General features: G+C 43.5%; 2 protein-coding genes across 2 annotated transcripts; one reads left to right on the top strand and one right to left on the bottom strand.

Annotated features, from left to right (window-relative positions):
* Positions 1–30907: 30907 nt before the first annotated feature.
* Positions 30908–61476, bottom strand: LOC142769115 (uncharacterized). The gene is made up of 3 exons (XM_075872053.1): positions 61381–61476; positions 54116–54238; positions 30908–32538 (listed from the first exon to the last, which is right to left on the bottom strand). The coding sequence occupies exons 2-3, from the start codon at positions 54196–54198 to the stop codon at positions 32313–32315; spliced, it is 309 nt and encodes a 102-aa protein (XP_075728168.1). The 5' UTR covers positions 54199–54238; positions 61381–61476; the 3' UTR covers positions 30908–32312.
* Positions 60248–65215, top strand: LOC142769116 (female-specific histamine-binding protein 1-like). The gene is made up of 3 exons (XM_075872054.1): positions 60248–61292; positions 63549–63635; positions 64999–65215. The coding sequence occupies exons 1-3, from the start codon at positions 61247–61249 to the stop codon at positions 65124–65126; spliced, it is 261 nt and encodes an 86-aa protein (XP_075728169.1). The 5' UTR covers positions 60248–61246; the 3' UTR covers positions 65127–65215.
* Positions 65216–72089: the final 6874 nt, after the last annotated feature.

Below are 72089 nucleotides of genomic sequence, written 5' to 3'. Positions count from 1 at the left end.
CACTGTCCCAGAGTTTTTTTCTGGTTTCTCTGAGTTTTCGGCAAAAATCCTCTCCTATAGAGAAATCTGTGCCCTTCAGTTTAAAGCCGTTTTTTAGTACCGCAGTGTTTTCTTTGGCATCAAGTAATTTAAGTATGACTGGCCTTGTCTTGTTTGGTCCAACTCTTCCTAAGCGATGAATGCGCTCAATGGTCACAGGTTCAAGTTGAAGAATTTTTGTAATTATGCTGTCATTTACTGCCTGTTCTAGGGTTTCACTTGTTTCTCTTTCCGGTTCCGGTATGCCATGAACGATTAGGTTTGACCTCCTGCTGTGGTTTTTCAAGTCGTCTATTCTTGCTTCAAGGCCCCTGATTACCCTCTTCATGGAAGCCATTTCTTTGTTGCATGCCGCGACTTCAGCCTCAAGTTTTGTAATTACGTCAAGCTTGTTATCAATATCCGAGAGTCGCTTTTCTTTGATATCCTTAATGTCTGCAGCGATTTCCGTCAGTTGTTTAGCAATATTTTCGAGCTTGGGGCCGGGATTGCTTTCGATATCTCCACCCATTAACAGTAGTTTCTTGAAATATGTCATGCATGATTCACACACAGCGCAATACTGCCATGGGCACGGCAACACCAGCAAGAAACGGTCACTTGAGCGGATGCATTTTCCATATTGCTTCCTCACCTGAAAAATGTAGACGAACGGGCAATTTGTGAGCCGCATGTCGACGGTGCCACCGTGCCCAGTGACAGGGGTTTCCCTGAGGAACGCATATATAGTCCCGGACAGCGCAGACGCCAGGTGGCGCTCCAGGGCAGATGGGTGGATGCATGTGCCGGTAAGCTGATGCAGTCGATAGTCGAAGAAGATCCGTGTCGGCAGCGTCGGCACGTGGTCGCTCTTTGCACGCTGGTCCAGCGCAGTCGCAGTCGCCCCGGTTGTTCCGAGGCCCACATCACCTGCGCTGTGCAGCAGGCCGAAGACGAACTGAAAAATGTAGACGAACGGGCAATTTGTGAGCCGCATGTCGACGGTGCCACCGTGCCCAGTGACAGGGGGTTCCCTGAGGAACGCATATATAGTCCCGGACAGCGCAGACGCCAGGTGGCGCTCCAGGGCAGATGGGTGGATGCATGTGCCGGTAAGCTGATGCAGTCGATAGTCGAAGAAGATCCGTGTCGGCAGCGTCGGCACGTGGTCGCTCTTTGCACGCTAGTCCTGCGCAGTCGCAGTCGCCCCGGTTGTTCCGAGGCCCACATCGCCTGCGCTGTGCAGCAGGCCGAAGACGAACTGAAAAATGTAGACGAACGGGCAATTTGTGAGCCGCATGTCGACGGTGCCACCGTGCCCAGTGACAGGGGGTTCCCTGAGGAACGCATATATAGTCCTGGACAGCGCAGACGCCAGGTGGCGCTCCAGGGCAGATGTGTGGATGCATGTGCCGGTAAGCTGATGCAGTCGATAGTCGAAGAAGATCCGTGTCGGCAGCGTCGGCACGTGGTCGCTCTTTGCACGCTGGTCCAGCGCAGTCGCAGTCGCCCCGGTTGTTCCGAGGCCCACATCACCTGCGCTGTGCAGCAGGCCGAAGACGAACTGAAAAATGTAGACGAACGGGCAATTTGTGAGCCGCATGTCGACGGTGCCACCGTGCCCATTATATATATATATACGTATATATATATATATATATATATATATATATATATATATATATATATATATATATATATATATATATTCGTGTGTGTGTGTGTGTGTGTGTGTGTGTGTGTGTGTGTGTGTGTGTGTGTGTGTGTGTGTGTGTGTGTGTGTGTGTGTGTGCATCCCAGCTGACGATTGAGGTAGGCTAGCCCCTCCCTCGCAGAAAGAGTTAGTACGCCACTGATACTGATAGGGCTTGGCAGCTGTGACACAATGCAGTTCGCTTACCCGTTCCTCCCAACAATGCAGGTGTTCCTTGTATCTGTCGCTCGCCTGCTGATGCCCAGCCTGGCAATCACTTTGTTGGACCCATCATCAAACTGCACCTTCCTGCCTGGCAATGGCGATGCAGGCACTGTCCCGCCCGCCTCCGCTTCTCCGACGCTGTTGCCAGTGCCATGGCTTGACTACTCCTCCTTCACTTCACCTTGGACAGCCCCATCGAAGTCAACATCACGACTCCGAGCACCTATATATCGCGAACGGTCACCGGCGTCAGCTTGTGGGCTAGGCAGCTGTGACACAATGCAGTTCGCTTACCCGTTCCTCCCAACAATGCAGGTGTTCCTTGTATCTGTCGCTCGCCTGCTGATGCCCAGCCTGGCAATCACTTCGTTGGATCCATCATCAAACTGCACCTTCCCGCCTGGCAATGGCGAAGCAGGCACTGTCCCGCCCGCTTCCGCTGCGACGCTGTTGCCAGTGCCGTGGCTTGACTACTCCTCCCCAACTTCACCTTGGACAGCCCCATCGAAGTGAACATCACCACTCCGAGCACCTATATATCGCGAACGGTCACCGGCGTCAGCTTGTGGACTTGGCAGCTGTGACACAATGCAGTTCGCTTACCCGTTCCTCCCAACAATGCAGGTTAGTAAGCACAGCAGTCTTTACGCAAAAAAATTAAGTGATTACTTTCTAGTCCTGCTGCCGGGCCCACAGTGTCTTGTCGCTATCATTGCCGAGTGTTTATATGCCGTTTACTTCGTACTCTTGTTGTTATCTGGTGACGTTGAAACTAACCCTGGTCCGAATATGAACGAAATTCTCGCAGAACTCGGAAAGATTAGCGCTGGACAAAACAAACTAATATCCGATTTTGAAGAAGTAAGACAGCAACTACTCACAACCGACAAAACATTGTCGGATCTAGGAAAGCGTATGACCGAACTAGAACGCCATTACCAAAATATTTTGCCCATACGAGCTGACATTGCCGCAATTCAAGCCGACACTACCGCAACCACGCACTTAGTTTCCGAACTTGAAAAATGGCTGGATGACGCAGAAAACCGGTCACGCCGCAACAACTTGATCTTCAACAACCTTCCAGATACTAACGCCAAAGAAACCAATATTGAAACAGAAGAACTTGTCATTAACCACTGTCTCGAACACTTGAAAATAAAAATAGACCCGAAAGAAGTTGACCGAGTGCATCGCCTCGGCCGCCACACCAATGATCGTTGCCACCCGATAATTGTCAGCTTCACATTCTACAAAACCAAAGAAAACACCCTCTAAAATGCCAAAAAGTTGAAAGGAACAGATTTCAGCATTGGCGAAGATTATTCCCTCTCAGTTCACACTTCCCGCCGTCATCTCATTGCTTTCGCCGAGCAGAAATCAGGTGAATTTCAGATCCGTTTCAAAACTTTGTATATGGGTTCCAAACAGTACATTTTTGACCACGGATCACAATTGGTTATAGAAATCGCATAGCGATCACCGAGCCCGCAGACTAAACCGCACCACCGCCAAATCCAAACACGTAATGAACCTTCTTTTTCTGTTATCTTTACTAATATTCGTAGTATCATGCCGAAGTGCCAACTCGTGTCAAACGTTGTGGCGTCTTCCAACAGTAATATTTTGGTACAAACAGAAACTTGGCTAACCGATGAAGTTACTGACGCCGAAGTGCTTTCGGACTTACCCGATTATCAGTTATTCCGCACCGACCGCAAACGCGGCCGGGGCGGGGGTGTACTAATCGCTGTTGGCCCAGAAATACCCTGTTCTGCTGTTAACATAAAATCTGCCTATGAAATTCTGTGGCTGGTTTGCTACGATTCCCCTCAAACATTCCTATTTGGGGTGTGCTACAGGCTACCGAGCACCAATACAGGTTTTTCACGTGATTTAAACAAAAAATTGAGCATACTCACGACCACCTACCCTAACGCTCACATTTTACTTTTTCGGAACTTTAATTTCCCGTAAATTGATTGGCATAACGCTGCACCCTTGTCGGCATACGATGTCGAAACGAAAGATTTCATAGACATTTGCTTGACTTTTAACTTATCTCAAATTGTGTCAGACCACGCGCATATCAGGCGGCTGTGCTAACATCTTAGATTTAATACTAACCCACCGCCCAGATTCTTCATCGTCCATTTCATACCTACCCGAAATTAGTGACCACAAAGTAATACATGCACAGTTTTCCTTCCCTCTTGAGCGGCGCGACAAAGTCAAGAAAACAATTACCTTATACGATAAAGGTAATTATGAGGCCATTAACAAAGAACTCGAAATATTCTTTCTAGACTTCGAACATAGCTTTCACTGCCGATCTGTGAGCGATAATTAGAAGTTTTTTTAAAAATAAGATGAATAAATTAATTAGCAAATTGATCCCCATAACATCATTCCGTAGCACGCTGCAGAAACCCTGGTTTACAAACAAACTAAAGAGACTAGCGAATAGAAAAAAGCGCCTTTTTCGCGCAGCAAAAGCAAAAGAGACGCCTGAAGCTTGGGCGAAATACAACGCAGCCGAAAAAGAATATACTACCACTACTAGTAACGCAAAATATACGTTTTTGAACCAGAATTTACCAGGCATGCTAACCGATAACACACGTAAATTCTGGCAGAGAGTGAACCCTTGGTCCAGCAGCACCATTTACCTTACTAATGATTCTGGTCACATACTCTCAAATGATCAATGTGCTGATGCTTTTAACAGCGCATTTTCATCTGTGTTTACTAACGAATCTAGCGTACCTTCCTCTCCTGTCCCGGTGCTGTTTACACCCTCTTTTTGCTCAAATGTTTTTTGCGCAGGTGGTATTCCAAGTATTATTCAAAACATAAAACTGTCCTCATCAGGTGGTGTCGAAGATATTAACTCAAAAGTAATAAAAAATATTCATGACACCATCGCCCCATTTATGTGCTTGATGTGGGCGCAGTCGCTCTGCACAGGCATTCTTCCAGATGACTGGAACATGGGCAAGGTCGTTCCATCTACAAATCAGGTAATAGGAACTGTCCATTGAACTACCGTCCCATTTCTTTAACAAGCGTCCCATGCAAAATCACGGAACATGTCATCTACTCTCAGATTGTAAACTTTATAGATTCCAACAACTTTTTTCACCCCAGCCAGCATGGTTTTAGGAAAGGATTCTCCTGCGAAACACAACTTGCAATATTTCTTCACGATCTGCATGCCAACCTTGACAACAACTTACAAACTGACGCAATCTTTCTAGATTACGCAAAGCCATTCGACACAGTACCCCACCAAAGACTAATGCTAAAACTATCCCAGTTAAACTTAGACCCAAGTGTACCTAATTAGATCAAAGCATATCCAACTAACCGTTCTCAATTTGTGCATGTTGATAATAAATCTTCTGCTTACCTCAAAGTAACATCAGGCGTACCTCCAGGTTCAGTTCTTGGCCCCCTCCTGTTTTTGATATACATCAACGACTTACCCCTCAGCGTATCCTGCAAAATCCGCATGTTTGCAGATGACTGTGTAATCTATCGGACGGTAACTAACACTCACGACCAAATTCTTCTCCAGAACTATCTTAACCACATTCAAGATTGGTGCGATAATAGGCTTTTGTCTCTTAAGCCTAACAAATGCAAACTTGTTACGTTTACCCGCCGTAAGAATCCTTTAATTTTTTCATATCATATCGCAAACGTCCCTGTACAATCACAACCATCCTACAAGTACCTAGGTGTCACATCGTATTGCGATCTCACTTGGAATGCGCATATTGATAACGTCATTTCATCGGCAAATAAAACTCTGGGCTTCTTGAAGCGTCCCCTACGTCATGCACCAAAACATGTGAAGTAGCTGGCATATCAGTCCCTCATCAGATCAAAACTCGAATATGCCTCCCCCATATGAAACCCGCCCCAAACATACCTCATTAACGACCTCGAATCTGTCCAAAATCGCGCCGTTCAAATCATTCACTCCCACTACTCATACGACATCAGCATTTGATCCTTAAAAGCACAATCCGGTTCGCTCAAAGCGATTCAAAGCGATTCCGCGAAAAACAAAAAAAACGAAAGAAAGACGAAGTAAAACCGTGTTCGCTGTGACATGAAATCACAAAGCGACAATATTTCTTTTTTTATTGTTGTTTTATTTAGATTTGGTAATGTAGACCGGGATTTGACAGCCAAAGCCGCCATCACGGCTGCAGAGATAAGGAAGGGTAGAAACTGCAGGGCAGGCACATGATTGGCGCTTCGCATGCTCAGATGTGGCGTATTTGTGACTGCAGATATTGCTCGTGCTGTTTCGCGCGCGACGCTCCGTCGTTATAGACACCCGAATGTAGCACTGTACGTCTTAGCACAAGCCGTACCCACACAACTTGTTTTAAATGCACGCTGTAAATGTGAATCGTATGTTGAATCTGTATTCATAATAAAGCTTCAACCAGGAACTATTTTGCTTGAAGTAGGCCACAACAAAACCACTTGTTGATTTGATTTGATATTCTAAGTTTAACATCCCAAAGCCACTATATGATTATGAGAAATACCGTAATGAAACAATCCGGAAATTTTGACCACCTCAAGTTGTTTAACGTGAGACAATATGCTCTTCTCCATTCGTTCCATGGTTACTTGAAAAAGTGTTTCAGGGCCCCTTTACTGCATTTTGTTCGACAGGTGTCATGATGAAATTGAGCCCATTCAACGATAATAGGACGTGGCCCCGCACGGTGGTTTAGTGGCTAAGGTACAGGTACTCGGCTGCTGACCCGCAGGTCGCGTGTTTAAATGCCGGCTCCCGCGGCTGCAATTCCGATGGAGGCGGAAATATTGTATGCCCGTGTAATCAGATTTGGGTGCACGTTAATGAACCCCAGGTGATCATTATTTCCGCAACCCTCCACTACGGCATCTCTCATAATCATATGGTGGTTTTGGGACGTTAAGCCCCACAAATCAAATTTATCATTTGCACGCGTTCATCCAATCTACTGTGTGCGTGTTTGTGTGTGTACACGTGCATGTAACAGAACATATAAATAAATATGCACTTTTATAAATGAATACATATAAAATTTTTATGTTTAGCGAGAACTGACATTAGAGTAACCATTGAATCGAAAGTATTAGCCTTCAATATAACAGCACTATCACTACAACATATCCGTGCAAAAAATATAAGAGAGTATGACAAGAAAACATACACAGGTGCATGCACTTATTCACATTGCAATCTTGCAACACCCGTTACATAACATATACTAACATATACATAACATATACATATACAACAACAGACAATGCAGTTTGTTTTGCATGCCAATTTCAGCAAGCAGTAATCTCGTAAAGTAAGTGGCCTTTCTCCAACTATTACTGCAAGCATTGGTTCACGTCCTATTTAACTGTGCAATATTAATGTGCAATTACGAACTCTGCATAGTATGAAGCTTAGTCTATATATGCTTATGGCCTTCCACTCATATGATCTCAAGGTTTATCGTACCCTGCATTTAAAGGAGTGGCATTACTTTATTTTAAACATGATTTCACTCATGGCACTTATGACACATTACAATATCATCTGCACAATACAGCCTCAAAAGTGTTTTCATGTTGGATGGGTATTGTTCGATATCGTAATTGAAAAAATGATGAGGTCATCATGCATGCCCATACTGTAAACAATGTACGAGTTCTGGTCTGTTTACAACAGATGAGTTCGACATGAGAAGCACTAAAAGCGAAATGATGATGAAGCCTAACGTGATGGAGCAAAGCCTAACCGAGGGCCCACAAAAAGACTTGCCTTCTTAGCAACGGTAAAGACTTATGTGAATACTAGTTTGGAGACTTACCAGGGTCCTAGCTAGCATGCCCTGCATCTTTAACATGAATTCCCACAGACAACCTCAGTTTTCCATCTTTCGAGACTAATACCCCTTCACACGTAACTTAAGCGCACTTCGAGCACGTACACTTCGCGGCGAGTGTCTTTTGCGTGTTTTCAACGTGTGCTATGTGATGCCAACAGGCAATTGAAGCAATTGAGGCGAGTGTGTACCACACTCGCCTCAATTGTGACAGGTGGCACTATATCCCTTAAAGTTGACAGGAGGATAGCCGCCGTAATATCTAAGTTGGTAGGGCATCAGGCGCGTTATTCAAAGCTCGCTGGTGCGGTTCCTCTCCACAGCAAGTTAACTTTTTGTGCACGTTTCTTTCTTCACAATTGCAAAACAATTCAAATAACATCCCTTATACAACCCCTAAGGGAGACCAGCGCTGATTAGGTGGCGCGCCTAAAAAGAGCACTGGCCGTGAGTCGCGACATATCTGAGCTGCTCGCGGCCAGACGATCGGCCGCAGTGTAGTACTCTGCGGCAGTAGAGTGCTACACTGCGCAGAATTCTACTGAAGCAGGTGCGTGCACCACTGCCGCGTTTCATTTTGAAACGAACAGCTAGAAAAGCCATGCCACCAGTAATACAGTATTACTGCACTGTGGTTTAATTAAATAGGTTTGTGCGAAGGATACTCTCGAATAAAAAGCACTAAAAACGGAGGGAAGCCCGACGAAGTAGAATGTGTCTATGCATATAGTATAAAAGAGACAGTGCTGTGCGGTGATGGCAGCTCTCTTGTCCTTGTTATCTAGTTGCAAGCTGGGTTTTGGGCTAATGCTAGTGCTGGCTGACATGCCCCCATTAATATGCTCGTGCTGCGATGATACCACACTGCCAACATCTGCAGTAAAACAAAGCAAAAAAAGCAGAGTAAGTGGCAGCTGCGTCAAGATTTTTCTGGCATCAACTGTGTGCCCTGTCAGTGGCATATTTGCACAGAGACACAGTTTAAGCAAACCACCATGGCAGCATAGCACTTGTGGTATGGCGCTGCTATTCTTCAGGGCACGGGATAGGTTAACGATCAAGGCGGCCGCACTTCCATGGGGGTGAATTATAAAAAAACTCCGGTGAACCAAGATATACGTGCGCATTGGAGAACTCTAAGCAGTCACAATCTTGATACGCATCATACAGTGTACCTCAAATTGATATCTTGTTTGGCACATAAAAGCCTAACAATTATTCATGAGGCCAACACAGGCAAGTGGAAATCTTAAATGGTTAGGCGAACTAAACAATGAGTAAAGATTGAAGACATTAGAAGACATTTGATCGAAAGTTGAAGAAGTAAATTTTGATGTTACTTAGCAGTGTTACCCAGTGATAAAAACGCTTACCGCGTTGGCGTACTGCAGATAGGTAGGCTTTGAGTAGTCCGCTGCTTTGTTCTTTACAAGAACCCTCTCTTTGCACAAATTAAGTTAAACAGAGGCATCTCAGCATCGAGTGTTCCCCACAAAAGTATCTTTTATAACAGTACAGAGGCGTAGGTGAACGTTGCCCCACACAAGTCTTGTGACAAGGCAGCTTTCATTTACACGCAACTGTTGACAAAAAAAGAGTACCTGCCTATCGTATCATTCACTTCAGGTGGATGAACGCATGCAAACTTTCTTAGTCGTGAAGTGCACGACTGAACGCTCAGCCAACCATATAATAAAATAACTCTGCCATAAGATGCATAATAGGCTCATTTTAATTCTGGCAAACGCCTTTTAAACTCGACTGTTTGACCCTGGTTTCTACTCGTGTCTGTCTACACTATCCAATAAATATAGCAGACTCGCGCCATTGGTATAGAAACGAGCCAAACAGCACTACACAGGAGAGGAAGCGCAGAATTTTTCTCGTGTGACCGCTTGGATACTACGCCGCCTCATATTTCTACGTCCTCCCTTTCCTCTCAACGTCCTCCCTTTGTATATATTGTTTCACTCGAATACGCAGCAGCACTGTCAGTGCCGTTTGGTTTAGTTACGGTGATGCGGGCACCCACCGCCTCTATCAGCTGCGACACTCATCTGCGGGAGCTGCTGAGAAGTGCCCGCTCTCACTGCCAGGGTGGTCAAGGAAACTCATTGCCGGTTCCCTAAAGACGCCTTTCTACAGCAGCGAACGGCCACTGCCACGTTTTAACACATGATCTAATGGCCTTCTTTCCACTTATTCACCGTCGCTTGATGGCCAGCCGATTTGCTGCGTCTGCTCCCGGATTGAAGGCCAGCAAAGCGGCCCGCGCTGCCCGTAGCTTTATTTTTTTGTATTCGTTCTCTTAAGTATTGCGTTGTCGCCTTCGAGCTGACAAATATTAGATGACTTTTTCCTTCTTCAAGAATAACTATAAACATCGTTTTGTTTTTTGTTTTCTGTAGGCTGCGGGCCACACGCCACATCGCGGCCGCGCATCCGAAGAGAAGGCTGCGACATCGGTGCGCGATATTGCAGCCTTCTCTTTAGACTCTTGTTTCTTCCCTATGCAGGTGAATCGATGGGCGACTCACGTGTGTACTACCACGATTATTATTATGCCGAAGGCCTAAGCCGTTTGAAGATTTTCCTCATTCTTGTTAGAATATACATTGCAGATTTGTAAGCGCATGCCCAAATTTTATGAACGCGCGATTTTGTACCATGACCAGAATGAAGAAACGCGCCTAATGGTTGAGGCCTGGCTTATAATATAATAATATTAGTATGAGCGCACTCACCTGCATAAATTTATGCAGGTTAATGCATTCATCTGCATAATTCACCTGCATAAAAAAGAAATCAAACATCTAAACAGCTACCATAACGCACCACAAGCGCCAGACTAGTACGGGTACTAACTACATAGGCATGAAGCATGCACAGATAGATTTTCATGCCTCCTTTCAAGAGCCGAGTTTTCATCAGTTGTTAGACAACATTAAGGTTTTTTTGACGTCTCTTGTGTAAATGTTTGCCTACACTGTATGTTTAACGAGAATGCCCCTCAACAGGCTCAGTATTCGATCACTCGAGACTTACCTCAATGCTGATTATGGAGACCTACTTGCCTGCCAACTGTGTACAGCACTGGCAGGAAACCTGACAGCATTTTAACCCCAGACGCTAATCACGTTAAGGTGAAATCCTTAAGTTGAATTTATCTTGCAAGAGCTCGGACAGGGATGAAGAGGGCATGCGAACAAACAACATGTGACCCATGCAAATGCAAACATATATAAAGTAGCCCGACAGCAAGCACTACTAAATCAACCACCCTGCCTTTGCTCTTGCTTTTTGTCACTTTTCGCAAGAACAGTGATGCAGCTGGCGAAACAAAAATTATACGCTTCAGGATTTCACACGTAATATGTAAACTGACCAACTGAAAACTCTAGTACGAAGACCGTAGTGCTTAGTGAACAAATAACTGTCCAGTGCTCCAACGTGCATACATAGAATTCATAAGCCTTCAGAACATAGTGTTCACTGATCTAGACACCAATCAGTAAAGCGAAATTAATGCAGCTTGCATGTTGCATATACACACAGCTATAGAACGCAAATGCTGTGATGTCGCTGCTCACTTTATTACTTCTGAGCCTGCCACCTTACAAATCATACGCCAAGCAAAAATGCTTCTGCACCGCCAACAATACAGCTGCCCCAAGCCTCACAGGGATCATTACTCAAGATGGATGCTGACGGGAATAAAATCACAATGATTGGAGAGATTCACAGAGTGAACTGAGCTTCCTGAAACACTTTTACACTGCTCCAGGCTTCAACGCCGATTACCATAAAAAAAGCTTACCTTCACAATCACAGTAATAAGCATCTCGTAGAACCCAACGCAGAAAATGAATCAGCAGCACTGATATGGTAGACTGACAATAATTCAGCTCGTATTCACATACACACAACATTTTTCACGAACAGGCACAGCAAATCCCGGTGCCCGCTCCTCTTCCAAATTTTCTGAAGTAGAAACTTCCTAGAGTCGTAACATTCGAGCATGTAATAAACATTTAAAGGTAAACATTCAGCAGAAATCTGACTGGCCAAAATCATTAGATAGAAAGCTGTCTAGCCAAGTTTGGTTTCAGTTTTAAACGCTGTCTTTACGTTTCGAGACCTATTCAGTCTCTTCTAGAGAATGCTGTCTGGCCGGCTGGCCCCAAAGCTAGCACTTTTGCTTTACTCATTGCCTCCCTTTCCACTGTAGTTCATCCAGCTACATTTGTGAAAGTATTGCCTATTTCGTTGTCCTCGATTGCCATAGACATACACAATTGCCAGGGTTTACATTTCCGGGTTTCATGTGAATTTGCCAACATTCCAAGGACTGCTTTGGGTGCGCCTACTTTCCTATTCAATAACTTAGTGTACGACAACTTACGACAAGCTGAGCCTCTTAAGTGTTCCGCACATAATACCTAGGGCTAAACCAGTAAAGAATTTCGCTACAAGGCAGAATAACACATTCTTTATTCTTTTAATCGCTCCAATCAGCCGCAAAACAGGAATCCGTATGTACCTAATACATTTGAAAAACAAACAAAATTTTCCTTACCAGTTTGGTTGAACTCTGTGGGCCTTATTTGTTTTTCTTGGTGTGCTACACACGCCGTGAACTTAGATAGCTACCACTTTCTTCCTTGGATTCAGAATGTAGAATAAAGGATTCCACAAATATTAAGAAGTCGCGTTACAATAAGACTTATTGCACTTGCACGACACTATAGAAACGTGTCCTGAAAGGCATTGAGAACTATGCTGTCCTGGTAAGAATGGTCACAGAGACTTTAAGAAATTTGGTTTTTTTTCTAGCAGCATATTTTTCAGTTAGGGCTGTTCAGACAGGTCAGACAAAACATTTCAGTAAAAAGATTTTAGTAAAGACAGCAACACTAATGTTAGCCTTGCAAAAGTGCAAGACCACATACAGTAAATAAGGTGCACCAATAATAGGATTGAGATATCCCAAGTGGTAAACTTACAGTTGCACATTTGTTCTGAAAATTTTATTTTATTAGGTATAATCTAATCACTGCGCTAGCTTGTCAAAGTCCATAGGAAGCCAACGCGTACAACGGAATCTCACAACATAAGTAGTGTTTCTGAATGATATCCCAGTTTAAAAAATTATTTAGTACAGCTGAATGAAACAAGGCTGCACTATTGCCGTGTTCGCCGTGAGGCTGTTCACCCCTGTGTACATTTGTTAGGCTTACACAGAAACCTTTTTTCTGCGTGGGAATGCAATTTTTCTTTATGCATGTTCGTGCACGGGCTTGCATGTGCGCATACAAACGCAAAATGTAACTTCTCAATCACGTTCACTAAATTCTAAATCTGTAAATTTTACAGTTGTATACACCAGCGTCTTCGGCATGCGGACAAGCAGCTGTCGAGTTCGGTCACGGATGCTATTCCAAAGAGCGGCCGCCGCCCGTGCAGCACACAGGCTGCCAAAACAAACCTCTTCGCGTGCTACTTAACTTTTTTGATCTACTCCATCGGTGACATGAGGTACCTTCCAGCCACGCAATAAGAAACATAACGTTCATTTCTTTCGATTCTATGCTTTTTTCTTGGGGCATAACATCGGACAGTAGGTAGCGAGTCGGGCGTAGGTAGTACTGACGCATCTATGAAGCGGCTACAGCACAAGCGCATCGCCTCCCAAGCACCATTCTTCCTGTCTGCATTCTTAAAATCTATTAACTTTGGTGTGATAACAGGGGAGCGACTGTGAATCGTCCAGAAACTCAACACATAATTAGAAAATCACATCACGCTAGCCGTATTACGCTTACGTGCGCAGCGGTCATGTTGTTTATTTGGCGAGTTGCTATAGGGGCGAGAGATGGCACTAGGTGTAGAAAAGGAACTTTTCTATTTACGTGTTTTTTAAGGGTCTTTACTAATATGGAAGTGCATAATATTTCCGTTACTAAAATTTATTTTATATTGATGCAGGCATGTTTTCCAAATAGAAATAAAGAATCTCATCATCGTCCGTGACACGGAATGCAAAAGCCGACGATATCCGAGCGAACCCGGAATTGATGTACTGTATGTTGATAAGATAGTGCTTTAACAAACGGTGCCGTGGCGCCGTTCGCTGAAGCACTACCTTGTCAACATGTACCTTGTTTAGAAGAACACCTTGTTTAGAAGAACACCTTGTTTAGAAGGGCACCTTGTTTAGAAGAACACCTTGTTTAGAAAGACACCTTTTTTAGAAGAACAGGGACCTGCGCGAGATGGAAGAGATTCATGATGGTACTTAGAAGCGTTAATAAGCTTCATGTACTTTTTTCATCACACTGTACGTAGCTGCAAGGTCAACCATGCACGTTGATAGTGAGCAGCCATTCGAGAAAAAAAAGCCGCTTAGAAATGTGAACATTTTCTTTATTACTTATAAAATACTGCAGGCTCAAGCAGGGGCCCAAGCCGGAAGGGCAAAAAAACACAAACAAAGCAAATGAAGGAACGGAAATCGCATACTCAGCAAAAAGGAACACTGGTATGTGTACAAAATAAACTGCAGCATAAAGTAAGGCAAAATCTACATAACATTTGTACAGTGGTACGTCAAGGTGAAGCAACAAAAGTAGAAACATGAAACAAAATGTTTTCACACACTGAAAAACACACTTTAGTTTATGTCTGAGAAAACAAAGTTTTCTGAACGAAGAGTTGCCTATGTTGGGAATGTGCATATTCCAATTAAGGTTGTTATTATGATTCCAAGGTACTTGTACTCCTTCATTTCTGCAAGCATTTCGGAACCGAAGTTGTACCAAAAGAAAGTTTTTTAGATATATTTCTATTTATTGATATAGGTTTGCGTATCCTGATCGGAGGAGCACAATTAAGCAAAGCATGCAGTTTATAAAAGCATGGCTTTACCAGTCATATGCAGGAGGTCAGGGTCATAGTAGCCTTCTTTAGTAGAGTCTCCGTTGTCCCCGTACACTTAATAAGTGTCGCCATGCGTGAACTCGTTGACGTCTTTCGGATCGAAGTTCCGTGCATGATCTGACCACAGAATACCTACCAGTTTAGAGAACAGAAACGTTGCCTTTAGAGAACGGAAACTGTATTGGGAGAACGGAAACTGTACCTAACTGCAATACCGCTAGGCGAGATGGCACTGGTAGTACCATCAACAATAGAGAGACGCATTTTTTTGCTGCAGGTGAGAGGCTCGCGGCTGGTTCGCGCTGCTCGCTTCCTATGTTATTTTTTTTCGTTGCTAAATCACGCTTCGCGTCTGTAATAACCGCCAGGTGACCTAGCTGACCTCGAATGTCAAAAACAACATCAATCAAGTAAGGTTTGCATCGTTATTTGCGATTGTTCAAGCCGATACAACCACTGTCTACGGCCAGGTCTGAACAAAACAAGTCACTCATACATAATGAAAGTTTTCAAAACATGTGTAAAGACTTTTGAAACCTAACAAGCATACGCATAAAACTGAACATCGTGATCGCTGAATGGACGTCCCTCTCATTGTCTTGCGGCGCTCGAGTTTAATAGCGTGGCTTCAGGACAAGGGTCCGATTTTGCCGTCAGATGTGGTGCTTGCCCTGTAGTGTTGATCTTGAAGTGAAGTGAATGTTTGATGTGGAATCGGGAAGGAAACTTGCACATTACCGATAGATAGCTCACGCAGCCAGAGCTCTGTGGTTTTGCTAAATTAGTTAAATAAGCAATTGCGAATGCTTGCAGTTCTGAATTTTTTTCGCTCGGGAATGCTGCATTGAGTACTTCAGAATTGTGCTGTGTCAGGTCGTGTCGACAGGGTAGGCACTAATTTTAATTCTTGCCCCGCCGCGGTGGTCTAGTGGTTAAGGTATTCAGCTGCTGACCCGCAGGTCGCGGGATCGAATCCTGGCTGCGGTGGCTGCATTTCCGGTGGAGGCGGAAATGTTGTAGGCCCATATGCTCAGATTTGGGTGCACGTTAAAGAATCCCAGGTGGTCGAAATTTCCGGAGCCCTCCACTACGGCTTCTCTCATAATCATATGGTGGTTTTGGGACGTCAAACCCCACAAATCAATCAATCAATTTTAATTCTCAGCCATGAGCCTGAACATAGGTAGTATGTATTTAGGTGATGGGCCTAAAATATTTCAGGCTTGCTACATGTATTGTTAGAGTTAAGTTACACAATTACTACAACTAGAATTTCTCGTCGCAGGTAATGACCGGTCTGCTGATTATGCAGCGAACATGTATGCTAAAGGAACAGCTATGAGGTGTGTGCTTAAAAATATAAAAGGCCCAATTCTGAGAAAAGAAGCTTTAGGCAAGCAGTGAACAATTTTGTTGTTTGTACAACTTTGTTGGTGCTCTTACAGTACAGACAGGTTGCGCTCTGCCCTGAGCACAACCTCTTTTCGCATAGACGTGTCGACAGAACTTGAGCACTCTATAGCAAGCGAGCGCTCCTGAATTCTATTGGTGGTACATGATGTGAATCTCTCCAATTACGGGAGCAATAAAAATCACATTTATTACAGTCTTGTTATTGTGTTTTTTTAGTATGCTTGTGCTTGAAAGCTGAAGTTGTTTCTCGCTGCTAATTTTAGAGGTTAAGATTTGAAATACGTACTATCTTGCAGTGTGGCTGAAGATAAGTCAAGATCGTGTACGTTTCAATTACATGTGTGATTTCCTAGCTTTTTTTCATGATGGAATTGAATTTCACTTCATAGTTGCAGACACTGTAGTTATGACAACCTAATTTAAACAGAAGCAAATGTGCTCAAAGAAATCTGAGACGTTTCTCGGCTATATAAAAAAACCAGTACCACATCTACTTAACACACTCTTGCTCTTCACGACAGCATTCACGTATTGGAGGAAGCTGTACTGCAAGTGGTCATCGCCATTATGATTTATTATTTTAGAAGCAGATTAAAAATATGTGCATTGGTAAAGCAGTTTAGTGCAGCCCTTTGAGATTTGGCACACCTTCTTTGTAAACTTGTATGACCTAAACACAGTTATTGAAGACAAAAGAGTTCTGGGTGTTGTTCGTAAACTGTCACAAGGCACAACTAAATATCGGAAAGCCTGTTAAGGCCTCTCACTGCGAAGGTGTTCATTTAGTAATGCAATAATAACTTCGGATGATACACATGCCAACTATGAAATGACCATGAATTGTACAGTAGTGGGCAAATTGAGATTGATTCTGCCTTCCATGGGTTAAAACAAATGACATCGTAGCCTCACAGGAGACAAGACGGCTTGTCAATACATTTGCTCTGGCACCCCGTGTTCATAATTTTTTGACGTTTTGAAGCTTCAATCTTTAAGGGTTTACTTTTAGGGGTTAAGTTCACCTGCACCAATGGTAACTCGTTCACAGCTGTGCACAAGAAATTCAAAACTTTTGCAGCATGAGTTCAGTAGTGCGGTATCACAAGTGAATGACAAGATGCCAACAAAGTGGAATTTTTCTTTTTGTTCACTAAATTGAATAAGGTACTAACATCTTGGCAAAACATGCCGCGTTTGTAGAGGTTGGCACGGTACTTACGTCTAATGCTATGTTGTTTGTTAAGCTCAGCATGCTGATGCACCAAACAAGCGCCATGAGTGTAGGAGGTACTGACAAAGTATGAAGTAATTTTGGTGCTGTATTTTTCCTGCACTTTTTGAAATAAATGACATGGTTTAGAAGATGGCATCACTGCACCACTGAAAAGAATTTCGAGGTGCAGCACTTTGTAAAACAGAACATATGATGTAGGTAAGACGCATGCCTCGTGTGTGTAAGACACATGCGAGGCGATAGTGATTTATTTACCTTTTTATCTCGCAAAGGCCTGGTTGGTGCTACCTGGCGATAGAATTTTAGCATTAACGAGTCCGCGACTCGTTCCCACGTGAAGCCACCCCGCAAGTTACGCACGTTTTCCCGGTGACAGATTGGGACGTTAAAAATTTCAAAATTCAATATTGCAATGCGCTGCCACCGTATCACGCCTACGCAGTCAGTGGCAAAAACACTACATATGTTAAAATGAACAAACTAGCCTAGCAAGCAACCATCCTTAAAAAACTGAAGTGCTTTCTACTCACCGCCCGGGCTTGCAACGGGTGTTCATCCGATGGAAGCTTCAGCGGTCGCTTCATTCTCCGGAAGTAACATGAATTACCTTCGCGAACGCATTCGAACGACTGAAAATTAACAGAATGAAGAAGAGTGTGTCGGTCTGCAGAGACTTGAAAGATTTACAGCGAAACGAATCAGTCTGAGACACACCAGAACGTACCGCGATCCGTTACGTGCCGTCGCAACCGTTAGCCGCCGTATATTTTGAAAAGAGGATAATGATGTCGATAGGCTGCTGCTGACCTTGAGTCAGCTCGAGCACAAAAGAGAATTACAAAAAATTGATGACGCAGCACATCCTCAAGAAAAAAAATACTTACTATAAGACCAAGTTGTTTTTTATGCGTGACAAAACGCGAAAAGTGTAGTATTTGATAATTTTAGAATTGACACTTGGCCCCGACGAGGGCGTCGCTACAAGAGAGTACAATAGTGCGAGTGACGAGAGAGCCTAGAAAATCCACTCTAGGTGTTTGAAACAAGAATGCGCCATGGTTGAATATTTCGCCCCCTACAGGTGACCACTTGAACTTGACAGTTTCCGGGGCCTGATCTGCCGTCGTCACTTTCTTCACGCTGTCTGACAGATATTTAACATACACAAATGACTTAATTGTCACCGGCATACTTAGACCTTGAACAAGCCGATGAAAGCTTGGAAAACAGTACCAACGAAATGCAGCCGTGCTATGCGTGGCAGTTTTATTGGGAGAAAAAGTCTTGAAATGATGGAATGTTACTTACGATTACCCATCACTATACAACTGGAAGCATCACACTATTCGGAAACATGAATCTCTTATTTCGTCATTATCACAGAAATCATACCCACAAAATGAAAGCATTTCATCTGCCAGTGGTAATGAGCCAATTATTGAAGTTGTTTAGCCGTGTTACATTTCTGAACCGCTAAGCGAGATAATTTGTTCTGAGCGGGCCAGGAGTCTGATTTTTTTCTTTGAATATTCGCATGCACAGGGTCTCAAGTGCGTGTACATACGTACACAGAATGTAACGATCCAGTTTCAGGCTGATGGAAAAGTATCAGCTCAAACAACCCCTAAATTTGAATGCGCTAATGGTCTGTGCAATGAGTAAATAATAATTTGCTCAGATATTCAACGAAGTTTTTGCGAAATATCAAGCACGTGTCGTCGATATTCACCAATCAAGGGTAAATTTCATCATGTGCAGTACGTTATTCTATTAATAACCCTAAGTGTATACGCGTACGTGCATCAAATATTTATTTGCAAAAAGAAGAAGCATGAATATTCTCAATCTGAGTAAGTGGCCAGGGCTGGTAACTATAATTTTGAAGTATACCTTGCAGTACAACTAAAGAATCATCAAAGCGTGCATGTGTTTGCATGTGTGCGAGTACATATATTCACATATTGTAACGAGTTTCGAGCCAATGGCAAATGTATAGCGTCTCAAACCACACCTCTCACTGCGTTATACAAGTGGCACTCATTACCTAAGAAATGCCTCGAAGTCATTGCGAAATATCAAACACATGTCATCGATACTCACTGATCATGCATCAATTTCATCGTAGTCGGTATCGTATCAAGTCGTAGTGAAATATTTAGCACATGTCATCGATATTCAACGATCATGCATCAATTTCATCGTGTGCAGTATTGTAATGAGTCGTTGCAAAATATCAAGCACATGTCATCAATATTCACCGATCATGCATCATAAGCAGTATGGTCTGAATTCGTTGCAAAATATCAAGCACAAGTCATCGATATTCACCGATCATGCATCAAAAGTGGTATCGTATGAAATCGTTTTGAAATATCAAGCACATGTCATCGATATTCACTGATCATGCATCAATTTCATCATGTGCAATATCGTATTTTATAATAACCTGGTATATACAGACACGTTGTTTACAAAAGAAAAAAAAAAGCATATATACTATCTGCAGTGTTAGCATGCAATCCGCATTTAACCGCACGTGTAAAAAATCTGCACCAAAGAAAGGCTAGAGTGTTGGCGGCGGATAGCTGCACAGACCATTAAAGAAATGGTGAATGTCTTCAGCATCACCTTTTTATTGATATTTATTGAAATAGCACAAATGACAAAATCACGGCCCATTTAAAATAACCCAAACACGAGCTCTAGACTGTATTTGGGAATATGTGTGTGTTACAGTGTCGTTTGCACGCTACTTCATTAAATAGTAAAGCTCTTCAAGTAGTCAATTGGTATATATTAAACAATTTATTGGTTCATACGTTTGTAAAAACCACAAAATAACAAAAAAGCACGTTACAGCTATGTGGAGGGTGCTACCACCTAAAGAGGGTTTTTAATATACCTACATATATCTACTTCTATTTCCGTTCGTTTATCTATGTGCCAATTTAAAAAGAAACTAGAAGTTCTTTGCGAACCAGTAAAAAAAGTGTGTTCTAGACCTAAAACTGTTTTATTGTTGTATAAAACTCTAGCCAAACACCGTACCAACTATGCGAAGGACGTGGAGGAAAGAAACTAGGTATTTTAGCGTCATTTAGAAGCAGCAAGAGAAAACAAAATTTCTGCAGCATTACCTCTGGGTGCGTTGTTTACAAGCTGCTTAACGCAACGCATGCACTTTTGCTATCGTTTGTTAATTATATTTTTTGACAACAGATGGTGCGAAAACTGAATAGTTTTCATTTTTCGCTCTATAGTACAATTTTTATGCATAAGATCTACGGGGAGTTTCGCATTTAAAATATTTAAGGAGTCGGCACTCGCGGTAACCGTGTTCTGTGATAACCGTTCGTTGCACGACAACATTCGATTGCAAGGTAGATTACGTGTACATAGCTCTGACTGTAAATGCAGTCAGTAAAAAGCTTGTGGCTCAAGTTATTACCCTATTGAGTCCGGGCACAAATAACATGCATCTACACGCACTATAGGTTTTTTGTGGCCGTCACGTATGTCTTTACGTGATGCCAGCAGCAGGCTTGTAGAATAGTAAGTGAATACGCTACGGATGATCTGATGAATACCGTTGGCATGCCTCCAAAACGTTATTGCTGCTACTTGGAACCAGATAAATCGTCGCACAAGGTAACCCGACAGACTGTGGAGCCAGCGATAGCAACAACCGCCTGCTGCATCAAAGGTAAGTTACGCTGCATTTTCCAGCCTAAATAAAACGGCGCCACGGTGTTTCTCTGTGTAGTACCGTCATCTTGTGGGCTTGGACTACGCATTGTGTACTGTTATATTTGGCTTCTCTGCATGTCGTTATTGCTGAAACGTGTTCGCCACTCATGAAACGTCTTGAACGGTAGCAGTTTCTATAAACTGGCACGTAGGTTCTCGTTTATTATGGTAATTCCAGTGAGTTGGTAAGCTAATACAATCGGTTGAACGTGCCGCGCAGACGAAGCTGAGCGTGGGGTAAATTTGCGCCCATTTTTTGTCCCTCGCCTGTGCCGCGCTGTACGCCCAACTAGTCTCTCGGTTTGAAGGTGTGTACGCGTTTGGAGAGATGGGGGGGCGGGCAAGGAGGGTTTCCGGAAATTTCGACAATCTAGTGCTCTTTAGCATGCAGTGACATCGCACAGTAAACCAACCTATACCATTATGCATCCGCCGAAATGTGACTGGGGTCAAACCCATGGCCTTTGGTTCAGCAGCAGAGCACCGTAAGCATTGATCCATCATGGCGGGTCGTTAGTCTTGCCTTTGGTCATCGTGAAATGAATAAAAATGCTTTTACAAAGCCCGAATAAACGAGTGACGCAGACAGACTGTACAAGCGACTATTCCCATCTACATGGTGTTGTTCTTCTAGTCTGAAGTGCTTGATGTTGGGCTAGTTGATATAGCATACTCTAATTACAGACACGCACAAAAAAACACGCGCGAAACCAAAAAAATGCGCTTTGTTAAATGAAACGTTGCGAATGACGATTACTGTGGTCTTTGGCTTGTTTATGCAAAACGACTTGCATACTCAAGAAAAATGAGTGTATTGATGAAAGACCCATTGGATCATTGTTTTTTCGACAATTTCGATGATACTTCATTTGAATAATTCAGACGGGTTCTTCGGTCTCATAAAATTCGAGCAAACGCGTTTTTGCTGTAGACACACACATACCAAGCATGTCACCAGTGCTTTACTTGTTTTATGCTGGATGAATTGTCGAAGATTTCACGGCATTGTAATTGTAGTACTAAATGAGACTGCTTGCAAGGTACGACAAAGCAAGTGCTTGTTCCGTCAAATTTGTCAACATTCTTTGTATCAGATTTCTCACCACATGGCCAGTTTAACTTGAGCACCCGCTCATACCAGTTATGACACTCCTAATTTCTTTGTTTTGTTTATAGGTCTTGCCTGCTTTATGCACGAGAAAACCGAAATTCGCTGTGCCAGGCTATTGGATCATTCCTGTAGGGTTTTTTGTTTTGTTTCCCTCCAGACAACCTCCAGTGAGCCATCTCATGACAGTGTCCTGCTTAAAGATGGGCCAGGTTCACAAGATAGCTCCCTTGTTACAGATGACGAGCTTCCCGAAATTTCACACAATGAAGATAATGGTCTGCAAGACAGAATTAATGCTCAGGACCACGATCCAGAGATGGAGAGGCAGTTTTCTGACTGCTCAGAGTGTGCCGAAGAAACTCCTGCTGTTGGGCCAGACCCAGAAGACTGTGACGTCAACGATCTTTATGTTGATCTCTCGGAGTTTATTGAGAAGAATACATCTGTACATCTTCCTGGCGTTTCCACAAGCATGTTGCAAGCCATGCTGCTGGTACTAACTTTCGTTTTGGCAGCGGGACTACCATGGACCTAAGTAGACGGCTTGTTGAAGTTGCTCAATGCAATATTTGGCCAAGAGGTTTTTCCGCCCACTAAGTATGGGTTTCAAAAACTCTGGGATTCGCAGAAATCTAAAATTGTTCATGTCAACACGTATTGCTCAACGTGAAATTTTCTGACTGAAACCCTGGGCCTCAATGAACAGCTATGTCGCATTTGCTCCCAGGTGTTTCCACTATCTGCACTGCTGAAGAAAGGAAGTTTTTATCCTGATGTACCTGAAGATACAGTTGCAACAGCTTCTCAAAACAACGGGACACATTGTTGGCAACAACTTGCAAAAGCTCACTTCAACCTCGTCTGACCACTTAAAAGATATTACCGATGGTGCGCTGTACAAGAAGATGCACACAGTGCTCAATATGAGGCTGAATTTAACTCTGAACACTGATGGCTCACCATTGTTTAAGTCCAGCAAATGCTCAATATGGCTCATTCAGGTCTCACTGAAAGAGTTACCTGTGCTTCTTCAATGGAAGAACATTCTTATTGAAGGACTTTGGTCCAGCAAAGAACTTCCACCTGCAAACCTTTTCTTGAAAGTCTTTGTTCACAAGTTTCAAGGTCTGAGAAAGAAAACATGGTCATTTGCGCCGCAAGTTGTTCATTCTGTCGTGAAAATTGCTTGGTGCTATGTTGACTCGCCCGCACGAGCTTTTTTGCTGAATTGAAAACAGTTCAACGGGTACTACATCTGTTCCTGGAGCCTGCAGAAAGGAGCTCTTCTGGAAGATCAACAATTTTCTACTTGCTTAGTATTGTCGCGTAGTAGTCCTAATATGAACCTCTGCTTAGCCACGACCTTTGAAACAAGAGCAAAAGAGTCTGCATGCATTGAGCAAAAAAACACACAGCAGCTAGCATCAGGAGCTTCCACTATCCACTGTGCATATGCATGAACTATATGTGAACAAAAGATCTAAGGCACCGGCCGGCATCAGATGCTTGGTGCTTGCTATTTGTGGCTTATTTTAAGCACAGCACTGCGTGTTATCAGGGTAATATTCAGGAATAGCGCATTCTCGGTTGACAAAAATCTATTGAACTGAACTGCAACTTGAATGGAATGAACTGTGATATCACTGGTTTAAAACAAACATTTATTTTGCATACTTGTTCGTTGCTCCGCTAGTAAAGCTCATGTTGAATGGAAAGTATAGTTCCACGGGTTCTGTTTATTGAGTCTGCCTTATAATAGCAAAAATGTCCACTGTCTCTATGTTTTGATTTCGCAAACTGTCCAAGAACGCCTTGGATACCTTGCGGCTTAAAGTTAAATTTGTGAGGTCTCTCTTATAAGCAGGATACTAATAATGCAATACCCTAACAAAACCTATTTTCTTGTAGCCCACTGGTGTTTTTTATACACAAGTGTCTGTTAGATCAATGTCTCTTATAAAGGCTTCATAGTTATTCAACTAAGTGGAACCAAACTAAGCGGTACTATTTATCCTTCAGGAGCTGTCAAGTAGCCATACAAAGGAGCGGACATGATAGAGAGGTGTCATGATGTGCTGCTGTCAACAATGTCTCTTTCTGAAAGGAGGAACTGAACAATTGATAGCATAAAGGGACCATCTCTTGTTACAAAGCTGACATCGCTGAATTTTGTCTGAAATTTACCTCCAGACTACATGCATTGTGTTCTTAAAGGAGTGACCCAGCAGATCCAGGAGCTTAGGCTGACTTCCACTGGCAAATCCTTCTACATTGGGAACAGAATTGAGGAGCTCAATGAGCACATCAAGAAAGTTTGCCCACCAATTTTTTTCACCAGGCTGCAAAGACTACTTTCAGTAAGGGCCCTCTGGAAGGCAACTGAATAGAAATTCTGGCTTTTGTATTAGTGTCCCAAGTCTTGATGCCAATTTTTCCACCGAGGACATCAGGCCTTTCGTCTTGCTTTCTGAAAATGTTTTCATATTGTTGAAGGAAACTGTTCAGAAGTCCGAGACCTTTATTGCTCAGAGTTTGTTGAAGGGGTTTGTTCAGGAGGTTTCCGTACTGTATGGTGCAGCTGCTACGACTTTTAAAGTCCATCACCTCCTTCATTTGGCAAAATCTGTTAGGAATGGCTGGACCGCTGTGGGCCACTTCGACATTTCCATTTGAAGGAGGCATTCAAGAGGTTTTGAAGTTTGTTTCCGCAGCAAAAGTTGTGCCTAGACAGATAACTGAACGTATATTATGCACGGGGTGATAGAGTCGCTTAAATGCCTTTTGACTCTGCCACCAATTTTGATAATGCAGCTGGCAATTATTTCAGGAAAGAGTACTGAGCAGAGCCAGACTTGTGTATTAGGTGCTCCTCTGTGTCTGTGTGTATTGGAGGAAACTGCCCAATCACCAATAGCAGAAGCGGTTGGTGCAGGAATACCATTGGAGAATATTCCAGAGCTTGTGTCGGAGGCATCATATAGCACAGTGCAAAATACGGGCGTGCCGAGAAAGCATGTGTTTGTTATTTTAAAGACCACAGTGAAATTTTTTTCAGGTACAAGGTGCCTTTGCCGCAAGGGCAACCATAATATTTTTATGCCAGGAAGTTATACGTGAGCAGTATTTTTTGCCTTTTATGCACACCATCGAGCATCCGCCAGTACATGTAGGGCAGTGTCTTTTGCGTGAAAGCAACGTGGCTTCACCATGTGTTATTGTCTATCAGAAGGAACATTTGTTGTAGCCGAAATTCGAAATATTTTTGAAAGGGACTTAATGTTGTGTACCATGTATTTTAATATACAAGATGTCTTTGCCAGTTAAGATGGTGCACCTTACAACAGTGTAATTGTTGAAGAGGTCTTGTCCATGTGTGGACAAATAGCTCCTTTTTTATTTTTAGTGGAAGAATTGTATGTGCTCTAGTTTTCGTTACAGTAGTGGAGCACTGGTCGTGTAGTTCAGATGTTGGCCACTAATGTCGTTTGTACTATGTTGGTCTAAAGTTTTAGTTTGGTATCGATATGTTTCAACTCGGAAGTGGTATGCAAGAAAACCTTGCATGCTAACGTGTGGTCAGGTAGAAGAAATCATTGGTTGGTGCATTTACTAGCCCTTACTGGCTTTGTATCTCTCATGGCATAATGGATCAGAAACTGCGGAGTTTTACTTTCTTTTTTTATTGTTGAGAGCTTGTGTGCTGCACACACGTCTTTTTTTTTACTCTGAAACTGTTATAATGTATCTGTGTTGATGCCATGCCACCTACGTTGATGGCGAGGGTCTTCTGACAGCGATTTTTACAACATTGTCAGCCTTCTTCTGTTGTTATTTCTTGATCTTGCATGTCTAAGCTCTATATGGTAGCACAATACCTATTTTCCCACTAATGCAATATGAATTCAAACCACAAAGACAAGGTACAGCTTCGTTTGCTTCAAATTATCTGCAACAAAGAAACAGTGAAACGTGATATTGATGCGATTTGCTTGGTGCATCTCCAGCATTTTCTAGTCATATCTGGCAGTGAACTTTTTCCCTAATTTGGGAGCTCTGCAAGATGAGCTATGTTCTCAATATAAGGCAGAGTGCCTTGGCTTTACCTCTGAACACTAGTGACTCGCCAGTCTTCATATGCAGCAAAGGTCTTCAAATGCAGCCAGTCTTCAAATGCAGCCGATTCTGGTTTCATTGAATGTGTGGCCTTTGTCTCTTCATTCAAGCAGCATCCTGATTGGAGCAGTTTGGTTGAGCAATGAATGTCCACCTAATAACATTTTCTCAAAAGGTCTTTGTTGAGAAATTCCAAAGTCTGGGGGAGATAACATGTTAATTCGGACAGCAACTTGTTCACTCTGCTGTGAAAATTGTGTGCTGCGTTGTCAACTTGCGTGCGCAATCTGTTCTGCTGAATACAAAACAGTTGAGTGGATACTATGGCTGTTTTTGGCGTTGTTTTACAAAAAAAATAATCTCGAAGGTAGAAAATGTTTTGCAGGAGTGGCCATGGTCTAGAAGTGCGACGATGTGGTGCTGTTGGCAACGTCTCTTCCCGCAAGGAGGAACCTCAGTTATTGGCATAAAGGGGACATCTGTTACCCTGAAGACATCGCTGAATTTCTTCTGGGATTCGCTGCCAGACTTCATGCATAGCGTTCTTGAAGGCGTCACCCAGCTGATCACGAAACTTAGTCTGACTTCCACTGGCAGAGCCTTCTACATTGGGCACCGAATAGCGGAGTTGAAAGAGCGCATCAATAAACTTTGCCGATCAGCTTTTTTCACAAGGCTGCCAAGGCCATTTCAGAAAGGGCTTTCTGCAAGGCAACATAATAAAAATTCCGGCTTTTACATCAGAGTGTCCCATGTCTCGATGGCATTCTTCCACCGAGGTAAATCAGGCATTTCATGTTGCTTTTTGAAAGGATCTAATTGCAGCTGAATGAAACTGCCGAGGAGTCCGATACCTTTATTGCTCAGAGATTGTTGCAGGTGTTTGTTCAGGAGGTTTCATACCGTATGCTGAAGCCACTCAGCCCTTCATTGTCCATAAGCTTCTTCACTTGGTGAAATCAGATGACTGAACTCACATTCCATTTTTGATCAGCTTTTTCACTTGGTGAAATCTGTTAGGATGACTGGACCACTCTTGTCCACATCGACATTTCCGTTTCAAGGAGGCAATGAAGAAATCTCGCAAGTTTTTGTCCGCAGCAAAAAGTGCAAGGTGTGCCTAGGCCCACCTTTTGCTTAGTGTATAGGTAGGCATGGGGTGATACAGTCGCTAAAACGCCTTGTGTCACTGCCACGGTACTTGAAAAAGCAGCAGGATAATTTCGGAAAAGAGCACTGAGTAGAGATAGACTTGTATGTTAAGTTTGTTTGGGAAAAAATTGTCCGAGCACTAATAACAGAAGAAGTTGGTGCAGGTGTAATTGTCGGGAGAATATTTCGGGGTTCGTGTCGGATGCATTGTATTGCACATTGCGAAATACACGCGTGCTGAGGAAACTAGTTCTAGTTATTTCAAACCCTAGGAAGAATGTTTTTCAGGTTCGGGATGACTTTGCTGCAGAGACAACCATAATATTGTTATGCCAGGAAAGAATTCATATTTAGCAATTTTTACTTTTCATGTACAGCATCCAGAATCTACCGGAACACGTCCTTTTTTTGCCCTCGTATTGCTTGCCTCACCACCATGTGCTACGGCACTGTACATACTCTTCCACCATAACACTATTCATAAAGTAAGCATAAAACAAGGTATTGTTGTAATTCCTTGCAATGATCTAACAATAAATTACCCACAGCTTTTTCCATTCCTGTGTGGCAGGACATTAGTTTTTCTTTGCTTGGTTGCTAGATAGACAAATGATGTCTGGTACTGGCAGCTCGATTATCGTGTCTTTTTGTCTCTGCCGTACTCAACAGACAGAGACTGCGGAGATCCAGTTCTAAATTGCTTCTCGTCTCAAACGTTCCTGTGTATTGAATTATATAAAAATTTTCTAGCATCGGTCGTCAAGCAGGTGTATAAAACGAAGTCTGGATTGTTGAAGTTTTCCAACTTGACCTCCACATATATTAGTTCTCATTGTTGCTTCTTGATGACAACAGTTGATGTGTTTACTGTAATGAAAGAAAAATCCAGCCAGCTCCTCTTAGCAAAAACCGTCAAAACTGCCAAGCTGATATTGGCGTTTCCTCGGGCTAAGGTATTTCATGTTTTTAAAATTTTTGCTAAGCTTACAACTTTAGCGCCTCTGCATGAACATCGCAGTTGACTCCACAACTTGTCCATTCCAGCCGATGCTCAGGTCGGGTGACTGTTTCATTGGTGCTCCCCGATCTGAAAAGGCCAACTCGGGAACACTGACACTGGCCTGCCATTTCAAAGTCCACTTTTCTTATCATCACCTGATCTTGGCGCGTTTTTCGAAGGTTCACATCTGCTTTACCACTCGACTTTGGCTACCCTGACATTTTCAAGATATCACAATGCAGTCCTCCCTTTCATACGAAGCTTCACTTTGGCCAAACTACGAGGCCCTGTGATCTGCATGGTGATGAGCCCGGAACTGAAAGCCACAGCTAAGAACAGCTTGGCTGTTCAAACTTGTTTCATGTCAATATGTTGAATAAGGAAAAATTAGGGCACTCCAACTTCTTTTCTTAAATGGGCCAACCTCCGTTGAGCAATATGATGAGAGTGTCATGCAAAATGAACCATGTTTACACGGTAATAGGTGAAGAGCTTCCCGAAATTTCAAACAATGAATATATTGGTCTGAATAACGGGCGAAGTGCACAAGACAACAACACAGAAATAGAAAGACAGTTTTCCGGTATCTCAAATTGTGCCGAAGAAACTCCAGAAGATAGGCCCGACCCAAAAACTGTGAACTCAACAATCCAGATGTTGATCTCTTAGAGTTCATCGTGGCAAATTCATGCGTACATCTTTTTAGCATTTCTGCAACAATACTGAAAACCATGTTGCTGGTTGTGGCAGCTGGACTACCATGGATCCAAGTAGATGGTTTGTTGAAGTGGCTTAATACAATATTAGGCCAAGAGGTTTTTGTGTACACTTAGTATGTGTTTCGAAAACTCTGGGATATGCAGGAATCTAAAATGGTTCAGGTCCACACGTCTTGTCAACGTGCGATTTTCTCACTTAAACCCATGGCATCAAGAACAACTCTCGAGCATATTCTCCAAGATGTTTCAACTTTCCGCACTGATGTAGAAAGGAAGTTTTTTATATTGATGGAACTGAAGATACAGTTGCAGCAGTTTCTGAGAATAATAGGAAACATTGTTGTCAGCAACTTCTTAAAGCTCTCTTTAGCCTAAATGCCAGAATATAACATATGGTGAGCTGTACAAATTGTGCCATGTGCTCAATATGCGGCAGAATGACGTGACTTTATCGCCAGTCTTGAAATTCCGCAAAGGCTCAGTATGGCTGATTCAGGTCTCTCTGAACAAGTTACCTGTGCTTCTTCTATGAAGCAACATTTTCATTGGAGCAGTTCGTTTCAGCAATGAACGTCCACCTGCTAGCATTTATGTCATGGGTTTTGTGGACAAGATCCATTCTGCGAAAGATAACATTGTTTTAGCTACAAAATAGCATCGTATAGAGCCAGACTGGTGTGTGTGTGTGTGTGTGTGTGTGTGTGTGTGTGTGTGTGTGTGTGTGTGTGTGTGTGTGTCTGTGTGTGTCTGTGTGCGTTATCATGGGTAAATGAGATTTGTACTGTATCTGACACTCTACAAGGCTTATTCCCTGAAGTTAAGCGATGCACCTGTTCTTTTTTTGTCTAGCTGAGCCTGGTAATATTTGTATCTTGTCAATGCCTAGGTATTCAGCAGTATATGTCTGCTTTTTATTATTCGTATGACTCAAGCACAAAGTATTTATATATTGTTCGCTAGAGAATACGTTTTCAGCCTTAACTTTATACTCAATATGATCAGTGCACGAAACACAGAAAAACACAAGATGGTGCACGACACAAACGCTGTCTAATAACTGGAAGGTAATGGATGAAACATGTCATCCATATTCAAACATGAAGGCATAAAAAACTTTAGTATCTTCACGAAGCACATAATCAAGTATGTTGCAGACAGAAATCTCGGCGTCTATAAGAGCAACTGAAAATGTCGTGCACTTTTTTGTGCACTGATTATGATAAGTATGTTCAAACTAGCCCAATTTCTGCTTGAATACATCGTTTTTCGTATATATGTTTCTGTACATATTCGTCCTGCAAAGTGCAATAAATGCAGTTGCAATCTCCTAACTGCAAAGATTAGAAGCACTCTTCCTTAGTGCCCCACAGAAAATTGTGCTGGGCTGTTTTTAACTTGTGCCTGTCAGTGAATTTATTTTTCTAGTCTTGGTTCTCAGAAGTCTTGTCTGGTATTTTCACCTGGCTTGTTGTGTTCTTCTTGCCTTGCTCTGCAGCTTTATGACAGAAGCCATCTGAAATGTCTCGTAATTTTTAATGAGTTACCTTAGGTTGGTTTTGGCTGCTTTTTATAAGGAATGTTTCTATGTGTCGAGCACTTTTACATTTCACTGGTATAGGTTCTCGAAAATTTCAAACAGACGTCTCTGTTACTTTGAATATTTTGCATTCTTTTTATTGTACATTCATGTATGCCTTCACCATGTTTGTTTTTCACACAGTAGGAAAGTTGTGGTATGCTGATGAGGTAAACATATCGAAATGTGGTTCTGCATCCGCCTTCTTCTCCTAATCAACTACTGTCTGCTTTCCAGCAAAATATGTGCAGGTACTAGATCTCCATCTCCGTGTAGTTGTCTCTTCGTCTTTTGTGTCATAGATGGTACAGTACAAACACAAGTACATTTACATAGATTTTGTTTATATTTAGATTGTATATTATATGCATCTGCTACCAAAGACATCATGGGGATCTACAAAGTACTCAAAACACATTTGCCTAAGACATTCCAAATTCGATTTGTGCACCTGTTACGACATTGGGGATATCATCATTCTTTAAATCATCTGCATGACATACAATAAAGGCATACTTTATAGCACCCTAAAACAGTGTATAGTTCAGAGTGCATTTATTATATTTTAAACCAACTACCTAAAACATATTGGTTTCAATATTACATCGTAGTAAGATATGTAACAGCATACACTGCATATATCGCGTCACAAGACGATAGTAACACTTGATGTTCTTGCAGGACTGTAGGTTGCTTTAGGTATTACGTGCTACATGTAAACAAAGTACACATGCAGCAAATGAATACAACAGCAATGTTAGTTGAATCCCAGATGCAGTGTTTGCAAATACATTACTGCAGTGCTATGTCCTGATAAGTTCTTTTACGGGGTTGTCTTGTAGATGCTGGGTGACAAACGTTTAAGATATGTTGTACACGGTTCCTGGCTTTAGTGTGTGGAGTGTATACTAACACTAAATGCCGAAGAGGCTAAAGAGCATTGACATAATGGTTGGAAAGCTATGTTATATGTAAACTCACTAATCAGTTCGCTAAGACTGAGTTACGAGTGTGAGTGCGTTGGGCTCAGTAATTTTTGGTGAGTGACTCTGACTGAGTAAATTATTAGAGTAGTAGCCAGAGTGCATTTCGTGGAAAAAAATTTTAGCCCAAGTAAGCCACAAGCACTACCAGAACACATCCAAACAGAATACACCACACCAGAGTCGTTTACCCATCAGAACACATCGTACCACAACACACCAGACTGGGTCTGCATTCTCACAAGGATAAACCCCACTGGGTCAAATTTCACATCAGTACACAACCCAGCAGAACACATTCACTCCAGAACACACCACGATGTGATGGCTTTTGTACAAGAACAAATCCCACCAGAATAATCACTCCAGGACACACCAAGACGGGTCGGCTTTCCAACCAGAACCTTGCACACCAGGCTAAAGTATTCATCAGAACAAACCACCGTGCTCTGGTGTATACACCAGACATCACCAGAACACACCAAACACACTCTGGTGGGTTTTTCAACAGCAACTGGTGCCAGCTTGCTGGTGGCGGCCTGCTAGCGCTGGTCTGCAAGCAGAAGCTGACAGGCGCTGATCTTCCGGTAACTGCCTGCTGGTGCTATGCCTGTTGGCATTGCACTGGGCGTACCGACCTGTGCAATCCACCTTCTCGTCCACCCTCCGACTCGTGGCATAAGAAATGAATAACGCTGTGATGAACCATTCTTCCACGGTACTGGAGGTGCTGTTATGAGGTGGTTGACAACAACAGCAAAAATTAGACAAAAAACGTTATCTAGCACGTAAACTAAAAAAAAACTACAATATCTCACTGCGCGAGCAAGGCACTACGATTTATGTTCGTTTCTTTGCATGTATCCAAGTTTTTGGCACACATATTTTCCGATGGGCTTGAATTGTTGCAGCTTCTTTGGCAGGTGTCTCGCTCGTTTACACATAAAGTAAGGCTACACAAAACAAAGCGAATGATTATTCTTTTCAATTTTTCCTATCAAATTGCTATTGCGAAACCCAGCGTCACTAGTTAGCAGCGTACAGTGCAACGCCAAATTATAGGCCCAGTAAAATGCTGGAAACTCGGACGTTGGAGCAGAATATCACTAGGAGGGGCTAAGTACACAGCGAAGAACACGTTTACAGCGTTAAAACTTGGCGCGTAGTCACCATAAAATATTTAATATAAAAGAATTGATACAAAGCGCACAGATGCAATAAATGAAAAAAAAATAAGTCAACCACCTAAAGGATCGCAACTCACCACCTCCTGATTCCTACCCTCGCTAACTTGTGATTACTACACCACACCAGAACCCGTCCAGCTGCTAGTAAAATCACCATTTATTCAATGGACTTGCTGCTTACCTTCATGTTTACAAGTCGATTAGTTAACAAAGACCCAACATTCCTTTTCAAATATCAACTGCGTCTTTATTCGATACTATTGACCGGCTGCCGGGCACCGACATGCGCATATTGACAGAAACATAAAGTTTTATGAGGAATTCACACCTTAACTCTAAAAAATAATAAATGGCCTGTAGAAGCAGCCACATAATGCCAGCTGTCAGTGTATATTGCCACGTTTCATTTCCCAAGTTTTTGTTATCGTCCCAAAACACCACATGATTCTCAGCGCAAACCGCGCCTGCAGTTTTCGAGAAGATTCCCGACTGTAGTAGATCATTTCGATAAGATCACGCCCACTGTGCGAATGGTACAGATTGTTCTGGAACCTACGCCACCGCCAGCGATAACGCTAGAACATTCGACGGCAAGAGTATAAATGCCGACGTGCTTCGCCTGTTGTCAGTTGTTGTTGATCGAAGGCCGACGCTCCGTTTGCCGCTATCAGTCCGAGACTGCTATTTGTGCGAGACTGCTGCTGTAAGTGGACTTTCCGTTTGCCGGGCACAGGTTCGCCCAAATAAACAGTTAAATCCCAACACGAAGTCTCCTGTCTTCGGCCACGTCACGACCCCGTGACATCTGGTGGAAGTGCTGCTTCGTTCATGTACCGGACGCCCCCGTCAAGCCGTGAACCCAGCCCACGTCGCGGAGAAGACACCGACGCCAACTAAGAACAGCGAACATGCCGCCGACAGCAAGGGCTACCAACAGAATACGGGCTTCTACAAGACAAGGCGCGGAAGACCAAGGCCATGACCATGACTGCAGCGACAATGACAACCGCAGCGTCCCAGCCCACGATGGTCATGCATCAACCCAGGGAACCACCAATTTTCCATGGGTCATCGTTCGAAGACCCGGAGTCCTGGCTAGAAACATACGACCGTGTGGCCGCCCTCAACCACTGGGACCATGACGAAAAGCTGCGTCGTGTGTTCTTCTATTTGGAAGACACCGCAAGGACTTGGCTCGAAAATCGGGAGTCCACGCTCCGAACGTGGGATGTTTTCTGCGGCGCATTCCTGCAAACGTTCGCGAGCGTCGCTCGCAAAGAGAGGGCCGCTGCTTTATTAGAGACCCGGGTTCAACTACCAAATAAAAATGTCGCCATTTTCACAGAAGAAATGACACGACTATTCCGTCACGCTGACCCAGACATGCCTGAGGAGAAAAAAGTTCGTTTCCTCATGCGAGGAGTCAAACAGGAGCTCTTCGCGGGACTGATAAGAAACCCACCGAAAACCGTCCAAGAATTTGTAGCCGAAGCGACCACTATCGAAAAGACTCTGGACATGCGAACCAGACAGTATAATCGTCGCCTGACTGCAGACTGCGCTGCTGCTCAAGCCAGTAACTCCGGAGACCTGCGTGAAACGATCCGAGCGATCGTGCGGGAAGAGCTGCGCAAGCTGTTGCCTTCGGCACAGCCTCAAGTGGATTCAATTGCCGACATTGTGCGAGAAGAAGTTCGGCAATCGCTTCAAATTGCCCACGCACCGCTGCCCGAGCCGGAAGCTATGAGCTACGCCGCTGCACTACGCCAAAACGCTCCTCCCCGTCCACGCCAAAACGCCGTCATATCGCACTTCCGTCGACAGACACTACCGCCGCCACCACCCCCACCGACGTCATACCGTTCGCCAGCGGCCCAGCGCAGTGCACCGAGGAAGACTGACGTCTGGCGCACCCCTGACCATCGCCCGCTCTGCTACCACTGCGGCGAGGCCGGACACACATACCGCCGCTGCCAATACCGACAGATGGGACTGCATGGCTTCGCCGTCAATGCACCGCGTCCACAGCCAGGAGAACGACCACGTGACATCGCCGACTACCTGACAGGAACTCGGTGGACACCACGAAGCCCTTTGTGTTCGCCGTCGCCCAGCCGCCGCACGTCACCGCACCACCGGCAGTACTCTGGCCCAACGCGGGGCCGGTCTCCTAGCCCGTATCCGGGAAACTAAGGGCAGCAACCGGTGGAGGTGCGGTTGCTGCGCGACGAACTACCGAAGATCCTCCGACGACGACGACGCCGCGACGGAGCTTTCCGAGCACAACGCCAAACAGGCAAATCTCTGACGGCGAAAGCTCACTTACCGAAGGTGGCCAGACGACGCAACATGGAAGCAGCGGAACAAGCCGACGCAGCCGTGACCCGACGCCACGCCCTAACTGTAATGCGAGACGGCGAACTAGCGACCTCGACGTTCTTATCGATGGCCACAGTGTGACCGCTCTCATCGATACTGGAGCCGATTATTCTGTCATCAGTGGCTCGTTAGCCGCGAATTTAAAGAAAGTTAGGACAGCTTGGAAAGGCCCTGAAATCCGCACAGCCGGAGGTCATCTCGTAACGCCTGCAGGAATCTTCACAGCGAGAGTCACCATTAACGGCCGTATTTATCCTACAGACTTCGTAGTCCTACAGCGTTGCTCGAGAGATGTCATCCTTGGCATGGACTTCTTATGCCTCCATGGTGCTGTCATCAACCTAAAAACAAAGTCCATAACGTTATCCACAGAAGAAGCACTACCGCCGCGCACGCCATCAGGACACCATGCCTTGAATGTGCTGGAAGAACAAGTCACCATTCCGCCTCGCTCAAGCGTCATTATTTCAGTCGGCGCTCCTAAATCACCTGACTTGGAAGGCGTCGTTGAAGGCAGTCAGCATCTGTTGGTCACCCGAAATATTTGCGTCGCAAGAGGAATTGCAGAGCTGCGCGGAGGCAAAGCAACGGTTATGCTCACGAATTTCAGCAATGAGTACAAACATGTGAACAAAGGAACAACGGTCGCATACATCGAAGAAATGGTCGAAGCCACCAGTGCTTTCGCCCTCGCCGATTTTGCGGAACCTGCTCAGAGGAACCAAGCCCCTCCCATAGCTTTCGACGTCAATCCCAGACTTCCGAACGATAAGCAAGAACAGCTCAAGGCGCTGCTCCTGCAATACAAAGATTGCTTTTCGTCGTCATCGAAAATTCGGCAGACCCCAATCACGAAACATCGCATCATAACCGAAGAAAATGCCAGACCACTTCGTCAGAGTCCGTACAGGGTTTCGACGCGAGAACGTGAGGCCATGAAGAGACAAGTTGATGAAATGCTGCGGGATGACATTATCCAGCCGTCCAAGAGTCCATGGGCATCTCCCGTGGTGTTAGTGAAGAAAAAGGATGGGACCCTACGTTTCTGCGTCGATTATCGCCGCCTGAACAAAATCACAAGAAAGGACGTGTATCCTCTCCCACGAATAGACGACGCACATGATCGGCTCCATAACGCCAAGTACTTTTCGTCAATGGACCTCAAGACTGGCTATTGGCAAATCGAAGTCGACGAAAGAGACCGAGAGAAGACGGCGTTTATAACACCGGACGGCCTCTTCGAGTTTAAGGTGATGCCCTTCGGCCTTTGCTCAGCGCCTGCAACTTTTCAACGCGTTATGGATAGAGTACTGGCAGGATTGAAGTGGCAGACTTGCCTTGTGTACTTGGACGACGTCTTCGTGTTTTCCTCGAGTTTTCACGAGCATCTTCGGCGCCTTGAAGCTGTACTTCAAGCCATCAAGACTTCCGGACTCACATTGAAGCCAGAATAGTGCAGATTTGCGTATGAGGAGCTCTTGTTTCTGGGGCACGTTATCAGCAAGTCTGGAGTTCGTCCCGATCCACGGAAAACAGCCGCCATCGGCGACTTCCCGCCGCCCACTGACAAGAAAGCCGTTCGCCGATTTCTGGGCCTGTGTGCCTATTATAGGCGGTTCGAGAAAAACTTCGCCCGCATCGCCGATCCTCTCACTAACCTTACCAAGGCCGACGTGGAGTTTAAGTGGGAAACGCCGCAGGAAGACGCTTTCCAGGAGCTCCAGACGCCTCCGTTACTTGCGCATTTCGACGAATTCGCCGAGACAGAAATACATACTGACGCAAGCAGCGTAGGTCTTGGCGCCGTTCTTGTGCAGAGGGCTGACGGACTTGAAAGGGTTATTAGTTACGCCAGCCGATCGCTATCCAAAGCAGAAGCAAATTATTCAACAACAGAAAAGGAGTGCCTCGCCATCATCTGGGCTACGTCGAAATTTCGCCCCTACCTCTACGGCAGGCCCTTCAAAGTTGTGAGCGACCACCATGCATTGTGTTGGCTAGCCACCTTGAAGGACCCTTCAGGTCGCCTCGCACGATGGAGCCTGAGACTTCAAGAATATGACATTACTGTCATTTACAAGTCCGGAAAAAACACTCCGACGCCGACTGTCTCTCTCGTGCGCCTGTCGACCAACCGCTACCCGACGACCCGGATGACGACTTTTTCTTAGGAACGATAACTACCGACGACTTCGCTGAACGACAGAGGGCCGATCCGGAACTTAAGGCCCTAATAGAATACCTCGAAGGCAGGACCGCCGAAGTCCCGAAGGTATTCAAGCGCGCACTTGCGTCGTTCTTTCTACGAAACGGTCTTCTACAAAAGAAAAACTTTTCACCGCTTCGAGCTAAGTACCTCCTTGTGGTGCCTTCTGCTCTGCGACCAGAACTCCTGCAGGCCCTGCACGACGATCCGACGGCAGGGCACCTCATTGTTTCTCGCACGCTCGCGAGGATACAAGAAAGGTACTACTGGCCACGTCTTACCACCGACGTCACTCGTTATGTGAAAACATGCCGGGACTGTCAGCGACGCAAGACACCGCCGACAAGGCCAGCAGGACTTCTGCAGCCAATTGATCCACCTTGCCGACCTTTCCAGCAGATTGGTATGGACCTACTGGGGCCGTTCCCGACGTCGGCTTTCGGAAACAAGTGGATCGTGGTAGCTACCGACTACCTCACCCGCTACGCCGAGACAAAAGCCCTGCCAAAAGGCAGTGCATCCGAGGTAGCTAAGTTCTTGGTCGAAAATATCGTCCTACGTCACAGCGCCCCGGAGGTCCTTATCACCGACAGAGGAACAGCATTCACTGCCGACTTAACTCAAGCGATCTTGGCATACAGCCAAAAAAACCACCGCCGGACGACAGCGTACCACCCACAGACCAACGGCCTCACCGAGCGGCTTAACAAGACGATCGCCGACATGCTGTCAATGTACGTCGATGTCGAACACAAGACGTGGGACGCCATTCTTCCGTATGTGACCTTTGCATACAACACGGCGGTGCAGGAGACGACGCAGATATCTCCATACAATTTGGTCTACGGAAGGAGCCCGGCAACGACGCTCGATGCCATGTTACCCAACGTCACCGACGAAGAAAACCTCGATGTGAGCGAGTACCTTCAACGCGCCGAAGAAGCCCGACAACTTGCGCGGCTCCGTATCAAGAATCAACAGACGACCGACAGCCACCGTTACAACCTTCGACGACGCCTCGTGGAATACCAGCCCGGTGAACGTGTTTGGGTGTGGACCCCGAAACGCCGACGTGGACTAAATGAAAAGCTTCTGCGACGGTACTTCGGACCGTACAGGGTGGTTCGAAGTCTAGGCCAACTTGATTAGGAGGTTGTCCCCGACGGCATCACGAACTCTCAACGACGCCGATCGCGACCTGAAGTCATCCATGTCGCGCGCCTCAAGCCGTTTCATGCGCGTTAAAAAAACTGAACCAGTGTTTTTTTTTTGTAATATTGTTGTATCGTAATTTATTCATTGTACTTTCTTGCATTATTATTGTACTTTCATCTTTAGTTAAAGCATCGGGACGATGCCTTTTTTCAGAGGGGGGCAATGCCACGTTCCATTTCTCAAGTTTTTGTTATCGTCCCAAAACACCACATGATTCTCAGCGCAAACCGCGCCTGCAGTTTTCGAGAAGATTCCGGACTGTAGTAGATCATTTCGATAAGATCACGCCCACTGTGCGAATGGCACAGATTGTTCTGGAACCTACGCCACCGCCAGCGATAACGCTAGAACATTCGACGGCAAGAGTATAAATGCCGACGTGCTTCGCCGCTTGTCAGTTGTTGTTGATCGAAGGCCGACGCTCCGTTCACCGCTATCAGTCCGAGACTGCTATCTCTGCGAGACTGCTGCTGTAATTGGACTTTCCGTTTACCGGGCACAGGTTCGCCCAAATAAACAGTTAAATCCCAACACGAAGTCTCCTGTCTTCGGCCACGTCACGACCCCGTGACAATATTTCCGTTTTGAGGGCTGTTTCTCACTCTTGCGACTGGTCAAAATATACAGAATGTTTATGACATGTTTGATATATATGTGCGTACACAATTGAGTATTACCTAGTGTTCTCGTGCAAAGAGGATTAGACACAATACAGCGGAAGTACGAGTGTACCTATTTGCAGTAAAATTGGCACGTACAATTACCCTGCAGGGACGTCTCTGAGCAGGCGTTTAGTGTGGGGCGACACCATGGACGCAAGCTAACGGGGGGTTTTGATCTCCCCACATATAGCCATGCATTGCTTTTACGTGTCCGGGGAAAAGGAGATCTTGGGGCTTGAGTCGACACCAGGTTATTGGACCTTTGAGACCTCCCGGCAGAGGCAACACACCCTTTTGGCCCAGGCTTCGTAGACGGTGCCCTTGGGTAGATCCACCCAGGGGAAACCAGCACTTCAAGTTTCCTCTCTCTCTCTTCCTACATTTCGACTTTTCTCTTCATCAATCTTTCCTGTCATCTTCTCATTTTGGCTTACTTGCATCTTCCAGGCGGCAAGCAATAACCTTGTGTATGTGCCCTCTCTTGGTCACATAATATTGGGCTATAGTGTCTTTGTACAGCTGGCACTGGCATGCGTTTTTATTTTTGCTGCGGCGTCACCATATTGGCATGGCTGCCCAATATACATATATTTATGGCCTCTTTTCTTTTTCCCTAGCTGTCTGATCACCCTCCGTCTTAGATGGGTTGCCCCGAAAGAGTGCTGAATGTCTTCCTAATCCCAAATAAATCTTTCCCCACTTTAATTTGCTTCACTCTGAAACACAAATTAACGCAAGAACAATCTCTTTATTTGTCGTATCAAAATGCCTCACCAATAGCCTTGGCACAGGTTATCAGGCTAGACGAATGGCTAGTGGTGACCTTGTTATCGAAGTACAAAACAAGGTTCAGTACGAAAATCTCTCAAAACTCACCTCTTTAGGAATCACATCTGTATCTGGCACACCGCGCCATTCCCTGAACATTTACGAGGCGTACTGTCTGATCAAGACCTAATTGACCTGACAGAGTTTGATTTCCTTGAGGGCTGGAACAAACAGCACGTAACGCATGTTCAGATAACTAAGATCAGCCATGACAACAAAGAAACCGACAAAGCATCGCGCCCTTACATTCTGCACAAGCTCACTTCCAGAATACACCGAAATAGGCTACTTGAAATTGAAGTTCTGACTTTACTACACCAAACCCCGATGTTGTATTAGCTGCCAGCGTTTCGACCACAGCTCTGAGAGCTGCTCTGGCGGTCAAACCTGTGCAAACAGTAGTTCGCGCGAACACGCTAAGGACAACTTTAAAGAAGGAGCTTTTACTGCGCAAACTTCAATGTTGTACACCCCGCTTACTCTCGCACATGTGCTACATATAAACACGAATAAGAAATACTTACGCTCAAAGTAAATAGAAACATCTCATTTAGGAAGGTGTCTGCCTTTGTGGGATCCTTCATTTGCAGAGATGGCACGAAAGAAGGCAGTGCCACCCAAATCTGCGGCACCCGCACGTACCACACATAGTGGATCGGTGACAGCGCCAATCACCCCTCAGCGGAAGTAGCTCAGGTTCTTCCATCACTTAAAGGCTTGCAGACGTCCGGACCTGAAGTCCCAGGGCCTTCTGTCTTGACAGATATAGCCATAAAACTTCCATGCCCATACTCGTGAACCACGAGCAAGCATCGAGCCCCTCGTCCGAGGTGATAGGCCCAAAATCAAGTCCTCCGGTGTCTTCGGTGTCGAAAGACGAGCGCAGCTCTTTGGAGCACGCCAGAAAGTCATAAACCATCATCACGGAGCCTGACAATGTCTCCTGACTTAACACAATACTTTTTAGTGCACACAGTGCCTAATTACACTCATAGTGGATACACAATTATTACAATCGAACGCCTGCGAACTGCTTAGAAACCTCGACGATACCTATAAACTCTTACGAAAACATTCCCCAAAATTGTCATTTGTACAAGAGACGCACCTAAATTCGAGGAACACCAAATTTCTACGTCAATGTGTAATACTCAGAACAGACCGTAATGACGCTGAAGAGTCATCTGGTCGTGTGGCCATTAAAAATAATCTGGGCGTAGCATTTACAAAACTACCACTACAAACTTCCATTGAGGCAGTGGTAGTTCGAGCAGTTTTTTTAACAAATTTGACATCATCTGCTCTGTTTTCGTATCTTCGCAGTACTGTCTCAAAAAACACGGATTCCAGTCACTGATAGATGAACCACCAGAAAATTATGTGACCCTAGGGACTTGAGTGTATATAATGGTCAAAAAGACAACTCTCGCTGCGATGCACGAGGTCGCCTAATCGAAGAGTTCCTCTTTTCTTCGAGTGAGTGTATGTTGAATAGGAACAAACCAACATACTTTAGCCTCGCCAAAAAAAACTACTCATGCATAGATCTAAGCAATGTGTCCCCACTGCTTCTACCCATGCTTCAACTGAAAGTGATCAGCTATCTTTTTGGAAGTGACCACTTTTTAATCATTCTAAGCACACCAATAGACAAAGGTCCTTAACATCTTCACAGATGTCAGACAGACATCGCGGACTGGGAAAATTTCAGAAAAACCACTCGCTAAAGTTGGTTGCACTTGTGCCAACTTAGTATAGATGCAGCAGTAACTTTTGGAGGCACTTTTTATTGATGGTGCAACAAAGTGAATCCAAGAAAGTGAACAGTCCTCTAGGCGACACGTCGCTTGTTAGAACAGTGAGTGTCGGAATGAGCGTAATATGCAAAATAAAGCAAGGAGGCTGTTTGGAGACTCTCCAACAGCAAAGTAACTTACAAAATATAAAAACATAAAGTATCGAGGGAGCAGGATGCGCCGACAGGCCAGAAAGAAAAGTTCGCGTAAGTTTGTATCAGGCGTCAATTCACATACACAGGATGTGAAAGCCTGAAACATGGTTAGGAAAATAGCAGGAAGATAAGTACATTAACTTCTTCTCGTAAATACACAAAGTGACAGCTTGGAAGATCGAGCAAACTACCTCGGCGCACACTTCGAACAAGCGTCCAGCTCATCATACTATAGTAAATCCTTCCAAAGATGCAAAAAAGAATTGAGAAGCAGATTCTAGAACACAAATATACGAAACACGAAGCATACAACCAAGCTTTCAGCTTAGCTTAGCTCTATGCATCACTAAATTCGTGCAGTCGTTCAGCCCAAGGTTTTGATCGTGTGGTGCACAAAATGTTGAAAAACCTACCAATCTAAACGCAAAACACCCTAAATTGCTTGTACAATGCTACCTAGGTTTCTGGCGCTATCACTGCTTCCTGAAAAAAGCCTATACTTATTCTCATTTTTAAAGAAGGCAACAATCTTTCCTCAGTTTTGAGTTATAGGCCTATTGCACTTACAAGCTGCTTGTGCAAACGTTTCGAAAAATTATTAAACTGCCGACTTGTACATTTCCTTGAAACAAACAATCTGCTCGACCCATTTCATTGTGGATTTAGAGAGGGTAGATTCACCACCACCCGCCTTGTTCATATCAAAGCACCGATCAGAGTTTCTTTCGTCCACAAACAACATTATCTATCTGTGTTCCTCGATATTGAAAGCGCTTACGATACAACACGGTGATTTGGTATAAAAACACACCAGTCCCACCTTGGCGTGCGTTGCAGAAGGTTTACCATAATCGAAAGTTACCTGTCAAAGCGGACAGTTTGTGTCCGAGCAGGCATTGTTTTTTCGAAAGAATTTGCCCAGAAAAGAAAAGTGATGGAATGTTGAGTACTTAGCTGCACACTTTTCATTTTGAAAATAAATTCTTAGCACTTGTTCATTTGTCACAGTATATTTTACTGTACATACGTCGATGACGTCCAGCTTGGATTTAGGTCTTGCAATCTGGCCATCTCTGATCGACAAGTTCAATTTGGTTTGAAGAAAGTCTCCATTTAGGCAGAAGAAAGCGGGTCACAACTGAATGCACAGAAAAGTAGGTGTATATTGTTCTCCTGGAAGAGAGGCACCCATTCCAATACGGATATTCAACTGCGCGGGCAGCGTCTTTCTGTTACTACTGAACAAATTGCTTAGGGCATAATCTTGGACGCCAAACTCACGGTGCTAAGAATTCATTTTCATAATAAAAAGTGTGCAGCTAAGTACACAACATTGCATCACTTCATACCACACAAGTATCTAAAAACAGGTGCATAAAAGTCATGAATGTTCTAAATGTGTTGTCACGCATTATGTGAAGAATTCACAAAAAGTGTCTGATTAATTTGTATACAAGTCTCATAAATACACACCTAGACTACGCAGCAATAGCGTATCAGTCTACCTAGACTACGCAGCAATAGCATATCAGTCTGTGACCCCTACTGCCCTTAAATTGCTGGACCCTGTGCATCATCTTTCTTGCATTCTTCGTTATGGAAAATTTGAATATTTCATTAGGGAGCACTCTGGTGACAACTGATTATCTGTAAATTTCTTCCAGGATGCTTATATATGTTCATGTACGCCCTGACTCCTCGGCTTTTTCATGACTCCTGATATCTCCAACGAATAAAATGCCTTCTCGTATTTTATGAATGAAATAATTAGTGGTTGGGTGTATTTTGACCATTTCTCCATTAAAGTATATGCAATGTGCTATTGCTGCTTCACGTGACCTGAAGTCTAGCGTGGGAGGCAGTGTTGTCCGTGCTGCTGTTTTACCACTGCTTCTTGAGCTCTCTTCTCCGGGCTTGTTAGCTCTCTAAAGCATACACTGACAGCCCAAAGTCGTGCTCTGCTTTCGCAGCAGCACGTTGTTGCTGGCATTGCCGCTTCACTTTTTAGGGGTGAAAGCTCTTTCAAGACCGTTTCCAATCAATACAAAAAGAGTGTGTGGTCTGTAAAGCCTTTATTGGTCATTGTCATGGCCTTGGTCTATTGTTGGCACCTTGCGTGAGCTCCGCCGACTAACGAACAATGCGCAGTGGACCCTCATAGACCCTAAAGGGCTCCAAACACAAATTAGCGAGCGAAAGATATACGTTTTTTTCACTGCATATTTCAAGGTGATCCGTAGCAGGACCTCAGTACCGAGGCCACCACTGGGTAATTACATCTCCGCCATGGTTTTATTATGATCTTCCGACATCCGCTTTCACTGCACACACTGCAAGTCACTGTCATCATTTTAATACTTATGTTTTTACCCGTGGTAGTGCGAAGAATTTTAAGGCGCCTATATAGCCACGCACCATATCATTGTTCACATTTTTAGTCACTGAAATGGCGCTCTTTGGCCATAAATCGTACCTTGCGCCATAAAGCACCAGACATCAACATTAAGTGAAAGGCACAAGGTTAAACTAACAAAACAGTCGAAAACATCAGCCATTCTTAAGCATACATAATCAAGACGGGCGCCATGTTAGGAAATACGTAGCGCCGATTGCACGCAGTGAAACACGCCCACTGCTTTCATTCGAATGCACCATCATGCTTCCTACAGGAATTTTGTTTGGAATGCACCACCACAGCATTTGCGTTCACGATGCTGTGTTTTTTACGTGCTCTATAGAACACTGTTCCACTCATCTATAAAAGAAAGCGAAACAAAGCTGCGTTTTCGTGAAGCGGGCAACAATACCGCTTAAGCTGCCTTGTTACTGAAAGTAGAATGTTGAAAAGCCAGCAACGGTGAAGACCCGCCATATGGACGAGACATTCATGCATATAGAGAGCGCACACACTTTCATCAGATAAAAGAACTCATCTTCTCGGTATAAACAAAAGACGGAGTGATTACCGTAGGCACATTTACTAGAGCTGGTAGTCATAGGCCACTCACTCTGGCGGTCACATCTGTTGTAGGCTGTGTACGAGTGCTAGAGGCGACGTACCATGGTTGACTTTTTTCTTGTCGTCGGTATTTTCGTCATCTGATGATCAAATATTATATAGGTGCGTCGTTACTGATGATGAAGACAGAGCTGTATACCAAGGCAACTTTTTCCACTCAGCATTTTTACCTAAGAACCACAGTAAATGGCGTGCAACTATTAGGAACATTTCGCCTATGCTTCTTGCCAAGTTTAGTGTTAATTAAATTGAAAATTTATTGAAGGACGTTTATGAAAGTAAATATTGTGGTCCAGATGAAGTTTCTCAGCGTATTCCCAGGCATAGCGTGGTGCCAATTTTGTGCAGCTGTATGCAATATTTGAAAGATCTCTAGTGACAAGTATCTTACCACAGGAATGGAAGATTGTGCATGTGGTGTCAATAAATAAATATCGTTCAAAAAGAACATTGGTTACTATAGACCAATTTCGCTTACAAATACTAATGTAAAAAACGGAAACACATTTTATATGAATAAATAATAAATCGTTGATTGATTGATTGATTTGTGGGGTGTAACGTCCCAAAACCACCATATGATTATGAGAGACGCCGTAGTGGAGGGCTCCGGAAATTTTGACAACCTGGGGTTCTTTAACGTGCACCCAAATCTGAGCACACGGGCCTCGACATTTCCGCCTCCATCGGAAATGCAGCCGCCGCAGCCGGGATAATAATAAATCGTTTAAACATGCACAAGGTACTCATCGACAAACAGCGTGAATTTTAAAGAGGGCTGTCTTGCACAACACGATTGGTGGAATTTTATCACTATGCGATATCGGACGTGGATCGTGTAGAACAGATGAACAGGGTGTTCTTCGATTCTTGTAAAGCCTTTGACACGGTGCCACGTTCACTCTTACTGTTTCAACTAACCACCTCACACATTGATAAGGCTGTTTTTTATTGGATGCAATGCTACATTTATCAAAGAAGACAAACCATGTAATGAAGGGGAAATGCTCTGAAAGCGCCTATTTTACTTTAGGGGCCCAACAGGGCTCTGTTCAGGGTCTGCTATATTTTTAATTTATGTCGATGCTATCTCAGGGAGAATTTTATCTTTTATACGGTTGTTTGCTGACGAATGGTTAGTGTGCTGAAATTTTCAAATCACAGAGATGCATGATGACTTCAACAGTATTCATCACTAATTTATACTTGGCGTATCGATTGGAAAATATTTTGAACATAACAAATTGTGTATATATTTCATTTACAAAAAGAATCAAACCATTTCCGTCGTGTTACCGCCTGAACAATTTGCAGATAAAACAAAATGATACATGCAAGTACCTAGGTGTGCTACAATATTCTAAATGTTCAGAGGGGCCGCGGGTGGACACTCTCCTAGCCAAAGCTGGCAAGGTATACCTCTGAATCAAGGAAACTTGTGATGATGGCATGCCAATTTAAAACTTCTGGCGTACACACTTGCAACAGACCTATCTTGCAATATGGTTGCGTCGTGTGGCACCCCACCGAAGTAACCCTAATTGCTGCTCTAGAGTAAATACAAAATCGTGTACCCAGGTTTGTCTTGGGAGAATATAGAAAGTGGGAGAGCTGCACTTCAATCAAAGCTGAGCTGGAATGAGAGTGTTCTCTTGAACGAACAATAATTGTTGATGAAAGTTTCTTTATAGGATTCACTATAATAAACTAGATTTACCGAAAAGTTCTACCGACACAAACGTCATTCTATTTCAAAATGCTTTGCTCATAGTTGTAAAATCCTGAAATACACGAATAAAAGCAACATGTATGTAAACTCATTTTTCCGCAAAAAGAAAAAAATACGGTAACTGAAAAGCAAGTTCATATTGGGTGTGAAGATGTATTTTATTCAGTGCTCTAAACTTGCACTGTAAGTTGAACGATGGTACATTTATTTAGGAACTGAATGGTAATATGTGCGTGAACAAATGCGTTTTTTTGGTTATTCAGGTATGAACAGAGATTTATTTGTGTGCGCACAAATATGTAATTCGCTTATTGATGTATACCCCTGCTATATTGCCTTCGGGCGCTGCGTGGTGCCTTATGAATAAAAAATAAAGAGTCAATAAATCGAAGACCACCACTGAGGAAGCCTTAGTGGAAGTAGGTAACATTGGTGAAGCTACAAGTATGGCGGCCGCGTGATAATTAGTATTCGCTATTCTTATGTACAGAGCACCTTACGCTTTAGTCTGGTGCACTGTGTCTTCTCCGTTATGCGGCGAAGCTCATGCAAAGTGCCCACTCTAGGAAATGGCGATGACGCTGAGGAATAGGAGCTTTACAGACCAAGCACTTTTTTGTCATGAATGAAAGTGATTTAAAAGAGCTCTCACTACTGAAAGGCGAAGCGGCAACGCTAACAACAACCTGGTACTCCGAAGGCAGGGCGTGGCATACGGTAGTCAATGTACACGTATACAGCAAGCAAGCTCTCAAGCGAGAGCTCAGGAAGCATAGTTAAAACAGCAAAGTGCAACAAACTGCCCCCGCGCCAAACCTAAGGTCGCGCGAAGCGGCAAGGAACATTATGCATAGTGTTGGGGAGAAATGCTGAGAATTCACCCCACCACTATACGTATCACACATAGTTTACAAGAAAGCATTTTATTCTGTAGAGATATCAGCTGCCAGGCAGACACAGAGGAATCAGGGTGTCGATAAAACACATAAAAACATCTGTTAAAGATCTACAGACAATGAGTTGCCACCATAGTGCTCCATATCAAAAGCGACATCTTACAGGTAAAGAATAGTGTAGGACGAGAAGACACGGCTTGCCCGATGGCATTTACCGCGTGGTTAAAGGAGGTTCTCAGAGACATTAAAAAGGCAAGAGCTAGGGGATGGAGGTAATGGAGAGTATCTTAGTAACCGGCGCCTCACCGGTGACATTGCATATCTGAGTAACTCACTAGACGATTAACAATTTATGATCACAAATTTAAACAAGGAGAGCAAAAAGCCAGGTTCTAAAATTAATTAGAAAATATTAAGCGTGGAAGCTTGGGCAAGTTGGTAGGACATAACTGAATGCAGGAACAGCGCAACCTAGAAGTAGTTACTTCGTAACTACGGAAGCGAAAAACAAGGACCTTTGCTGTCCTTGTTTTTTTTCGCTTCCGTAATTACGAAGTTACTACTTCTAGGTTGCGCTGTTCCTGCATTCAATTACTTCGAAGAAAGCGAAAGTTATATATATTATCCTCGAAAGAGAATAGCGCTTTCAGAGAGGTAGCAGTGCACTTGAAGATGTAAAAGTGTACATCAACAAAAGACAGGTAGTAACATTGCAGCCGAACAACGATTTAGAAGTACCTAGAAGAATAAGAATGGGTTGCAGCACATTTGTTAAGCATTCTATCACCATGACTGGTAGATTGCCAGTACTCCTCTATATGGAAGTGTATACCAGCTGCATCTTGCTGATCCTTGTCTGCAGAGCAAAAATTTGCAGATTTACAAGGAGGGGTCAGCTCCCACTGAGGGCGACACAGTCAGCTACGAACAGGAACATGATTTGTGTAACCTCATGAGACAAGATGAAAGCAGAGTGGGTGAGGGAACTGGGGTTGAGGATATCATATTTGAAGTCTAAAAGAAATGTACATGGCCCAGGCACGTGGCACATTATCCGGAAAACCACTGGTCAATAATGGACTGGATTCCCAGAGAAGCAGAAAGGGAGACAGAAACTTAGGTGGTCAGAAGATATTATGGCATGTGTGGGTACTATGTTTTGCATGCTCAGGACCGAGTTGACTGGCGGGACATGGGAGAGGCACTTGTCCTGCAGTGAGCGTAGTGAGACTTATTAATAGACTGATGACGTATTGCGCAATCATTGCCCCATTCACAGATGTCATAAGCGCTGCCCAGTTCTTCGCGCGATTCTCAAGAATGACTTCATAGGTATGCGCAAATTTTTAGCTGATTAGCTTCTGTATGGTGTGCATCTAAATGATGTTAATACAGACGATTTGCGTTTTGCCCTATGCAAAATTTTTTCTCGAAGCAATGTTGCTGAAGCAAAATGTTAAGCTCCTTCAATCGAAAACCCCTTTTTTTGCTTTGCGCGCTCGATGACCCTTATAAATTTGAAAGCACAATGTTATGAAAATAAGATGCTCTCTATTACTTCAGTGTAAAGGGTTAATTTTTACGGAATTATTTGCACTGAATTTGGCCTGCAGAATTTCTTTATGCTGCTAATAACATTTTGAAGTTGTTGAAAATGAAGGACTGCTTCATCAAAGTCCAATACACACACAGGCTCCGTTGTGATGTTTCTTCATATGTCTGCCACGTAGAGACATATCGCACGACGTGTCCTCCAAGGATTATTTTCATAAGGAAGAGCGTTAAAAAACATGAAGTGTCTGGGTGGGAGCTGGTAAAAAAGAATAACAAATAATACTTTAAGCATGCTTCTCATGCCATATGTAATGACATACGAAACATTCACCCATTGAACAAGGCTAGAAATGGTACCTTGTCGGTAATCAATTCAAGCAATAATGTCCTCATGTTTCCGCATTGTTTATCCTCTATAGCGCTGTGTATAAATACGAAGGATTTTAGCCCTCAAGCACTCCATCCACCGACTGAACCTCGAAGGAAGTCAACATGAAGCTTCTTGTACTCACCCTTGCCTTCGTTGCAGTTCTAAGCTACGTTAAGGGCGATAAGCCAGTTTGGGCGAATGAAGCGGCAAATGGAGCACACCAAGATGCATTGAAGGTAATATTATTCGCCCTGGTTGCGATATTTTGCATGAAGAAATATAGGAGAATGATATTTTTGTTTCATGTGAGCGTAACATCCAGTGAATGTAATTTACATTTTTAAGACTCAATACAACTCAAGACAGCACCAAATATCCACACAGCGTTTTTTGTGTGCTCGCAGAAAGTTTACAAACGATCATCAGTAGACTTAGTACTTGAGTTGGTCAAGGTGTAGGCAAGGCCCGTCTATTTCCGACTTCCACAAGGATTGAACTTCTTTTGTTGGCCAACGCTTGCTCTTTCAGCGAATTCAACTTTGCGAGATGAGTTGAATATTTAGTATAAATTGTTTACATGAGTAATAACTGCAGAGGAACGTGTTTTATGCACTTATAGCGTAATAATAGGCTTGTGATTTTTCTTTTATTTGGCATACCTTCCGGTGAAAAGCCGGAGTGAAGTATCCTTTAATATCCGTAACGATTACTACTTCTAAATGCATACATTTTATTTTATCTTCTCAGATGTTTTACACTAACACAAAAATATAAACATAATTTAACAACATATCTGATTGGCCGAATTCATGTTGCACTAAAATCTACGCTTCTGCAGGAGTTTACGCGGACCATCAGCGTCAGTACGCCTTCGCCTGAAGTGACGTCTACGGCAAGGCGTCTGCTGCCAGAGTTTTTTTTTTTTTTGAACAATTGCATCTGAGTAGTGCTTGCAAGTTTGATTCGGGAAACCCATGCTCTAGACAGCACATGAATCAGGACTAGAGGCGTACACAGTGACGTCGTCTTGTGCTTCCGGGAACAGAACTTCCGGCAACAGAACAGACGTACTTCATACGCATGATATTTGTAACATCGTTTTGCACGAAAATTTGAAAAAAACATACTCTTGCATTTGTGTAATGAAACATTTTCAATTATGTCACCTTATTCTCTGTCTCTTCCGTCAATGCACTAGCTTCTGATGCCCAACGATATTTATACTATTTGTGAGAACTGATAATTTTGAAATAGAATATACATGCTCTTATAATTATGTGAAGCCAAAGCATGTAATACCAGAGGGAGGTCCTAAGGCATTAGACCGTTGCAGTATCCAATTGCGCTCGGCTCTTTTGCCGCCACCGTCGAGGACGGTGGCCACTACTGGAATTGTATGAGTCAATTATGTATTTGGCCACGCGAATTTCAGTGCAAATTTGCATTCTATATTCTTATCTTGTGACACCAATGGATGAGATGTAGGCAGACTCTGCAAAATTAAACCTTTACAAGGCTGCATAACTAATTATTAAGTACCTTGCTAGAAAGAGTAAATTTTCAGTCTAAGCGCCAGAATAATTACGTAAATTCTATTTCAGCATCTCAAAAATAGTGTTGTGGATGTTTACGACATGGTAAAAGCGACCTATAAGAATGACCCAGTGTGGGGAATTAACTTCAGATGTCTGTATGCTGGATTTGACAGCTTCAATGAGAATGAGAAGAGCGTTGACGCATTGTTCATGTTTATTAATGACGCTGATGCGATTTAGTAAGTACATCTTTTTTGCTTATTCGATATGCGAAAAATCAACACAATATTGTCACGTGGTCGTCACGCGGACGAATATAGCAACGTCGATGTTTTGATGAAACTGTTTATTTGGCCATACTTTTGGGTGGTAAGTGGGAAGTTAGATGAAAGCCTCACACTGGCACTAATAAAGGCGAACAGAGCGTTAGCCATCAATAAACTGACAAGCGGCGAAGCGCGCCGCTGCTTTTTCATATGCCGGTGAAAACTCCAGGCATATCACTTGCATTCGCATAAATGCTAAAATATTATCTAGTGTTCGTGCTTACACGCAGTCATAATAGTTCGATATACAGAGATCACGAACCTTCTTGAAGAATTGAGCGCTGTATAGGCTGAGCACTCGTAAGACTTTGCGGGTGAAAACCGAAAGAAAAGAAAAGGTAAAATAAGAAATTGTGTCAAAATATAGAAGATATGGGGAGATTAGTGTCTCGAAACCACCATATGATTAGAAGAGACTCAATAGTGAAAAGCTCTGGAAATATTCACCACGTGGGTTTTTTTTACGAGCAACAAAGTGTGAGCACATGGGCCTACAGCATCTTTGCCTCCTTAAAAAATGCCGCCGATGCAGCCAGGTTCAAACCCATGACCTGCGGGTCAGCAGACAAGTACTTCGGCCACGAGATCACTGTGGCGGGGCCGGCATTATAGAAGTAAAACAGCCATCGAAGTCTTCAAAAACTTCAATAAATTCAGCTGTCAGGGCCAGACGCCTTTGCATGGGAGGAGAGGTTTATGAGTCGGCAACAATGACACGCTGACCAGCGTCAATGATATCATTTTTCTTTGCCGCTTAAACGAGAGATCAATACAAAATCTACTCAAAGATATGACTGAAAATCTTGAAAACATTCTTTGCCTAATACGAACATAATCAGTTCGATCCTTTGCCTACGTGATCGCTCATACTCTCATTTCTCCCGACTGACCTGAGTGCAGTCGATCGGTGAATTGCAGCACGTATTGTGGCTGTGTCCCCGTTTACGTGACATAAGGAGACACCACGTTATCAAGGCAATATTTTACAAATAGATCTATAGCACTGCATCGATAAATCAAAGAAGGGCCTCTAGAAAGCATACGATGCTATAGGGCCCACTGGTTTCCACCCCTGTCACAAGAAGTCACTCATGGGAATCCTAAGAACCATTCCTAGGAATATATATTTTTTGATATACTTACGTTACTGACTCATTTGAAGAGGGGCATGCTATAAGCTGTATTAAAGTGCAGTCAGAGCGTCGTTTTCGTGAGCAATAAAAGTAACCAAACACGTTACTCGTTACACCAATTTAAAAGAAACGCGTTACCGCCTATGTTACCAACAAAAAATTGTAACGGGTTGCCGCTACAGTTACCAAAAAAAGTAACGAACGTTACCTCTGCTAGTACTCAGCAACAATAAATATCAATCATTTTGTTTTTGCTGCAGGAACTTTCAGTAAGTATATTTTAAATCTCACAGTTATTTTTCACACAATGCTTCTAAGGCAAACGGCGATATTACCCGAATCGTTGATTTACCTGGAATTGTTTGTCCAATCGCACTGACCCTTATCAATGTCATAGAGCTTATAGTTTGCTGCCTCTATAGGTACATGCGATATCTCCGAACTCTAGCGCATAGTGAAGCGCTTTGTCTCAACATCAAGTAATGCCCAGTATGAGGTTCAATTATCAACACCTTACCATATATTCCCATAAACTAGCTGGCTTAACTATTCTCGTAAAGATAAACGCTCTCCGCTAAGGACGCATCACTGGACTTTCAACGAATTTACGGATATTCTTTTAGCTGCTTCTCGTGGCAAAATAAATGCGCAAAGTTTTTAGAAGTAAAGAATTGTTTTAACGGCCCTTCCGTGTGGGAATATATTTGTGCACAAGCATTTCTCGTTCATTTATCCGGCTTACTTACCGCAAGAATTGGAAGCGTTTATGTGAAAGCGTTATAGATCAGCCTCGTTCGCTCGGGAGCTTTTTAATTAGAAACGTTAACGAGAACGCAGTCTGCCATTGCTTCAAGGGCTAAATTGAACATGCCAACAAATTACATGCTCATCATGCGGTGGGCAAGAAGGTTTGGCATACCATCGGAACTTTCGTGTGACGAGACAGATTGGGACGCAAAAGCGCTTCGTCAGCTATCTACGCGTCCACGGCAGAAAAAGGTCTATAAAACCAAGTTTCATGGAGAGAAGGATCGCTTCCATTCTAGATTGTTGGGCGGAGCTACAAAAGCAGCCTATCGGCTCTTTGCTGGTAGAAAATTGTGGTGCTGTCGAGCACAGGGTGGCAGCCGCAGCTATAACAATGAATATCCAGAAATCCGTCGGTCTTGTTCCGAACATTATTGTTGTGCTTTCGAAATAGAGCCATGGAAACACCTGCCTTTCTGGCCGATGTGGCAGGCTCAACACGACAGAGAAACACTGTAGACTATCCCCCCCCCTCCGAACAAATTCCTGAAATCGATGACCACGCCTTACCTTGCATCCAACTTCGTGTCTCGTGAACGGACTGCTCCTCTGTGAGAATGAGGCCAACTTGTGAGGGGCCGGAAAAACTGCATGCACACCAACGCGTCGACCGATCTTTTCAACCTGAGTGCACTGAGAAAGCAGAGCTTGTTAGAAAGGGCCTCGACTGTTTTGCATCTGCCCATGCTTTCCTGTACGTCATAATTTGCAGCCCGTTGTACGTGGCCCTGAGCTTTGTAGGTGCTTTCGGCGACAGCTACCAGCAACGTCTTAGGATAGCCAGTCTTTCCAAGACGACCCAAAGTGATCTATACCGTCTTATGTACGCGCAGGGAATCGGTGCCTACTAAAGATAACTCCCCCACCCCCCAAATTTCTCAAACTACACTCCGTCCACGCTTTATTTGTCGATGTCAGGTAGGCGACAGCGGTCCGACGCTGCAACAAAACAATTTGTCAGGGCAAACTTTGGGAATGTGCCATCTTCGCAATGAAAACGTAACGAGTAACCTGGCACGTTGTGTTACCGAAAAATCTTAACGGCAGACAGTACGTTACCAGTTACAGTTCTAAAATACCTAAATGTTACTAAAACACCTAAAATACCTAAATACCTAAAATACTTAAATGTTACTTAAATACCTAAGGAACTAATGCGTTAGCGGTAGCGGCGTGACTAGTAAATTGTTTCCGCAAACACGTATGTTGCGGAACAGGTAGCAGCAATGTTCGGAAATAGAGAATTGGAGAGTAGCTTGAGTGCAGAAGTATATACTTACCATCGGCGTATCTGTCGTGGCCACAAAGGAGATGCAAGCTCCCCCCCCCCCCGCTACCCATCAAAAAGAAAATTTTTAAGGGGATTGATCCACCTCCCTTTGGACAGTGACATGAGGGGGTGGGGGGGTGCTGATCCACCTCATTCTCGGCTGCACGCTGGGGAAACCAGCAAGTAAGGCAAACTTATTCCGTCACAGTAGTAATCACTCACTTATGTTCTTACGCTACAAAGCAAATGTTACGAGGCAATGTTACAACACAGTAAAATTTTGCCAAAATTTCCGCTTGGGTAAAGTTTCTTCTAGGCGCTTTGTGGTGCGGGTCACCTATTCAGCGCCTTTGTGTCTTGTGCTGTAGGCATGCGCTGAGCAGCGGCCCTATATTATTGCGTCACCTATATTTTTTTATGGTTTGACATGTTGATGCAGATATGAATTGGAATGAACAAACTTTTTATCGACCATTCAAAGTACAAAGTATTTGCTGCTTCTGTAAAACTATTTTTTAAAGGATAGACCATTAGCACTGCTCTGTCGAAGCTGTTGTGAGCCGATGAGATAAATGATAATTTTCTATGTTCAAGTAGTTATTTGTGGGCGCGAATTCATATCGAAGTATGAGCGCGTCAATAAATTTATCTTTCCTGATATATATATATATATATATATATATATATATATATATATATATATATATATATATATATATAGGCAGGCATGGTGGTTGAGTGGCCGTAGCGTTGCATATAGTCTAGTAGATCCTCCGTGAGCGGTCACAACGTGGTTTATTTCGACATTTCGGCCTAGAGTCTGACCTACATCAGGAATAAAGATACAGTTTGTTGGTGCTCAGCTTTATAAAATCTCAAATCAGAGGGCAAGGAAAGAGGGAAAAAAAGGAAAGAAAAAAGAAAAAAGAGAAAAATAATATACGGTGGACGCCCCTAGGGTGCCCCCCTTCCACTTTTCCTTCCACTTCCCCCCCTCATCTCTCTCCCCCCCTCTCCCCTTCACCTTTCTGATGTCAGCGGTCTGTGTATGTTTCCGTTAACTAGCGCATTCCTCTCGATCAGACGGCCCCTCCTGGCGCTGGTGGTTCGGTGTGGGGCAAAAAAGAGCTTTTCAGGAAGTCCTAAGCCTTTAACTACTCGGGGTCCCGTAAACAATTCGTCGTAGATGGACGGGGGCCGCGTATTTTGGCAGAGGCTGGTCAGCGGGCATTTTAGGAAGTTCTAAGCCTTTAACTATTCCGCGCCCTGTCAACATTTAGTCGTAAAAATAGGGGTGCCCCGTATTGTGGTAGGCTGTGCAAGCGCGTGCAATGCGAATTCCTTGCCTATATATATATACATACACACACACACACACACACACACACACATATATATATATATATATATATATATATATATATATATATATATATGTGTGTGTGTGTGTGTGTGTGTGACGTAAAAAGGCAGAGATGGTTAGGAGAAGTAGACGAGGAAGAAGTGAGAATAAAATTAACATGAGGTATGAGCCAGGCCACGTCACCCATTCATCATAGCGTCACACTAGTCGACAGGATTAAGACCTGGCCGCCGCTAATCAGCCACACATCATTCACGAAGCCACCGGCAATACGCCTCAACTGAATATCGACCACAGAAGAGGTGATCTCAGGTGCAAGCAGTAACCGGCATCATGGCAGTACCTTCGGCCGACCTTCCCAACCCCAAGTACACCGGAGCAGCGGACGATGGATCTGTACAGGACTAGTTCGACCAGTTCGAGCTCCACGCTAACGCTGCATCTTGTTTGGAACAAAAAATGGTTACGGACTTCAGCGACTACGTCACCGGCGAGGCATTTAAACTTTACTTCAAATATTTTCAAATTCTACACATATTTCAAATTGACGAGTCATGGGAAAAAATCAAAAAAGAAACGATCGTTTGGTTTAAAAAATACAATGATGACTACGATGAAGATTCGTTGATAACCGACTGCCCACAGACAACCGCGCTTGGTCGCCGCAGTCAAAAGCACAGCTCACGTATTGGGACACCAAAAATGAATCGGCCTTTGAAACAACAGCAATTAAAGCGCACTCTCAATGCAAGGCAGCCAGATCTGTTTGCAGGTAGAGTGTACCCTCTACCGCACCGTGTTTTGCAACTGCGCGATCAAAAACCAACCTTTACGTCATCACTGCACCGTAGCACTCACATTAGGGAGCCACCCTGCGCACAGTTCGTTCCGTGTCGCGCACTTCGACCACCTCCTACTTCTCTGTCGATTGGCTCTTCAGTTGCTCACAGCACTCACCTCGCATCTCACATGCTTACTACGGTTGATAGAGAGGTGAGGAACCCTGAAGATACTCAGCCAGACTCTGGCCCTTCTGTGCAGATGCATGCATCAGAACAGCTTACTTCGTTAGTTACACAGAAAGAAAGACAAGTATTTCCGACTGAAATCTGACCAAACTACGCTTGCTGCGGTGTCACCATTCAGTGCACGGACGCCTGGAAGTCTTAACAACACAGTAGGCTTGGAAACATCGAATCGCACACGTTGCCGAGAGCCAGAAGCGTCCATTAGGAACAGTTTCACAAGACCCTCCGAAGAGTCTCCAGTAAATTCGAGCGCACCACCTTCATTACCCGAAACGCAACATAACAGTTCCATTAGGAACAGTTTCACAAGACCCTCCGAAGAGTCTCCAGTAAATTCGAGCGCACCACCTTCATTACCCGAAACGCAACATAACAGTTCATTGACTACCATCTGCCTGTTTTACACTACATCAAACTGCCCAGAAAATCAGTGCCATGCTCAAAAACGGCTGCCACCTCAGCTCTTTCCACATGAACACCATCAATGCCAGCAGAAACAAGCCCAAGAACAACAGAGTCTGCATGGGCTACGCCAGCCAGGACGACTACGAACGGAAACATTTTTGGAAGAACACTCGAGGAATTAACAAAGGCGTCTACAAGCGGGTCAAGTGAAGCGACTACAGATTAAATATGCCTTGCTTAAGACAAACAAGCCTCCAAATTCAAGATATTTTTGCAAAAAGGAACATCACACAAGTTTTCTCTAGAAGAGATCAAGATTCAGTCTACAATCAAAGCTGTTCAAGCAACAGGACACAATGCGACGAAGAAGGCAAAAAACCACACCCTGTATTACGGAAAGACGCAGAACTCACCGCATCAGTCTTGGTCAACAAACACACAGACGGGTGGCACTGCATCTGTACCAATCAAGGCAGAGAGCACGACGCTTACACAAATCATGCTGCTGGTTCTCCAAAGCCTTCACACCACGTTCATTCTTTGCAAGTATACAATCAGTTTCATCATCTGCAATTTCCACGTTCTAGATGTACTTGTGTTTTCCAGTACGCAACAGTCAGCCTTGCTCACCAGAACTCCAGCACTTACCGGACTGCTGCACTCTCCTGTAAAGCTAAAGTCTGTTTACGATAACTTCCTTTGACATGAAACTCTCTTCTATTTTTTGACAGTGTTCATTTTTAAGCCGTGCATGTTCAGTTTTTATTTTCTGTTCGTCTGACGCGACTTCTTTCGGGGGGCGGGGGAATCTTGTGACGTAAGAAGGCAGAAAAGGTTAGGAGAAGTAGATGAGGAAGAAGTGAGAATGGAATAAACATGGATTATGAGCCAGGCCACGTCACCCATTCACCTTAGCGTCACACACACATACATATATATATATATCTATATATATATATTTATATTTATTTATATATATATTCGTGTGTGTGTGTCTGTGTGTGCATCCCAGCTTACGATTGAGGTAGGCTAGCCCCCCTCGCAAAAAGAGTTAGTACGTCACTAATACTGACACTATAAAATGAAATGCGAGCAGAGGCGATTGTGGCTGTTGATCTGCGTAGCCTCAAGACGTTCGATATTGTAGAGGCTGCATGTTGAACTGAAATATGAATTCATTTCGCACTTCGCCAATCTTTGTTTGCTTCCGGCATCACCGTAGCGCTAGAATTGCCTTCTGGGTGCCTATAGGATACACCTGGTGAGAATAAATAATTAGTAAACTTCTACGCGCAAAAATTCAAGCAAGTAACGCAAAAGATCAGGCGCTCGTCGAAGTCTCTTGTGCTCATTTTCAGAATTTTTTCACGCTGAGAAGTATAGTAATCAATTACCAAACAGGTCAATCCCATACTTTACAATTAATAAAGCGCAATCACATACAAAACAGAGCGTAAGTTATGCTGTTATGCCCAAAGTACTTTGTATAGAGAAAGATACGTGAAGCACCAGAAATAAATGGAAAGAGGGCATCATATATAGCTAGCGTCACCTACCACATGACAATCCTGCCAACAGCCAATCAGAGCAAGATTCTAACTCAATGACGACCAAAAATGAAAGCACAAATAATCTTAGAGAGAAAGCAAAGCGCTTTGAAGTTATATGCGGGCTTTCAAGCTAGCCGACTGACGCTAGGTGGCACATTCTTTGTGGAATGCCACCCTTCCCGGTGTTGACATTTTTTATGATTCAGATAGTGAATGCTTTGGTTCTTGCAAGTTGTCATTGATTATATGGTCCTTCTTCAAAATTTTTAACAATACCTCCTAAATTCAAGCGAAAAAATACCACATGGTACCTAAGTAGTTTTGCTGCTGTATTTATACTCAAAACATTTTGCAGTTAGTATCATTCTCCCGAGAACATTTTTTGAGAGCGAGCTTTTCGATTTCTACATTGTGCTCTAAAGTGTACTGGTATAGTCGAAAAAGAATATATAATGAAAGAAGGTGGTGTCAGTTTAAAAGCAGTTTTACAATTGGTGCGATGATACAATGGTAGTTTATGCGGCGTTAGCCTTGTCCTACACATTGTCGAACAGTGAGAAGCTGCTTCTCAGAGTAAGCCCGGCTGTCTACGTGAGCAGCAAATTATAGTAACTGGCTTGAGTGCCGCGATAATGACACAGAGAGAGCACACATACAATAGTATGTGTCCTACGGACTACCAGTAGGGCTTCGCTTTTCAACCAATTCTAGAAAAGTATCCCCGTGTGTTTGGAAGAGCTAGATGGAATCTGTGCTGCAGTCTTTCCTAATCTCATCCCAGAGGGTTAAGTGGGCTAAAAGCATAATTCGAGTGAATTATTTATAGGCGCTGATGGTAATGCTTAGTATATAGTCGAATACAATAATACCGCTTCTGTTAATAATTGTTAAATAAAGTCGGCTGAAGAAAAAAGTTTGTAGAAGAAAAATCATTACCTTATGATTTCAGTGCCTGAGGGTACCTTTCCAAATTTCAGTGCCTGAGTGTACTCTTGAGCTGTTCTGCAAAACTTGAAGCACAATATAAATATATCTTGTGGTTCTACGGGGCTTTAATTAGAAATGGTTACGCCTAATGAATGCTGTAAAATATATTTACAGAGCGGAATAAGATAATACCTCTAGAATTGCGTTCGTTTGTAGAAAGCTACAACACAAAGAATCTTGACGCTTAAACACAACTGACAGATTTTTGCACTTCTATGCTTCACTGAGTGTGCATCAGTTAAACCTATATGGTAATTGTTCCGAGCGTAAACTTCTGGGCCCATGGTAGAAACATCGAACAAGCTAAACATGTTGAAAATCTTGCGTCTCGGGCATTCTCCGTTAGGATGCGGGCACAAGCTGTGATATCCTAATGCATAGTGTCCATTTATGTATTGCAAATGCATCAAACATAAGAAAGACCCTCTCGTCTACATTCTTAGCACCGAATAGATGGATTATCAGGATAAAAGCTTTGAATCTCAACATGACTTGTTGGTGCATCTTAAACCTATGTCTCAATTCTTAGAATGCATATATTGATTTCTTAAGAGCTTGTCTTGATCAGTTTCCACGCGACGGCTCTGTGTATTATCCTGGGATGATAGTGATTAAAGGGCCGCCTTCTGTAAAATGACACCACTTATATTATAACAGCATTCGGAGATTGGGGCACACCATGGCTGTGAATTTTAGAAAAGCAAGAAAAATACTCGGTTAAATATCTCGGAACCCTACGATACTATTACATACCCAGCGTGTTCAACACTATACAAAAGCGGGCTATATTGTCAATATTTACGTTTCTGTGACAACGCAGACCTAATTTTATTCCTTGTTTTAATGAGAAAACGATTCATTGATAACCTGGTTGGCTTTAATGATACAGTTTATTATAGTATCTCTGTAAGAAACCAATTTCAGGATATTGTGTCTCTTAAATATTGTTGCTTGAACCTGAGCCTGTAGAAACACCTGCACACTTTTTCTATAAAAACTTTCAGCCAAACTTCTCAAGAAAAGGCAACTGCTGTTAAAATGTACGGCTACAGTAAAGAAAACGCCATCACATACGTGACGAAAGGTAAGTTTTGCTGTTATGCCTTCTGTATCCGTGCATGTTAATTTTGGAAGCACAAAGCGTAAATCCAAAATGTTAAAGGGCCACTCACCAGTCCCCATACCGAATTTTAGTTAGAAAGGGAAAGTTCTTGGGTGTCTGAGGAGGAACATTTTGCCACAAACACTTTCGAATCGGTTCATCACGAGTGGAGAAAACTGTTTTTTTTTTTTCGAAGCGGCGCAAAACGAGCTCGAAACCCTTGCCGCTTCTCCGCGTAGCCTTCGCAAGCAAAAGCTCTTTCCCACCCTTTCCGGCATGTGACCTTAAGGTGACGTGCGCATGACGTGTCCAAACAAGTCCATCCCCCAAGTACGCGAGCAGCGTTGCTTTGTTGACCAGCATTATTTTGTGGTCTTCTGCCTGTTTTTGCCGGATGATTTGGAAACGCTGGCTTAGACGTGGTAGAGAAAAAAAAGCACAATGAGTGCTTGAACGCGTAAGAGCGTTCCACGGCGGTCGTCTGCTCAATGCCCTGACCACGGGGATACGAACGCATTCAAAACACTGGCACCTTAGCTCCGCATCTCGTAGTGTTTTAGGGAAAATAATGAAAGGGAAACGCGCACAGTTTTTAGTCGTCTCAAAATTTATTTTAAGTTTTATTATTCTCTAAAAGTAACCAACACATAAGGTACGCATATTGTGTTGCATAATTTTCGCCATGTCACGTGGTATACTGCTGACAACGTCAGAGCAGAGTCATTTACGTAAATGACCAACGTCACTGCATTGCTGTGTACGTAGGGTCATTAACACGTCCACGTCATGCCCTTATTCTCTAAGCGTGCGCCGGCAAAGGGGAAGAGGGGCAGCGTTTATTTTGAATTTTGACTCATTTCTGCGGCGCGTAGCGTTGCAAATTTCGGCAGACGTTATCAAGAATGCCTCATCTACGCATTGCGCGTGTCAGCTCAAACTTGTCAAACCTGGTGAGTGGCCCTTTAAACACTTACCGTTGACTACATAAAGCAGCAAGATCTTAGGCGTGCGTATTGTGTGGGCGGAATTTTTATGCCAGCACTACCTGTAAGAACACTGCGACTTCCTCTGAAATAATATGTACTTGCTCTTTTTTCGTGATATGTGAAAAGGAAGTGACCAGTGAAAGTTATCCAGTGAAGTAAATGTTTATTGAAGGGCTTGGTAGACTAAGTGAGGTGCGTCACTCAACCATAAAATGAAATCACGAGTGCTTTTAGGATCAATAGGGGCCTGAAGGCACTGTTGCTGATATTCGCAGTAAAAACAGCTGTAAAAACACCAATGTAAAAGTACAGCAAGCTAAATTTAATATGCCAAAATACTTTATTTACGCGCTGTTTTATTACAGCAAAAGAGCACAAAAATTTTCTTTTATAATTGCTGCAACTTACTGAGGTTTGTATGACTTTTGCTCTCAAGAACACCACCAAAGGTAACAGAAATGCCCTGCTTGTGCACTAGGTCAAAAATAAGTATTTCCCCAAAAAAGAAACGCAATTTAAAATGCGTCTTGTTTATCATCGTAGCAGTCTGTATTGGTTTTCACCTTGTTGAGTGGAGTTTCAAATAGTGTAGCGCATTTTTCCTGGTCTCTCGCTTCTTCACGCAACTAGCGTGTGATTTGCTTGTGAACGCGTCATATAATCAAAAGAATCCTTCGGCTTTAGGTCAGTTCCCTGGGGTAAGCTGAATAGCGTTGTATTTTTTTCTTTTTTCAAACGTCTTTTCATGTTTGACAATCACTCAAGATTACACGAACTGCACACATTGTCACCGAGTATAGAATTCATTTCTGTACGTTTTCTAGCAATGAGACTTCTCACCCATTACCAGCGAGGATCACATTTCCACAAATTTGACACTTTGGCCTTGTCGTGTACATCATTGCCTAATTTTTGGCTCACAACTCTATCTTGTGCTACTTACCCACAAAAGACGGTATTAAGAGCATGAAACACTCATCGTAAGGTTTTAAAGAGGCGTTGCTCAGCCCTTCAAAGGTTTAGCAAAACAAAGACATAATCAAATGAAGCTGTAATTCCAAACTTCTGTGGTTCCATTGCAAAAAAAAAACCAGATGCATAGTCCCAAGGTTGAAGATTGGAGCCTCTGTAATCCCATAAATAAATACATGCGACAATAAACTTTCACAATCTTTTAATGCATCTATTTCTCAACACTTTCACACGCTTATTGCAGTTATGCAGTATGTATAATTTTTATGTTCGTTTGTAGATGGACAAGTTTTCACAGACGTCCTCGCATACTCTGACAATAATTGCTACGTGGTCTACGCTCTTGGCGCAGACGGAACGGAGAGAGGTACGTAATTTTAGTGACTTCCATTTCTACCAGAAATTGTAGCACAGTGCTCTTGCGAAGGTATAGTGCATTTTTCCTGAAGTATTCACTCGGAGTATTTCGAAAATTGAGTAACTAGATAACTGAATGAGCTGCCTGTTATCTGTTTTTCTCTTTGCTTAACATAGAGCACAGTTCACGAGTTTCTTATTTGCGACGAAAATATATAAACGATATTCTTTCTTGTAATTTCGATCACGTGTTGTAGACGTTCTGAAAGAAATGCACATAAATATAGTTCATGTAACTCTTCTTTTGTAATGCGAAGCTTTGTCCAACCTTTATTCATAGTCCCATATCACTGATGACAACAACACAAATGTTTCTGCAGCTAAAACGTTTAGCTTATACAAGAAAATGTAAGGTAAGCTCTGCGAGCAAGTGTGATCGAAATGTCGTTCTTCAATGTCCTTCTTCATTCTCGTTTTGGGCACTATCTCAGGCATTGCCGTAAAAAACACCAGCCATATATATAAAGAAGCTTCGTTGGCTGAACAAAGTTCTTACCCTAATCAACTAAAACGGTAGTCTGCTGTCCGTTTATCACCACAGGGGCATCAAAATACTAATACTTTGTTTGCGAACTTGGAGAAAAACGTATTTGGTTAAAAAAATGAATGTATTCCATTCGCTATTGATTGTTAAAGTCGGCAACATTTATGCATGCATATAAAAGTTTTTACTGATAATTCCTATCTTAAACAGTAACGCGGGATCGCTCGTAGCGATAACATGGCTAACGCTACATATTTAACGCAAAACCTTTATTGTACCTGCTTCTCCAACTCAGTGGCATATTAAACTCATAAAAATATGGGCGATCCCAAAACTGGCAGTTGTATAGAGCCTCAGTATGAATAATGAGCCCCAGCTGGCAACATAGCTTTTGGATATAGTGCTAACAGCCAAAGCTACAAACAACTGTCAAAATAATTGTACAATGCAGCGAGAACACATCGGACACATTGCGTCATGTGCATACCTGGTTTTTGTAAGGCGTTTTTTATATACCTGGTTATTGCAACCTGGTTACAATAACCTGCTTACTGTCAGGTGTGTTTTTAACCAGGTATTGCATACCTGGTTATTGTAAGGCGAGTTTTTTTGTATGTAAGGCATACACAGTGAGTTTTTATCACTGTGTATGCTTAAAAATATGAACAATTGGTAGTTTACAACAAAAACGCAACCGCAAAGAATACTTTTTTCCAATTGTTTCATAACCATGCATCGTTGCACGTTGTGTTGAGCCATTGGTTTTTGGCTTAAGAAACATGTTTTTCGTATTCTGTGGCACTATTCTATACATTACATTCTATTTCAGGGTATGAACTGTGGGCCAAAAATTTCAAAAAAGTTCCAAACAGTTGTCTGGAAAAGTTCAATGAGTACGCAGCCGGTCTACCGGTACGGGGCGTATTCACAAGTGATTGCCCTTCAGCGAGAGAATAACTTGGGAGTTTCGTGCCTTCAACGTCAACTGTAGTATTGGCAACTCATGCCTCTATTTTTGAAGCTGTGCGTTCGACGACATCCAACACTTAGGTTTCTTGTGTTTTGTACTTTCTAGTCACTGCTGCCACCTAGCAGGATTATTCCGAAATAAAATATTCTGTAGGCGGAATACAGCGTCCAATTTTCAATAATCAGATGCTTGTACAGTGCTCAACTCGGCTGTCTGTAACGACGGAGCGTTGTGTGCGAAACAGCATGGGCGACACCTGCTGTCGCAAATAGGCCACATCTGTGCTTGCGTGGCACCACTGATGTGCCTGCCTCACAATGCTGATCCCTGATTTTCACCACCGATGCAACAACCGCTCTGGCCATCAAAATCGCTCACAGCGATTTCGCGAAAAAACAAAAAAAAACAAGAAAGAAAGACAAAATAAAACCGTTGTCGCTGTGATATGAAATCACGAAGCGCGACAATTTTTCTTTTTTTGTTGTTGTTCTATTTAGATTTCGAAATGTTGACAACAATTCGGCGGCCAAAGCCGCCATCGCTGCAGAGATAAGAAACGGTGGAAACTGCTGGGCAAGCACATATTTAGCACCGCGCATGCTCAGAAGTGGCGTACCTGTGACTGCACATATCGCTCGTGCTGTTTCGCGCGACGCTCCGCCCTTATAGACACCCGAGTGTAGCACTATAAGTCTTACCACAAGCAGTACCCACACAACTTCTTTTGAATGCACGATGTGAATGTGAATTGTTTGTTGAATTTGTAGTAACAAGGAAGCTTCAACCAGGACATATTTTGCTTGAAGTTGGCCACGAAGAAACCACTTGTTCATTTGATTTCATACTCGGGGTTTAACATCCCAAAACCACTATGTGTTTATAAGAGATGCCATAGTAAAACACTTTAAAAATTTTGACCCCCTCGAGTTGTTTAACGTGAGACTACAAGCTCTTCTCCATTCGTTCCATGGTTACTTGAAAAAGTGTTTCAGGGCATCTTGATTGCATTTTGTTCGACCGGTGTCATGACGAAAATGAGCCCACTCGGCAATATTAGCACGAGATGGTCCAATCTTCTTTGTGCGTGTTTGTGTGCGTGCATGTGCATGTAACAGAACATATGAATAAATATGCACTTTGAGGTTGAAGGGTGGACTAGGGGACAGATTTCGCTTTCGCGTTCAACTCTTAAAGGCGAAGCTTAAGGGTCCCCCAGTTTTCTTCACATCTTACTACATGCATTGTGCGCTTATAACCCGAATCCACACACCTCCTATATTCGCTTGTTCACATATGTCCTTCTGAAGACTTGAACAGAGTGGGCAACCCGTGTCTTAGCTCAACATATTTAGTGGCGGGCAGCGAGTAGCCTCCATTCCTGTGAAGATGTGGCTTAGCTCATAAGCAAGTTTGCCAGACTTTCCACACTTCAAAAGGCAGCCAATTTAGGGCAGCCTTTCCCAATTTTTCAAAGAGAATTTTTTGTATCAGTTACAATTAAACAAAATTGAACTGTAGCTCCGCCTGCAGCTGTGATCCGCTGCCGAATCTCAACAGAGAAAAATTACAGTGTAGCTAAGTGAAAAAAAGACAAACACCACAACCTAAGCAAATACAACAGGATAAAAAAAGAAGCAGGAAGAGGTAACAGATTTGGTTCCACAAAGAGCAAGTCGTTTTTTGTCAGAATATTATTACACAAGTATGATTTTCATTTATTTTCATTTACGAAATGCTGCAGGCCATGTGGCCCATGCAGGAGGGGCAGAGTACAACATAAGTATATCTACAAAGCACAGTTGAATATCATAAACAAGCCAGGTAACAAGAAAAAAGCAACTCTAAATGAAATATAATTAGGAAATAGTAAAGAAGTAATTCTGTATTGATTCAGTCGGGTCCAGATGATCAATAGTTATTAGGTTTCATTCCTCTATGTTGCGAGGAAAAAAGATTACTTAAAGAGTTTAGATCTCGCAACAGAAGGAAAGAGTGTGAGGAGATGAGAATGACGGGTTTTTCTAGTCTCAGAAAGGATTATGTAAGGACTAAAATATATAAAGAAATAACGATTTAACAAAGAATGAAGGAACTTCAGTCGGCATGTTTTGCGCCTCATTTGAAGTGTGTGAAAACTGTTAGAACGTATAAGATCTGTTACGGAATGCTCACGGCTGTATTTAGAAAAAATGAATCACATGGCTTTTCTCTGTATTCTTTCAAGACAAATAATATTGCTTTTGGTGAAAGAATCCCAAACAATGGAGGCGTATTCTAACTTGGTTCTTATAAAAGTTGTATAGTCTAAACTTTTCACGTCATGGGATGCAGGTTTAGGCTTGTGTCGAAGTAGACATAATTTCCTGAAAGCAGAAGAGGCGGTGTTAGAAATATGGGTGCTCCAGTTGAGGTTGTTAGTAATGGTAACTCCAAGATATTTGTACTCCTTAACTTAAGTCAACGGGTCTTGGGCAATCGAGTATGAAAACATTAGAGGTACTGTTTTTTTAGTTATACGCAGGAGCACATACTTAGACGAATTTAGCTTCATGCCCCATTTATTGCTCCACTTAAAAATACTGTTTAAGGCTGCACTAAGCGAGAATTGGTCTTCAACACTATTGAATTCGTTAAAAAAACGCGGTCGTCCACGAAAAGACGAATATTTACTGGGGCTTGTATGACATCTGTTATGTCGTTGCAATAAATAAAGAATAATAGTGGGCCAAGTACACTTCAATAAGGGACCCCTGAGGTTACCGGGAAACAGTCAGATTGTTGTCCGTTAATGATAACACACTGTTTCCGATGCATTAAATAAGCAGATAACCATGATAGGATGGAGCCAAGAAAACCAACGAACTGTAATTTACAGATTAATTTGTCATGAGGAACCACACCAGAGCCGTTTCAAAATCTAGGAAGATGACGTCCATTTGTCCACCTCTGTCAACAACAGAAGCGAAAGAATGTATGACCGTAATTAATTGGGTGATTGTCGAAAGACCCTTCCTAAAGCCATGTTGAAAAGAAGTTAGAATGTCATGCTCATTTAAGAAGTTAATAATGTAATCCGATTTTATGTGCTCAATCATTTTGCAAGAAGATGATAAAATAGAAACCGGACGGTATTTTAAAACTGAAGATGGGTCGCCCTTTTTTAAAATTGGTACGATGCGTGCAATTTTTCAGTCGGGTGGAAGTATCGCGGATTCTAGAGAGACCTGAGAGATTGCGACGAGAAATTTGCTTAGTGGTTCAGCGTAACGCCGGAGGAAGGATTTAGGAATGCCATCAGGACCAACGGAAGATTTCGTCTTCAATCATAGAAGCATGTTAGGCACACCTTGTTGAGAAATATTGATATCCAAAAAGGGGGACCATGAAATTTGAAAGGAAGGGTGAGTAGGCGGGGAAAAGACACTGTGAAAGTGGGCATTTAAAAGGTTAGCAATGCTTTTGGGGTCAGTTATTGCAGTAACGTCGTGGGTAATGCTCGTTATCGAATTCTTTTGCTCTTTAATAAAGTTCCAAAACTTCTGTGGATCTTCCCTTATAAAGTTAGGTAAAGTGTTTCTGATATAAAAGTTATTTGCCTCTGTAATAGATTCCGACAGAGCTGTACGAACAGTGGTTAAACTAACGGCAGAAGCTCCTTTTTTTCGTAATTGTTTGGCTTTACGTTTTAGCTGAATGGTACGCCTGTTTACCCAAAGTGTGTGTTTAGTTGGTTTTACACGTTTGTTTGGTATGAACTGATCTATGCAGAATAAGCACATGGCTTTAAACTTGCTCCAAAGCTCGAGGACGTCACTTGCGCAAAATTCACAAAAGCAAGATTCAGGATATTCTATTACACTGATATCGTCAGCCCGTGCAAAATCGTTCACAAACACAGGTGCAGGCGTGTCAGGCGTATCTTTAACATTCAAAGAAAAGTATACAGCACCAACATTATGGTCAGATAGGCCAGGCTCGACCGATACACGGTAATTAGAAAAGGAACGATCAAGAAAGACGAGATCAAGAAGCGAGTCGATACCGGTTCCATGTCTAGTAGGCTCGGGAACTTCTTGTACAAGATTGTGTTCAAGCATCAAATCAAAAAATTGTTTGCGTAACGTACAGGACCGGCAACCGATTTAATACGATCGCAGTCAATGTCTCGTAGGTTAAAATCACCAACCATCACAAGTTCACCTTCAATAAATTGTGAAATGTGGTCACTAATTTTTAATAAGTAATCAGTGGTGGAGTCAGGTGGCCTGTAAATGACACATAAAACAAAGACATGACCATAAATGTTAGTTTAACAAACAGGCTTTCAGTGTCCTTCGATTTAATCAATGGAATAACCTGAACAGACTTCTTAACAACCATGGCCACACCACAGCCCCTAGAGGTTCTATCTCTTGGAATTATTTTGATGCCACACCTTGTACGATATTATCTGTTGATAATACAAACAATATTGAAATTTGTGCAGGGGCTGAAGCACTCCTAACACTGATATCTCAGATGGACCCAAGCTGCTAGTTTCCTCGTAAAAGCACAAATTTAAAATGCAAACAACCACCTCAAAATAAAAAGAGCTCTCTACATGTCAGTAAAATTCTCGCAAAGTTGGTGAAAGAAGAAATCTTTCACATGAGGGACCTATGTATCATTCCGTTTGCATTACTTCTTCTGCACTGTCACAAGGTTATTTGCACATCATTTTGCCAAATCTTTTATGCCCATACTTTTCCAAAAACATATAACTACGGCAAATACTGCATTCTCTACATGGTGGGTAAATGTGCGCCGAAGCTTGTATCAAAGTATGACATTAAAAATGAAAATTAACGCCACCTGCTTGCGCGAGCCTGTCAACCATCTGCTCCTGCAGCCTCACTTTTAGCATCCTGAGCTTGCCATTTCTGCCTGCAGCCTCTGCACCTTCTGCTGAAAGTGCCCGCAGCTGTGGCACTGCTCCAGGTCTGCAGTGGCAGCCCTCTTTCCTGCCCTTCCTAAATCTTTGATCTTTAGCGAGACCTGAAATTAGAGTAACCATTGAATCGAAAGTATTAGCCTTCAATATATTAGCACTATCACCACAACATATCCCTGTAAAAAATATTAGAGAGCATGAAAAGAACACATACACAGGTGCATGCACTTATTCACATTGCAATCTTGCAGCACCTGTTATGTAACCGCAAACTGTAGAAAACACATTGCCACTCAGCGAGACGTCCACAGTACAATAATACAGTACAATATGGTTCAGGCAAAACATCACTTTTGGTCCTAGCAGGTTCTTAAAAGTTACACTCATCACCGAGACTGTCGCGCCTGTATCCACAAGTGCCTTAGTAGCCAATCCATCAACAACTACAGGAAATTAGTTCTTCAACATAAAGGCTGACGGGGGTATATCTGTAGATAGCACCTATTATCTCGCGGCCTCGCACCCACTGGCCGCTCGGACTAGTTTTCCAGCAACGGTGTACGTGCGCGTCGCCGTGGCGATGGCGATCGTACAGCACGGGGAGCTGGTGGGGGCGTCAAACTTCCATCAGAGGCCGGCGAGGGGTAGCGTGACCCTGTGGGTGCGCGTGGTTTCTGTGACGTGGAGAGCGGATGGTCGAAAGATTGGTGAGACATGTGCCAAGACTGTCGCTGATATGGGCGGTGGTCACAAAAACGAGCGATGTGACCCGGGACGCCACAGTAGTAGCATACTGAAATAGGTCGAGAGGCACGTCGCTGCTCAGAGTAACGACTCATATCGGATGGCATGGTATAGTGGTGCCACACTTCAGGGGCCCTGTAAGCAGGGGATGTTGGGCAAACAGGTGGGCGAAAACTTCGTTCGAAGTTGGGAGTTGGTTGACGGGGGAATCCAGCCTGCCGTGTGCCTTGATATTCATAAGCGTCTCCTGCAATGATCGATGGTTGCCATGGTGGAAGAGAAACAAGAGTCCGCACACGTTCTGGTTCCCTTACGTACAAATTCTGAAAATCGCTGGGGCGATGATAGGTCAGCTGACATCGGAGCAGCTCTTCTCTGATCATCTGCCATATCGTCAGTGCAACGTCGTTAGGAGGCACTGTTTCAACACTAGCCACAGTGGGGACGTTGGACAGGCGGCCGAATTTCAGAGAAATTCGTCGCATCTTGAAGGATTCAAAGGAACGACAGTGCTTTACCTCGTTGGACACGGAGTTCAAGCAGTCTCTCCCAATTCAGAAATTGTATACGTCTTAGGCTATACCCTTGAGAACGTGTCAACCTTGTCTTTTTCAGACATCCTCCAAATCACAATCTTGCACAGCTTCAATATTTCTGCAATGTCTCTCGTACATGTTTCTCCTGAAAGCTGTGCCCTCTGAGACAATGTCTGCTCTGCGCGTTTCTTCTTTGCGTCCGAATCACCGAAGCACTTCTGTACTTCTTCAACAAAACGTTCCCAAGTAGTGAACATGTCCTCGTGGTTCTCGTGCCACATGATGGCGGTGTAAGTTTACGAGAATACAACATGATTGAGCTGTTCGTTCGAGTCCCTCTCATTGCTTCTGCTCACCCGCTTGTAGTTCTTCAGCCACACGTCGATGTCTTTTCCTGAGGTCTCGCAGAAGTTTGGTTGCACTCTGTAGTACGGCACGGAACCCATCAGAGTTGGCCTCGAAGCGGTGGATGGCTGCTCTTGGGCCATTACGATCGGCAAAAGCGGAAGTACGGCGAGGTCGAGCCGGTGGCTGTGGCGAAGTCCGGGTAGGGAACCTCCCGCCTTTGGATTCGTCCTACCCAGCACCTCCACCAAATTGTTACACAAGGAAAGGTAAATTAACAGGGGTTTTGATGGGCCCTGAGTCTGCAATCGCAGTATAATGATGATGATCTCCACCGCCATGGCTCGTACCCACTCAGGGGGATCACAGTGGAAGCAACGTCGTCTTTCTTCTCT

This window comes from Rhipicephalus microplus, chromosome 8 (genome assembly GCF_043290135.1).
Source record: "Rhipicephalus microplus isolate Deutch F79 chromosome 8, USDA_Rmic, whole genome shotgun sequence".
NCBI classification, from domain to species: Eukaryota; Metazoa; Arthropoda; class Arachnida; order Ixodida; family Ixodidae; genus Rhipicephalus; species Rhipicephalus microplus.
The sequence above is the reverse complement of the archived record's forward strand: the minus strand, read 5'-3'. Positions and strand labels throughout refer to the sequence as shown.

Coding starts and splice junctions, on each gene's coding strand:
- LOC142769116 (XM_075872054.1), top strand. CDS start 61,247: ATGTACGGCTACAGTAAAGAAAACGCCATCACATACGTGACGAAAG. Junction 61,293..63,548: donor CATCACATACGTGACGAAAG/GTAAGTTTTGCT, acceptor GTTCGTTTGTAG/ATGGACAAGTTTTCACAGAC. Junction 63,636..64,998: donor CGCAGACGGAACGGAGAGAG/GTACGTAATTTT, acceptor ATTCTATTTCAG/GGTATGAACTGTGGGCCAAA.
- LOC142769115 (XM_075872053.1), bottom strand. CDS start 54,198: ATGCAGTTTTTCCGGCCCCTCACAAGTTGGCCTCATTCTCACAGAGGA. Junction 32,539..54,115: donor GACACGAAGTTGGATGCAAG/GTAAGGCGTGGT, acceptor ACCTCATAACAG/CACCTCCAGTACCGTGGAAG.